Consider the following 69473-nt stretch of genomic DNA (forward strand, 5'->3'; position numbering starts at 1 on the left):
TTAGTGGTTTTCCCTACGTTCTTCAATTTAAGCCGAAATTTTGCAAGAAGCAGCTCGTGATCTGAGCCACAGTCAGCTCCAGGTCTTGTTTTTACCGACTGTTTTAGAGCTTCTCCACCTGTGGCTGCAAAGTACATCAGCAATCTGATTTCGATATTGACCATCTGGTGATGTCCATGTGCAGAGCCGCCTCTTGTGTGGATACTACCCGATAACGGTGCAGGAGCCTTCTTGGGACGCTTGTGGACCTAGCAGATGCTAGACTGATGTTCATTAAACTAAGCAAAAAACAATCACTGTTTTCATTTGGCTCTGAACCAGTTCTGACCTACGTTGGGCTGTGAAGATGCCTGAAACCATCGTGTTTAAAATAAATAAATACTCCCCGGAGGCCCTCCAGACGAGGCTGCACAGCCACCTGCCAGGGATGCTCTGACGTCGGCTCCTGCCTTGAGCAGGGCGTTGGGCTCGACGGCCTCGTAGGCCCCTTCCAGCCCTGCTGTTCCATGATTCTGTAATCCCTGACCATGAGCCGTGGTGGCCGGGGCTTTTGGGCGCTGTAGTCCGCAAATCTGCTCCGTGGGGACCACACCGTTTCCCCCCACAGCTCATCAGTAAAGGCCGCATGTAGCCTCGCCTGCCTCCACCTGGCGCCCCGCGGACGTGTCGAGCTGCAGTTCCCATCGTCACCGCGACAAACGGCAGCGCGCCGCATTCGCGGGGCGCCGGGCGGGGAAGAGTTAAAAAGGGGGGGGGGAGAGGCGCGTGCTGGGCGCGAAGCATGCCGGGATGCAGCGTGGCCGGGGGCGTCGCTCGCGCGCGGTGCGTCGCGGGCCGCCCCGGGTGTGGCGCGCTGGGACTCGCGCGGTGCTTCCGGGAGGGCCGCTCGCCTGGCGCCGCCGCCCCCTCGGCGGCTCACGCCCGGTCAGCGCCGCAGCAGCTGCGGGCGAAGCCTCCCGGGCGAGTCCCGGCCCCGTCGCGTGTCCTCGCCCCGCGGGGGTGGCGTGGCTCTCCCTCTCCACGGGGCGGCCATCTCTGCCCGGGGCTGTGTGTCTGGGCCTCGGGGAGCGGCGGAGAGTTACTTCTGAGTAAACGCACGGACGTCTGGCTCTCCGGCTGCCGCTTTTCAAATTTCGGTTGAGGCTTCTGCGCCGGGAACAACTGGGCCGCAGGCAGAAGTTCAACTGGTGAGGCATGGAGAGGCGTATTGTCGTCTGGAGAAGGGCGTGTTGGCTTGTCTCGTCTGCGTAAGGGCATGAGAAGAGCCCTAAAGCTGGATCGGGCCCAGGGTCCGCCTCGTCCAGCATTGTGTTCACGCAGCGGCCAACCAGCTGCCCACGGGGAACCCACGAGCAGGGCTTGAGTGCAGCAGCACCCCCTGCCCATGTTCCCCAGCACCTGGCATGCACAGGCATATTGGAAGTAGCATCAGAGCCAACAGGGCTGGGAGCCGTTGATAGGTTTCTCTATCAAATTTGTTTAACCCCCTTTTAAAGCGATCCAAGTCGGCGGCCGTCGCTGCATCTCGTAGAAGCGAATTCCATAGTTTAACTGTGTCCTGTGTGAAAAAGTGCTTCCTTCTATCTGTCCTGAATCTGTATGTATTAAAATTTGTCGTACTTTTTTTCTCTTGCAAAGGACCCACGGTGGCTCACAGGGTCCTCCTAGTCTCCAGTATATCCTCACAACAACCCTGTGAAGTAGGTGAGGCCGAGAGCCAGTGACTTGCCCAAAGTCACCCACTGAGCTTCGTGGCCGAATGGCAGCTAGGACCCAGATCTCCCGAATTCCAGTCCAACACATTGTGTGCCACACCACACTGCATCTGTGTTGGTCCTACTTAGAGTAGGCCCATTGAAATGAATGGGACTTAAGTTAGGCTAACGTATCTCTAATTTTTCTGTTGTGCTGTTTTTATAATTTTAAATACACTATCCTGAGATTGCCTTTAGTGATAGAGCAGGATAAAACCTTTAAAATAAATAAACACTGGTGTGTGTGTGTGGAATGACTCTTTAGGGCTCAAGGCTCCTTTGATATGAGGCTCCCACCTTATGCCCGTGTTGGCAGCTTATTATTGCGTTTTTAATCCTGTGCCTTTGCCAAGGAGTGCACAGCAGTGTCTGTGCCTCTCCCTGCTGTTCATTTTATCCTTACAGCAACCCTGTGAGGTAGGCTAGACTGGGCTAAACTGAGAGGTGGTGACCGGTGCTGGGTCACTTGGTGAGTCTTGTGGCTGAGTGGGGGGTTTAAACCTGCATCTCCTCTGGGCCTGACCTCACATGCTAACTTTCTATATCAAACATTCACACACGCCTCCCTCTTTTCTTTTCTTTTTTTTACCCTATCTGTTTTTGCTTATTCACCCCACTCTCCTCTCCTCCCCACCCCGGATGGGTTTTCTTCATCTTGATCTTCAGTAACTATTGGTTTCTTAATTGTAGGCTGATTTCCATATTGCGAGACATCCCCCCCCCCCAAGCAATGGGGGTCCCTTCCCATCGCCAGAAAGGAGCAAAAAGCAGGAAAGACCGGAGGAAACGGGACTTGCCTGCCCCCTCGGCCCAGGAAGGCAGCGCCAAGGAGAGCAAGGGGGCGTCTCTCCCCAGATTGGAACCTGCGGCAGCCGAGTATTTCCGGCGGGCTCATGAGACCTTGAAATCTGGGTTTGCCTCTGATGAGGAGAAGGGTGAGAGTCTTTGGAAGAAGTGGATGGGGAGGTGGAATGAGGCATATCCTGGGTGTGCGTGTATGTTGGGTATTGACCTGGAAAAGAGCTAAAGGAACTGGAGAAGGGGGGGGGGGTCTCACTGGTTCACTCTGGTCTGAGTGCCTTGTGGGTCGAGGAGGTGACTGGCATGGGGGGGGAAGCGCCAAAGACAGTTGGGTAAGAAAGCAGAGTGAGGAACTGGTATGTGGGATTCATACTTGCCCAGACCAGATGAAGGGTTTCTCTGCATGTGCCCTCCAGGCATGTTGGAATGCAACTCCCATCGTCCCCAGCCAGTATTTCTTGGGAACGCTGGGAGTTGCTGTCTAACTCATCTGGAGGGCCCCCAGTTGGGGGAAGGCTGTGTTGGGATTGCCAGAAGCTGCCTGGCAGCGGTTCCGGGTTCTGGTCTGTGTATCTCTGTCTTGTTTACCTTTCCTGGCGGTGGTTTTCCAGGCTCTTGAGCAGAGAGGGGCTTTCACACCAAGTTATGGCCTGGAAGAAACCAGGGTCCCTCCGACCCATTTTTCCTGGCTTTCGTATCTTCTCCGTTTAAGTCCAACTTCCTGGCTGCTGCATTGCACCGGCTCTCGCATCATTGTATCAGTGCCGCGACCCGCTCAGCAGGGGTGTGGAACCTCTTTCAGCCTGAGGGCTGAATTTCATTTCAGCGCAGCTCTCGCGGGCCACGTGCCAGTGGTGGGCGGGGCCGAGAGCAGAAGGGGTGGGACCAAAATACCAGCCTATTTAAAGCTCTTACTGCCAGTAACCGGGTCGTAGGAGAGGCATTTCAACCCTTTAAAAGTGGGGTGGTGGTGGAGGACGCGGTGCAAAACCCCTTGGCTCTCTGCCTGTCCTGTGCATGTCTAACTGTCTCCTGCCCTTTGCGCCCACAGGCCTGTTTGTTAGCAACGTCCTGGAGGAGGCGGAAGCGGTGGCTGTGCCACTGGCCCTCGATACCGCCGGTTCGCTGCTCCTCCAGGCCCTGGTTCCGTCTGCTTCGGCATCCAGCTTGTGCCGCCTGCTGCGGGCCTTGAGCCCCTCCCTGCGCCCAGCCGCTTGCCACCCCTGCGGGGCCCACATCCTGGAGTCCGTCCTGCTGAGGGCCCCGTTGCTGATCGCAGATGGAGCAGAGGAGGCCAGCACATTGGAGGAGCTGGTCCTGGAGCTGGGAAGGGCCGTGCAGGAGGAGCTGTCGGCCTTCGCCTTGGACGCTCACGCCAGCTTTGTCGTGCGGACGCTGCTGCAGGCGCTCGGAGGGGTCCGAGTCGGGTCAGACGGGGGCCGGGGGCTCCCGGGTTTAGGCGAGTGAGGATTATTATTTTATTTGTTGCATTTATATCCCACCTTTCTTGCAAGAAGCCCAAGGCAGTGTACGTGATCCTTCTCCTTCCCCTTTTTATCCTCACAACAGCCCTGTGAGGTAGGTCAGGCTGAGAGCTGGTGACAGGCCCAAAGTCACCTAGTTGGTTTCATGGCCGAGTGAGGACTAGAACCCAGGTCTTCTGAGCCCTGGCCCAACACCACGCTGTTGGTAATATACGATTTACAAGGATATAGGGCTGTGTGTGTGGGGAGATAAACTCTCTCTGAAACAGGAGGAGAGAGGATGTCACAGCTCAATTTTTGGAGTGCTTCTTTAAAGCTGATTGAGCTGATTGTATGGCCTCCTGAGACTGCACCACTTAAGAATTCAGGATGTGAATGCAAAACCCCCCCACAACCGTTCAAATAGCCAATTATCAAGGAGGAGGCTTGACTAGAAATGCCCTGACATGCTAGCTACCCATGAGCTACGGGGTTGGCTACATGGCGGAACGTTCATAGAAGTGATTCCCCGCTGCCTGTGTGGTGAAGTGGGACTGTTTCAGGGCTGTACCAGATGTTTCTGAACATCTGTATTGGTCTTACATTTTCCTCCCATGCCTTGTCCTCTGCACAAGGAGACCAGAACACTCAGCTCAACGGCAGGGTCGCTCTACCATCAGCCAGCCCCTGCGTCCTTCTGGAGCTTCGCCTGCCCTGTCCCCCAGGAGGGAGCTCAGCAATAGTACGCCTGCTTTGCATGCAGAAGGTTTCAGGTTCAGTCCCTGGTACCTCCGCTTAGAAGGCTCAGGAATAAGGCAGCTTCCTATACTAACTGCCAGGGGACGGAAGAGACTTCCCCCACAAATATATTACTATATTGCATGATTGTATGAGTCTTAATTTAAGATGCTTTGGGGGCCAATTGTGACTCATAAGCAGAGTGTAAATATTATACCTGCAACAGAATGTTGCAATGTATTCTCACCTCCAAATAGCAGGACTGCTGTCTAGGAATTCCAGCTATGCTGTCCTCCAGTAGACGGTTCCATTCCTCTGCCCCCCGCCCCCCCATTTTCCAGTTTTCTTTTTCAACGTACAGCCAACATTGCCGTTCTCCTGAGCGTGCTGATAACTCCCTCTTGTTTCTTAGTGGCCTCATTTTGGCTCCAGTCCTGTTGGCACTTACCACTGGTGTTTGGTATTAGAAAGAGTGATAAAAGCTTGTCTTGGTTTGCTTGGTTTGTTCCCCTGTCTTCTTTCAGGGTGGCTGTAGCCAGTTTAGGTCCCACCAGTGTATGTCTAATCCTTTAGAAATACTTGGAAGAAAAATGTTAGTGTGCCTCTCTAGGGAGACATCTCTGATTTAAGTACGGTACCTGTAATGGACACTGCATCATTTTTATCCATGGGGGTGTTCGATTGTGGTTCTAATTCAGCTAAGTTCCCTCCTGCCTTCTTTTTCTGTCATGCAAATTTTCTGCCCCCCAGGGACGTCTCACTCCAGAGCCAAGCGAGCTAAGCTGGGGAGCGATGGGCCCCTGCAGTTCGAGGTCCCAGGCGCCTTTCTCTCGCTCCTGCGTGAATTCGGCAGCTGCTTTCAGGAGCACATTTCTGGTGAGACGGCGCCACCTGCGGGGGGAGTGGAGCCATGCAATTCCACCTTCAGACTCCCTTAAACGAAGGTGCAATCCTGAGTGAAGTGGTAGGATGGGGTAAACAACTGGGTGCCCCTCAGATGTTTTGGATGATAATTCCCATCTGCCCCAGGCAGCGTGGCCAATGGTTGGGGGTTTTGGGGGGCTGTAGTCCCAAACAGCTGGAGGGTACCCAGTTGTCCACCTCTGTGGTAGGAGCTTTCCACCCTCTGGAAAACCCTCCCCTGTGCAGTTTGGGTGGCCAGAAAATGGGGGGTGTTCCAAACGCCTCCTTGAAAACACACTTGTTCTGGCTCGTAAAGAATTGCAGTTAATCGTTGGTTGCTTCATTTCACTGCTCCTTGCATTGTTTTGTATTGCTGTTGTAGTTTGAAATTGTTTTAATAGTGTATTTAAATGTGATTTTTTAATATTTATATGCAAACCAGGTAGAGATTTTTTATATTAAGTGGTATATAAGTATTATAAATAATGATATGATATGATTCATTCAGTCGTGTCCGACTTCTGGCGATTCTATGGATCATCTCTCTCCACGTATCCCGATCTTGTACTATTTCTTTGAGCTGTTCCATGCTCTGGTTGGTATCAATTTTGATGGTATCTAGCCATCTTTGGCGGCCAGGTTTCCTTTTGCCGCTAACCAGTCCGAACATAATTGCTTTTTCTAGTGAGTTCCTCCGCATAACATGGCCAAAATAAGTCAATCGCAGTTTCATGATTTTTCCATCCAATGTCATGCCTGGGTTTATATGTTCCAGTACTTGCTTATTTGTTATCTTAGCTGTCGAAGGTATGTGCAGGAGCCTTCTCCAACACCACAGCTCAAATACATCAATTCTCTTTCTGTCTTGTTTCTTCATTATTCTTCCAAGTATCATAAATAATACTTATAAGTAAATAATAAATAAATAAGCGAGCAATCCTTTGGCCCCTAGAAAGCATCCAGCCTTGGACCAGGAGTCTGAGCTCCCCTCCCCTCACAGCTGGTGTGGACAGAAGGGCGGCAGCTGTGTCTCCAAGCTCAGAAGTGCAAGCTCAGAGAGGAGGGAAAGAGTGGTGGTTCTCCTGTCTCCTTTCTGGGCAGCCGTGGGCACAAACATTGCCCCTGTGTGAAAAGCCCCTTTCTCATTAGATATGGCTGCAAGCAATCCCAGAAGAGAACTCATAGTGAGAATCAGGGATGCTGCGAATGTAACGAGGCATGAAAATCCAGGATGTGATCCCCTTTGTGCAATTCCTCTCTATTTCTCTCTCCAGATTTCATTACCAACAAATTTTTCAGCCTCTGCCTCCAGGTGGCGCTTGAGGTCTTGCACCGGAAGCTGCCGGAAGATTGCGCAGAGCTGTGCCGCTCGGTGATTGGCTACTTGAGCTCCTGCAACCCGGCTGCTGGGCAAAGGTGAAGTATCTGATTGGCTGCAGGGCATGAGAGCAGTGAAGCTGGGAGGAGACTCAGAGCTGCCACCACGGCTGTTCTTCCTCAGGGCTGTAGGGCCATCTGGATGTTGTTGCTCCGCCTCGCTCCTACGGGGCGGGGCCAGTCAAATTTAGAACGTTCTGTCCTCTGCTAGGGTGGAGCTGTTCACCGCGTTATGTCCTGCCTTCTAGCAGTCTGGGATAGTCAGTGCCTCTTGCAGAAGCTACATTTTAAAAAAGGAAAGAAAAAGTACAGGGCTCTTTTACTCAAGGTAGAGGAGAAAAGAAGAGAATGAGTCTGAGTATCCCACAGGCAGCTGGTTGGCCACTGCGTGGACAGAATGCTGGGCTAGGTAGACCTTAAGTCTGGTCCAGCAGGGCTCTTATGTTCTTAAAAGTATATCTTTGGCTGGCCATAGGAGGCATAAGTTGTGACTGGCTGATCTGTAGCTACCAAAATACAGGAACATAGAGTTAAAGGGACCTTGGAGGTCATCTGGTCCAGCCCCCTGCCCAGGTCAGGGTCTCTAATGCAGGAGCCAACTGCAGCATCCCTGACAGGCAGCCATCCAGCCCACATACTTAAATATTCCTTGAGGTTTGGCCCGTCCGTTCCTGATTTGGTTCTGGCTCAGCCTAGAACTGGTACTGCAGCACACTCACAGTTGTGACCAAAGCTGGCATTTTATGCCGAAACCTTTCACATTTAAAAATCTGTTTAAGGTCTATAAACTGGATCCAGGACTGCTGGTCGTTTGTCGTGGTTTGGAGGGATGCGTCATGCGTATCGCTGCCTGTCGCTTTCCTTAAATACCTCCGGTGACAGAGTCCACCTCCGCCCGAGGTGCTCTGCTCTGCTGCCAAGCGGCCCTCATTGTTAGGGCATCCGCTTCCCTGCAACTTCCACCCGTTGGTTCTAGTTCTGCCCTCTGGAGCAACAGAGACCAGGCTTGGCCCATGCTCTCCGCAACAGCCTTTCGGATACTGGAAGGCCGCTGTCGATCCTTAATCTACTCTTCTCCCAGCTAGATGCACCCAGTTCTTTCAGCCGTTCCCCACAGGATGTGGTTTCCCTTGTAGCACCCCCCCCGCCTCCCCTTATCAGCTCTGGGGGCTTTGGGTTGCATTTTGGCTTCCTTGGGCTCCGCGGGGCGGGCCTTGAGACCTTCTGGCAGCCATGAACGTGTTGGGGCGGGGGAGCGCAAGCCGCCTTCCCCCCGGATCGTCTCTGACTACGCTGTTCTCTCTCCTCAGCACCCTCCTGGTGTTTCTGAAGGACGCGACGTGCAGCCGGGTGCTGGACAAGGTCCTGGAGGTGTCGGGGCCGAGGGCCTTGCGCTCCTTCTACAAGGCGCACGTGAAGGGTCAGCTGCGGGCGCTGGCGGCACATGAGGTGGCCAACTTCACCTTGCAGCGGCTCATCCAGGCGGCCTCCCGCAAGCTGGTGAGTGAGCGCCCTCGTGGCCGCCCCCGAGGGGCTGCGCTGAAGGGAGGCCTCCAGATGGTTTGGCCTTCCGCTCCCAGAAGGCCCTGCCGGCATGGCCAGTGGCCAGGAATGCTGGGAGTTGAAGTCCAAACCATCTGGAGATCTACTGCCCGCCCCGGCTCTGAATCACGGCAGTGGACATCGTGCGCACCTCGGGTGGGCCGTGTGAGCCTGCTGGCCATTTCCCTGCTCCGCCGCAGGCCTTCTGTTTGGATTTGGAGCCAGTGTGGTGTAGTGGTGAGAGTGTTGGGCTGGGAGCCGGGAGATCCGGGTTCTAGTCCCTACTCGGCCATGGAAGCTCACTGGGTGACTTTGGGCCAGTCACACACTCTCAGCCCAACCTACCTCACAGGGTTGTTGTTGTGAGGCTAAAATGGAGAGGAGGAGCATAATGTTAGCCGCCTTGGGTTCCTTGCAAGAGGAAAAAAGGCGGGATATAAATGCAATCAATCAATCAATCAATAAATAAATAATCAATCAATCAATCAATCAATCAATCGGCGGTGGCATCCGGTAAACTGCGGCCAAATGACAGTGACGGCAGCAAGGTGGAGCTGTTTTAAAAGGGCCTCCACACTGCAGCTGTCGCTCATGTACCTGTCCTGCATGGGTAGTGCGACGGAGGCCGGGCTGTGACTCCGTTAACGTGTTTTGGCCTACAACTCCCATCGGCCCTAGCCAGCATAGCCAGAGGTGAGGGATCATGGGAGTTGTAGGCCAAAAACCAGGGGGGGGCCACCCACTGCCTACCCCAACACTGGACCTAGAGGGTGATGGCTGCCCGTTTTGGGGCAGGCGCATGTTTTCCGCCAAGCGAAGTCTTCCAAGTTAACGCTGGGGTGCCTCTTCGCGAAGATCTGCTTGTGTTCTTGAATCAGAGCCATCTAGCCGCTGAAGTGCTGTAGAGTTATTGGCTTGGCTTGCAGATATGGTGGCATCTGGGAGAGGAGCTTGGTGCTTTTCAGTTTGGTCCAGTGGGCAGGTGCTGCCTCTTGCAGAAAAGGAAAGCTTGCTTCGGATTAGTTATGCGGGTACTAATTTGTAACCAGTATTTGTAACCAGAATTTGTATTTGTAACCAGTATTGGTTTGTACCACGTATTTGTATTCAGTTACTGCTTAGGGAAATAAAGGTGAGACTGACTGGGAGTGCAGGCAAACTCTGGAATTGGAGAGGGAGCGTGGCCCACCATAAAAAGGGTAAATCAGTTGTGTCCCCCTGTGTAGAAGATGCTGGTAGGCATGCGGGCCACAATGGTTAGGCCTTGAGTGCCCATCGGTGATGGTGGCAGTGAATTGACCTTCACCCAGCTTGCTGTGAACGTTGGCCCGGTAAAACCCATTGTTGATGACCTGGGAAGGAGTCGGTGGAAATAGGGGAGGAGATTTGAGTTCTCCTGTTCTGGATGGTGCCCTCATCTCTTCCATCTCTTTCCCAGCTGGGGCAGCTGTTTGCAGAGCTGAGCCCGGGCGTGGAAGAGGTCATGGCCCATGAGCACCTGGGAGTCGTCACGGCGCTCCTGGGGGCCTGCAGAAAGCGTGGGGCTCACCAGCAGGAGGTGCTGCAGATCCTCCTGGAGGTAAGAGCCCTCCCTTCTCGCCCCTTGGCCGTAACCCACGTTGTTCTGCTTGGTCTGATCTCACGGCTGTGTCCTCTCCCGCCTCCCTCAGGCGTTCCACTGCTGGGAGCCTCCATCCCGCCAACTGGCGTGTGTCCCTCTTATTGCTTCTGTGCTGGCATATGAGGTGTACTACGGTGAGGAAGAAGAGGAGGAGAATCCATCACAGTGCCAGGTAAGCTCGTGGTAGTGGGGAAAAGGAGAGAAAGGACTGGAGTCCCCTCCCTCAGCTGTTTCCACACAAGCTTGTCATTCATAGGATCTGCTATGCGATGCTTAAAGAACTGGTGCCTGAGTTTGCTTGTTTTCCTCTTCCCTCCCCATCCCTTCTTCCTTTTGTGATGTGCCGTTTAGATTGTAAGCCTGCAGGCGGGGACTGGCTGGTTGTTGATATTATTTAAGCCACTCCGGGAGCCTTTTTGGCTCAAGAGCTGGGTAAAAATTCTTTACATATTTGAAAGCCATAGGATTTTCAAGGACAGTGAAGGGGGTGCAGGATGAAGAAATTCTCTGGCACACACAGCTGAAATGGGGCTTGGTTTGGGCTGGATCATGCCCACTGCTTTCAGCCTTTTGCAGGAACCCCTAGCCTCCCTGTTTTTCTTGATTTTCATGCATGCTCGTGAGGGCTAGTGTGCCCCCCCCCCCCAGTGGTCTTCTAGAGTCAACACAGCATTTGTTTTCTCCAAACTCGCTGCTGGTCAAGATCTCTCTACTTCTCATGAGGACTAGAGCCTTGCTGTATTTTTAAGATGGCAGTGGAGATTTCTCACTGTTGCCCAAAGTTTTTACTCAAGGAAATGTGCCTAGGGGCGTGGGGTAGTTTGGAAATATAGACCATCCTCTGAGGAGCAATGGGAGTGAAGTGGGGTGGGAATATCCGTGTTGACTCACTCTTGTTAACTGCACTTCCATCTGTCTCCGCGTGTGTGTGCGTGTGTGTCTGTTTCACCGCCAGGCTGGTTCATCCCGTTCCTTGAGCTCCGTCTCCTACCATGGCTCCCTGATGCTCCAGCATTTGCTGCACTTTGCTGACCCCTCCATTGTGCTTCGTAGCTTGGCTGCTGTGGCCCCCGAGGATCTGGCCACGCTGGCGTGTGACCCGGCGGGCAGCCACGTCCTGGACGCCCTCCTGGCCAGCCCCTCCGTGCCCGAGAAGCAGAGGCGCAAAGTGCTGCGTCGCCTCAAGGTGAGCGTCAGGGCAGAGTTGCCGCTGCTGCGCCCGAGATGGCATGCGACGCATAATTGGCTCAAACAGGCAAACTGCATCATCTGCGGAGCTGTCCTATGCCCAGGGCGGGGCCCCCAGTGCGAAATTGCCTTGTAGGCCCCTTCCAACCCTACTATTCTATGAACTTGGTCCTGGGTGCAAGAGTCAGGCAATTTCATCTTTAGAAAAGGTTTCTTGCCCTCAAGGTGGGTATGAAAGTGTTGTGTGAGCAAAGCCTGGTGAAATCCCGGAAGCGTCATTGGTTTGGATGTCACGTAGGCAGAAGGGGGGCCCCCACTGACCCACAACCGGCATATTGAGTTACGTGGAATCAACTGACCTGTACATGATGTGCCTCTCTGTGCTTCTTCCCATTTCTTTAAATCACCAGGGCTGCTATGTGTCTGTGGCTTGCAGTAAGCACGGGAGCCGCGTGCTGGATGCCGTTTGGAGCAGGGCCACTCTGGCAGCCAAGCAGGAGATGGCACAGGAGCTGGGTAGGCATCCCTTTTCCTCCATCCAAACTCCTTGTTCCGAGGGGGAGAGTCCCACAAGACATTGTCAGCATTCCTGACCATTGGCCATGCTGGCAGGGGCTTTGGGGAGCTGAAGTCCAAAACATCTGGAGATCTACCTTCTGCCCACCCCTGTTCTGAAAGGTTGAAATGCCTCTCTGAAGGCTTAGGCACCGGCTGTAAGAGCTTTAAGCTGGTACTTTTGGCCTCACTTCTTTTGTCTTTGGCCCCACCCACCACTAGAATGTGGCCCCTGAATGCTTCTCCAAAATGCAATTTGGACTACAAGAGTTTCCTTTCCCCTGATCTATCCTGACTAGTGGCAGAGTTTTGAGCAGAGAGGGCCTTTCTCAGCGGCTGTTTCTGGTGATGTTTTTCAGACCATGATGGGAATGTGCAGCCACCCTCTGCCTGGACAGGGCTTGTCCTTCATTCCCATCATGGTCTTTAAGCTCGTCTCGTCTCTCCTCTCCTTCCCTTTCCCCCTTCTAGCGGAGCATGAGCCTCAGCTACGGCATGACCCCTTCGGCCATCATCTGGTCCGGAACTTCGCCTTGACCCATTTCTTGAAACGCCGCCGAGACTGGGACCGCCATCAGGAGGCGGAGAAGAAGCGACGGGAGCTTTTTGCTGAGATCCTGGAGGACTGAATTGGAAGGGCAGGAGCGCCTCCTTGGCAAGAGGTTGAAAGCGCGCCATTTTGCAAGGGCTGTATCTTTGTGCCCAAGCTCCTGAGACTGTTCCTGAGCAGAGAGGCTCTAGAGGACTGCGTGCCAGGGGATGCTGAGGACCCTCTTTCTTCTCCTGCCTGCTCCCAAATGGCTGTGGTTTTTGCAGATATTAAGAGAACTATTTCTTTACACGTGCAGTGGCGTTCTTCCTTTAGGATGGTCCTTGCTGATCCTGTTTCCTTAAGAAAATTTCCGCTTGTGCAATATTTTCAGTGAAACATGGCAACGGGGCCAAGGGCGCTGGCTGCTTGTGTCAGCTGGACTGAAAGGTAGGGGGTATGGAAGAGGCCACAGAGTGCTTGGTGCATGTAGCGCCCCTGTCGCCGGCCTGGCTTGGGACAGGAACCACTGCTCAGTGGTCGATGACCTGCTTTTGCATGCAGGATATCCCATGTTCAGTTCTCATTGCCTCCAGCTGGGGGTGGGGGCAACTTGTGGCCCTCCAGAAGTTTTGGCCTACAGCTCCCATCAGCCCAGCTCCCATCAGCCAGTGTTGTAGGAAGAAGGGAGTTGTAGGCCAAAATATCTAGAGGGCCACGCATTCCCCATCCCTGGGTTGAAGGATCTCTGGTAGCAGGGCTGGAGGAAATTCCAGCTGCCCAGTCTTTGTAGACCAGGGACGGCAATCTGAGTAGACCCAGACCCTTGGAGCTTTCCAAGGGGCCTTCACTGCTGCCATTTTTGAATGCCTCTGAGCTACATGATGGGGCGCAGGGATCTTCTTTGGAAAGGAAGATGGGGGAGGGAGGGAGCACCTGGGACTTCTTGCACACGATGAAGGTGCTGTACTGCTGAGCTACACTCCTCCCTGCCCTGCTCTTGGTACGCCATGACAATAATGGACTGGACAGACCAGCTGCACGACAGGAAGGATTGTAGCTCAGGAGTACAGCGCCCTTGTGACACGCAGGTGGTCCCAGGTTCAATCCCTGCCTTCTCCATTTAACAAGATGGCCAAAAAAGACCTGTGTCACTCTGGGAAACGGGCGGCTGGACATGGTCGGCCTCTGGTCTGACGCAGCAGGGCTCTTCTCACGTTCTCAAGACCTTGGTGACCCTGGAAGTTGGGGCAGACCTATGGTGTGGCTTGGTATTTCAGCACCTTTTATGCTGTGGCAAGGGCGCGCTAAGTGGGCTGAAACTACACGTGCCACTTCCACGTCAAACTCAGTGGCTCCTGTTGTTTGGAGGGTGAGGGAGAGCAACTCCTGGCTCAAACTCCTCCATGCTTGGTTTTTTAAATACCGTTTTTAATCAACGTCCCAAGTCAAGGTACAGCTGTGAGATTTGTTCAGCACTGGAAGGGGGTGGGAGGTGGAAAGGAACCTTCTTGCCCTGGTCCTGTAGGGGAGGGCGGTTTCAGTCTTCGTAGCTGCTCACCCTGGCGTGTGGGTGCCAGCTGTCACCACCCTCCAAAAGGCAGCGGATGTAGCGGGAGGCGCCCAGGAGGATGTTCCCCACGCCGTGCATGATGGCGGACGCCACGCGCAGGATCTCCCTTGGGGCAAGGAAAGAGGGGAGACTTTAGTTCATTTGCATCAGCGATGAGGAATGTGGCGCCCTCCAGATGATGTTGGACTACAACCCCCATCACTCCTCACCATTGGCTGTGCTGGCTAGGGCTGATGGGAGTTGCAGTCCACATCTGGGGGGCCACACTTTTCCCATCCCTGACTTTTATTAGCATTGTACAAGCTGCTTCTCTGTCCAAAGGGCCCATAAAGGAGTGTACATATTAGCCAGTTAAAAGTACCTTACGAATTCAGCCAAATAAGAATATTAAGCAGTCACCCCAGTACAAAAACAGAATTGTGATCAGCAACAAAGCCAAGGAGCCTCGCCCCAAACCAGCCGTCTCCAGCCTGGTTGTGCCCCAGATGTTTTGGACTGCAAATTATATCATAGCCAGCCAGCCGCACTTGGATATTTTATTGGATACAGAAGGGCATAGGTAAGCCTTGTAAATACAATAAATCTGGAGGGTGCCAGGTAGGAGAAGCCTGTCTTAACACATGCATGTGGAGGTGGAGAAGGGACAGCTAGCCAATACGTCTGAATAAGGTGGTCTTCACCAGATGCTGACGCTTAATCTGGAGGGTTCAGATGAGCCTCCTGGGGGAGAGTGTCACAGTCTGGGGGTGGCAGCTGCAGCCACATCGGCATTGTCCTGGCTTCCCACAAGCGGGGAAAGGAAGCCAGGCTTTCTTCGAAGAATAATGTAATGGATGGAAGCCTATCCCTGCAGGCCTCGACAACCGAGCGGAAGCACTGACCAGGCCACCTAGAACTGGGGAAAACCGAAGCACCTCCATAACGGCTGGAGGGGCAGAAGATACTCCATCGGCTTGTTTCCCCCTCGTCCCTCCCAAGTGTATCATGGTGCCTCTTCTCCTGGGGGAGCTGTGGTGCAGGCTCACCTCAGCACCTTCTTGGGTCCCAGGCACTTGAAGTCGCAGCTCATGGAGTAGAGGCCATAGAAAGTGGCGGACACGTTGAGGCTGCCAAAGAGGTCTCGGGGGTTGAGCTTGTAGATGTCGAATGTGATGCGGGCGATGTCCCGACTGTTTCGGGGCTTCTCCCGGCTGAGCGTGTACAACCGGCTGCCACCCTGTGGCGGGTGGAGAAAGAAAGGTGGGGTTATGCAGGTGGGTGGGTTTGGGGGCTCAGTTTTTGTTCAGAGCAGTTCTAGAAAACGGTGGTGTGCTGTTCAAAGATGAAGTAAAGGAATATTGGGCGGCTGCGGAAAAGCAAGGAAGGTGGGGCTGTGCTGACTTGGGAAATGACTGTTTTAGAGGATCAGCTAAGAGGCTGAGCGATAAATTGGGAAGACTCCAGTTCAGCTCTTTCCTCTGCAATGTGCTCACTAAGATAACTTAAAGCAAGCTACTCTCTCTGAGCCTTGGTTCTCCCTTGTCCCCCCACCCCATCAGCAATATGTCCAGAATAATGCTGATCTACCTTGCAGGGTTGTTGTAAGGATTACAAGATGATAATGGCTGTGTACTGTTCTGAAAGCTGTTACAAATAATGATGATACTAATTATGATACTGTTGGGAAAGAAATGGGACTTGGAAGATGAGGGGAAGAAGGGTTGATGCGGCCTTCCATGACCTGGGGCCCTCCAGATGTGTTGGATGGGAATGAGCAAAGTCTTTATGCAACTGGAGGGGTCTAGGATGGGGAAGCCTGCCTTGATGAAGAGAGAGAGGATGAGGGAGGAAGGAAGGCCCAGTGCATTGGGGCAACAGCAAAGTTTGAAAGCGCACCAGGAGCAGGGAAGGGTGCAAGGGGGAGATGAAGAAGGAAAGAGAGTGAGGGTGCAAGAAAGAGGGAGAGCAAGCGAGAGTGCGTTATGAATAACCCTGAATCTTGCCCAGGAGCCCACAGCCAAAGACTTGGCTTGGATCAGTATGTGAAATCTGTTCCCCTTCCTTGTGCTGCAGTGACTGCAGACGCCCTTGTTGTTATCTTTCTGGTGCCGGGCAGTCTGTCCTGTTCTCATGTGCCTTGCATGGCTTCGGAGGCCCTATTAAAAAGGCCTTTTGCCTGTCATTCTGTTCAGGCTTTTAATTGCAAGTTTTACTGTTTTATCTGTTGCTTCCATTGTGGTTTGTTTTTAAGTGTATTTTAGGGGTTTGGGGGAAAAAATGAAAGCCACCCTGAGGCTTTGTTCTTCTATCCTGCCTTTTTGCAACCATCAGTCACAAGTAGTGTGGCAGAAAACCTGAAGATGCAAAGTAGTGTGGCGGAAAACCTGGAGATGAGTCAAAGGCAGCAGAGGGTGGAGGAGATGTGTATTCACTGCCCAGACGGGGTGCTTCAATCAAGCCAGCAATCCCCCTCCCCCCCCTTAACTTTCACACGGCCAGAGCTGAACCACACAGATGGGTTCCGACACTCCTTACACAGCCCTCCTCCTCGGTCTCTCGTTCTGCAATCCCTGTTTAGCCTCCGATCAGCTCCCCAAGGAGGCCGCCCATAGTTGCTGCTTGACGTTAGGTTTCCGCTTCAGCCGTGTGGACCCAGCACCCTGTTCGCTTGCAAGGTCTCCCCCTCCACCACCAGCCGTCCCCCTTACAGTGGTGTGTCGCTCTGTGAGGGCCCCTTCCTTTTCAGGCAGAGGTGGGCGACCGGTGCCCTCCAGATGTTTTGGCCTTCAGCTCCCATCAGCCCTGGTGAGAGGAGAGGAGATTTGTAGACTAAAACATCTGGAGGGCCACAAGTTGCTCCCCCACTCCTGTTTTTAGGGTGTTTGCAGGCTCACTGGTAAGCACCTGCTTAGCATGCAGAAGGCCTTGGCGTCTCCAGGTCCGCCACCCACCACTGGCTGCCATCCCTAGTGGACTTTTCCCGTGAGTAAATGGCCCCTTGTAGGGAAGAAAAAGCCTCCCCACTCCTGTGGTGGATGACCCTGAGCTACATAGACCAGTGGCCAGAAGCTGAATATGGCAGCTGCTAATGTTCCATCCAGACACCTGGCCTAGCCGGCCACTGGATAAAAGGAAACGTGGTGCTGTGTCTCTGGCTTGCCTTCTTCCCTCCTCACCTTGCCGTGGCTCCACTTCTGGCCCTTCTCTAGCACCATCAGGGTTGTGTTATCGTCCAGAACCTCGAAGAACTCCTCGGTCTCCACGAGGGTGCCGTCTTCCTCCAGGACCAAGGAAATGATGCCGGAGACGAGCAGCGTCTCCCTTGCCTGGGTGAGAAGAAAAGGAATGAGAGCAGGCTTTGGGGGCGAGGATGCTGCTGCTTATTCATGACCATGGCTAAGGACTGTCTGTGTCTCAAATTCTCCCCCAGAATTTTGTCTCCTAAAAAGCTCGAAGCTGCGACCTCTGAAAACGGAGCAGATTGCACATGTTTGTCTGGCCTTTTGCCAGATCAGACCACCATCCTCGCAGTGTGTAATGTGCTGTGCTGTTTTATTATTTTTCTTAATTTATTATGGTTTAGCTACTCATGAGGAGGGGGTAAGGAGCCCTACCCTATCCAGCTGACTGGAAATCTTGTTCAGCCATTCTTTTCGTCTCCCAAGACTACTTGCACACTTCCGAGCATTACTTTGCATCCATAAGGGCTAGAAACTTGCTTTTATTTGCAGTGGAAGGAAAGGATCTTGAGGAAATGCGAGTTCTCTGGTGCCGTTTTCTGCACTTCTGTGGAATCGTCCCATAAGCCCCCTCCCCTCCGTAATTTGTAAAGGCCTGCAGTCTCAGCTGGTGGGCTCCTCTCACACGTGCACTGTGAGGTAGGCACCATTCCCATTTTGCAGACGAGAAAACTGAGGCTTACTTACCGAAGGGCCATGCGTGAATGAGCTATGGCAGAGATGGGTCTGGAGCCCAGCCAAGTGCAGCTCAGTGGCTCTGGCTCTCCAGGTTGGGGACTTGGAAAGTGGTCAGGAGGAAGGGATGCTCACCTTGACCAGCAGCTCCTTCAAGGTCCCTGCCGTCAGCCCCTTGCGGTCATTGCGCTTGTGGTTGCAGACTCGGAAGGGCCGCTGGGGCGGGGGGCTCGGAGCCCAGACCCGCCGGGTGAGTTCTGAGCCTGCACTTGATACAGACCTGTAGGACAGAGTGAGATCGTTCGGCTGATCCTGAGCTGGGTGACGTAGCACACAGCAGAGCCTGGGCAAAGTGTCCAGCGCAAAGGGCCACCATCCCAGCCCAGAAACCGAGCTTTTGCCACTAATACACCACTCCGTCTATGCGTGCACTACACTTGTACTCTGCTTTTTAGCCAAGGTTGGTTCCTAAAGTGGCGTACTACTACTGAACGTCGCAAAGAGGCACAGTATGTTAGGGCTGCGTGGAAGTGTTTATTGTGGCCGCCTCTGGTTCTGGGCAGCTGATGTCAGAGTCCAAGTTCCAGGCTCTCTCCGCCCGAAGGAGGTAGCAAAAAGAGTCGGAGGACGGACTCAGGCAGGTTGGCTGAGGGTAAAGATGCTGGTCCCTGCAAACAAATGTTCCTGATTCTTGGACTCAGCACGGTGTGAACTGATTTATTTCCTCACGGTCACTCACTCATGAGGGAAAAGGGCTGTGAATTCAAACTTGGGATGTAGTTTCTCTTGTTCTATGGACAATGCAAGTGTGTGTGTGTGTGTGTGTGTGTGTAAGTAAGTGTAAATATACGAGGGGTACCTGCAAGAAATGTTGCAGTGTGTAGTGCTTCTGTTCAGCCAGCCATTCCTTTCCCAGGATACCCCACTCTATTCCATCCCATTCCCCCTCCCACCCCTAGTCCCCCACCACTACCACATCCAGCAACAGCTGGCCAGTATCCTGTGGTCCACTGAGATGCTTTGAGAGAGTTTTGCCCCTTACAAGTTTTGTCCTCTTGAAAAACTTAGGCTTCCAAGCATGTGGAACGTCCCCCTTTGTGTCCCAATATCCCCATACTGGCTTTTATCCCATCGGCGCTCACTAGCTGGGTTCATTGCTAGAAGGAGTGCTCTTAATGGTCAGGAGAAGGCATGTGGGTTTTGCTGGGACGTGGGAAAGGTGGGTAGGTGATTCCTCATGCCCAGGAAGTACCCAGAAGCCGCTAGCCAGCCCCCAGTGGCCTGTCCCACTCTCCACCACCACCACCGTGCTCTTAAGTACTCACTTCAGCAAAGTCGATGGCGCCAAGGCATTAATATACTCCATGCTGTCGAGGGAGGGGCTGGTGGGGTTCTTTGCTGAAGAGGCTTCTCCTTTCCGTCTTCCTTCCTCGGTTCCTTTAGCTCAGTTGTAAAGAGGCAACTTGGACAGTTTTGTCTACCTGGACTCTGGACCATACAGCTCATGCGCAAGGAGTTGAAGGGGGGGGGGATAGGGTGCAAATTCCAAGGTGAGCAGTCAGAGGCAGGGCCAGATAACGCCGTGGGTAACTTAGGGGTTGTTGGCTGAACTGTCTGGCCTATAGCAGTTTTTCTTTTGTCAATTGACAGGCACCTGCATATGTATTGCAAGAGCTCAAGAAACTTGTATATTAGGAATGAGAACAACTTTTTATTTATTTACTGTGTTTATTATAGTATAGCCTATGTTTTAATAAAATCAGTGCCAAAAGTTAAGTAAATGATACAGGATGCATCAAATGTCAATGCGGTCAAGATAAGCATTGAAATCCCACAATAGCATTAAAATAAAAAGCACAGCAGAGGATGATACGAGGCAGTCATCAGCCAGGATTAACATTTACCAATTCAGAGGGCACATGAGAAGCCTGCCGGAACAAAACTCTCTGGGTGATACATTTAAATACAGGTAAAGAGGGAGCCTGGGAGGGTGTTTTACAGTCCAGGTGCCACTACAGAGAAGGCCCAGTTTTTCCTGCCCAGTCACTGACCCTCCAACTACTGGTTGTCAATGGGAAATTGTCAAAACCTCCTTTGGAACTGGGGCTCAGCTTAAGGGTTGCCAGCTGAAGAGCTCAGATAAGGAACACATTGCAAGGCCATAAGAAAAGGACATATCACATGTGTTGAAACATTTGTTTCTTGAAATATAGTAATGTGTTAATTTAAAAGTTGCCTCTTCAAGTTTTGGTGTATCTCATAAATAAGGTTCATATATCTGGAACCATATAGGGAGGGGCCGTACCTCAGTGGTAGAGCCCCTGCTTTGCATGCAGAAGGTCACAGGTTCAATCCCCAGCATCTCCAGGTAGGGCTGGGAACTCCCCCACCAGAAACCCTGGAGAATCGCTGCCAGTCAGTGTCGACAATACTGGGGTAGCAAGTCATACAAAGAGCCCTGCTGGATCAGTCCAATGGCTCACTAGTCCAGTATCCTGTTGCTAACAGTGGCAATCAGATGCCCTCAGGAAGTGGCCGAGAAGTATGATATGAAGAGAACAGGCTTCCCTTAATGTCTGTCCCCCATAAACTGGTTTTCCACTTGGTTGTCATGACTACTGCGAAATGCCAGAAGAGAATGTGTTATCAAAGGGGCCAAAGGGAAACTGTATTTAAGCCCAATGGTTCCAGAGACAAAAGCTCCTTTGTCAGGGGCAATCTTATGAAATGGAGCGTACAAAGGTGGTGGCATCCTTCCTGCACCATCAGGGAAGGACAGCCATCACCTTTGCAAGCTGGCTTGTCTGTTTCGGAATTTGCATTTTATAAGATTGCCGCTGAGGAAGGAGCTTTTGTCTCTGAAACTTTTTGGGTTTAAAGGAAGAAGTTCCATTTGGCACTTTTGGGAGTACTTTGGGAGCCTCCCTTCTGTTTTTTCTTCTTCTGTCTGTCATGATTAATAGCCATTGAGAGACCTCCATGAATTTGCCTAATCCTCTCTCAAGTATGAACTTGAGCTGCTCCGGGAGAGAGCGGAGGGCAGGAAGGCCTGGCATGCTATGGTCCATGGGGTCACGAAGAGTCCGACACGGCTGAACGACTGAACAACAACTCTCAAGCTATCTACACATTGTAGCCAGTACCACTTATTCATAAAGAAACACAATAACAGAATACAAGTATATAAACGTGGGCATGGAGAAACTGGATTAAAGTGGAGAAGATGTTTGGTTAAAAAAAAGAGAGACAGTGAGTAGCACCCTGCAAGAAATCCAAGCTTTCAAGAATGTATATCAGCGTAAGCATCCTTGAAAAAACAACCCACTAAGCATTCCTTTTTCCTTTAAAGTGTATGTACAATTTAGTCAGATGGATAGGAAAAAGATCTTTTAATTACTTGAACAGACCAAAGATAGAAAGGCAAATGTTTGACTGCACTGTTAAATCTGGTTATTTCACAGTTGATAGTTACCATATTTTTCTTTCTGGAAAGGCTCCTGTGCATTTGCCACATGAAAGATAGATGGACGGTGCTGCTTCTCCCATCATGGAGCTGCAGCAATGGGAAAAGCCTAACTGGTTGAATTTTTCCTGTTATGCTCTTCTTGGATGCAGAGGAGCTCTGCTAGGTAGATCGATCTCTGTATATTAGTAACTCCACTTCACATTTGAGGATGAAATTGGTTTTTGCATTCCCCGTGTTTTTTAATTCAAACTGTGTGTGTGTGTGTGGGGGGGGCACCTTGCATTGACTGGAGCAGGTGTTTCATTTTTAAAAAATCAGATCTTGCTAATTTTGTGTTAGTGAAGGTGGTCCTGACTGGTAAGTGATGGGTTAATGATGTCTTTTCTCAGGCTCAGTTTGGGACATACTTGTAATGGAGAAACTGGTCCCTCAAAAATTAATGCGCTTAGTGTAATTTTAAGCAAGAGTCCTTTCTGGGAGTTTGGTTTCAGGTTGTAACTCAAGGAGAGAAGGCAGATTCACCTGTTGCAAAGGCCCATACAAATATTCTTCACTGATAATTTGATAATATTTTTTCCTGATATTAAACTGATTCCATCCCTTTCCATTTTGCTCTGCATAAAAACTTTTGATTTATTATTGAAGTCATCTGTTTAGTAAATAATGATTCAGGGGTTGTTTTTTTATTTGCTGTTTCTGGGTTGGATTCAGACTTACTCATAGAGTAGACCCACTGAATGTTTAAGCTGCTGACTAACTTCAGCCCTGTTGATTTCAATGGGTCTACTTTAAGTCTGGATCCAATCCATCATTATTTTTACTGTGTGGGGTAGCCTCTTATATTTTGCGTTGATCTGCTCTCTTATGCTTCTGGATAAGTTTATGTTTTATACTCTTTGCTGGAACTATAATCAAGTGGGGGGCAGGGCGAGGCAGGGAGGAAAAACCCTCCACACATTAAATGGCATATCTCAGAAGATGTTCATGCTGGTGATGGAAACAGCTTTATAAAACTAGCCATGGATGTGGGCAGGGAATTGTGAGTTCTTTTAAAATTTAGCCAGAGAAGATTTAAGAAAAACAATTAGCATATTTTTAGGCTGCAGTCCCATACTTACTTATCTGGGAATAAGCCCCATTAAATTCAATGGAACTTACTTCTGAGTAGACATGTATAAGATTACGCTGTAAGTTATATAGCTCGTCCTACCTAAAGGACATTATGGGGTGGGGGAGATTAGATACACCTACAGATTAGATGCCACCTACAGAGAATGTAAAATGTACACATTGCAGCAAACTCTAAGGTCAGTTGAGGCCTCAATTCCCAGCATGTTCCTCATACCTCATCTGATCAGCCAAGGTATTTTGATACTTGAGACAGAAAATCTAAATGGCATCCCTCCCCACCCTGCACACTAATTTACTTAAGCAAGTCCCACTAAAATGAATGGGTGGTGTACAGAAGTAAAAGTCCTTAGTTAGAAGTAAGGCAATGGGAAGAAAAAGGGGCAAATTCTGCTCATGAGATCTAGTAACTTGAAATTTCAGCCCATATGGAATTTCCCTCACTTGGTAGAACTAGGTGTGTACAGCCCACTCCCATTCATTTCAACTGAGCTTGTGTGGGGGAACCTTCCAGTGGATTGGATCTCCCTGGGTTCCTGTTCATTTCCATGGAGCTTGTGCAGGAGACCTTTCTAGTGGATTGTGCTACTGTGTCTTTATAGGCCAGAGGTGCATGATCCTTTTGGGCCCAAGGGTGGCATCATGGGGCTGGACATGCATGCAAATATTCCACACGCAAGTGCACACATAGTTTATGAATTTCTTCCCATCCCCTATTCTCCCCTTTGTATCATGTTCAATTTATGAGGCCCGGTTGTACAGATCTGGCCCACTGTGGCCCAGTCTGCTGGGACATGAGGAAAAACTGCCCAGCAGTCAGACAATGGAACCAACTGCCTCGAGAGGTGGTGGGCTCTCTGCCCTTGGAGGTATTCAAGCAGAGACTGGACAGCCATCTGTTGGGGATGCTTTAAACTGGATTCCTGCACTGAGCAGGGGGTTGGACTCCATGGCCTCAATGGCCCCTTCCAACTCTATGATTCTACTAGGTTCCCTCCCCACCCCACTTTATTCCCACTTCATGCTTTCCTCCATTTTATCCCACCCCATGCAACATTGCCCCCTCTACTCAGGCTAATTTGCATTTTGTAAGCATATTTATTTTTTTAAGGTTTTTTTTCTGGCACTTTTACTGCTGCATTTTTTTTGGCAAGGGTCCCAGGGAGGGACTTTTGGGGGCACATCTGGCCCATGGGCCACACTTTTTGCCCCCCTGCTATAGGCCCACTGTCCCATCCTTACGGGCAGCTGACGTTTTCTGCCTCCTTTTCTGTCTTGATGGGGATGTCCTCTTCTGTGGTTTTTTTAATCCAATCTCTGCGAGAGGAGGGTGTACAGGAGGGAAATCTCACAATGGGCTCTTGTTCCCGCAGGGATGGGAAGAAAGGAGAAGACAGGAGTACTATATGAAAGGTTCACTATAAATGTGTGTCTCCTCTGTGCATCTGTCGTTTCCTTCCTGGAAGAACGTGGAGCAGGAGAAGCTAAGCAGTGTGTAAATTGGATCAATGTCCTGGGGAAAAAAGACAATGAAAGACTCAGCAAGGGCTGGGGTTAGAAAACCACTGAGCTTGTATACACGGTGAATTTGAAACTCACAGGGAATCCGACTTCGGTTCTGGAATCGGTGTCTTCATTTCCCTTCTCCTCCTGTGATGGATCCCCACATTTTGATGTTGGGGATTTGGCTTTAGGCAGAATGCCCCAGTCTTGGCTCATTGGCTGCAACTGCCCGGGCTCTTCTTGGAGATCTAATAGTAGAACAACCCTGGGTAACATCAATGGTGTATTTCCTTTCAAGCCCCTAGACCTTTATCCAATGCCACTTTCTTCTATCTGCAAGTCTTAGGTTGGCCAGCCAGTGGAGCTCCTTTGTTCAAAGTAGAAGTGAGGTTTTGAGGTGATTGGCTGATGCTGTTGTTTTAAAGGGTTATTTCCAGAGCTCAGCCATTGCTCACCCCTCCCCCATAGCACTCTGGGGGTGGTAAGGAGTGGTGGGCAGGCATTCACATGGTGTTTGAAAAGCAGTGGAGGCTGGTGGCTCCTATGTCAGTGGGGCAGTGAATCTGCTCCTGGTTTCAGTCAGAATAATAACAGAGCTATCCAAAGTGCTGAATCCTATTCCCCAAATGGGTTCGGCACATTGCATTGCTCATTTATAGTTCTGAGTGAAAACCAGTGTGGATTTATCACCCCTGACATAGGAGTCACCAGCCGCCACTGGCTGTCAGGGAAAAAAAATGTGACTCTTCTCTGGAGCCCTGATGGGAAAGGGAGAGCCCAGCTTCTTACTTACTTATAGAGACTCCAGCGGGGTCCGCATTGCAACTGAAAGATAGAACAATGGTATGAGCAGTGGATGGGTGCAAGGGGCAGAGAAGGGAAGCTGGAAGAAACAGTGGTGCAGCTAGGCAACTTTAGATCCTAGATTGAAGGTGCAAGCCTATGCAGGTTTAGAGAGAGAAAAGTCCTACAACTCCCAGCATTCCCCAGCCAGCCATGGCTGGCTGGGGGATGCTGGGAGTTGTAGGACTTTTCTCTCTCTAAACCTGCATAGGATTGTGCCCGTAATGGTCTTATGGAGGCCCTCTTTGAACGGCCAGGTGCATTATTTCAGTTGTGAAGCACTCTACTAGCATTTCTCTTCTTCCCCCAACCATCATTCCATGCTTTACAGCTGCTTCTACATTCATCATATGTCAAAGCAATAAACAAACCAAAGCCAGCTTGCCAACCTCAATAAAGAAGGAATACTCGGAGTGCGTGCAGTTTCACATTTTAAACTCGCTTAAATCATAGCATCATCATGGCTACATGAATAAAATGGAGGCTGCTTCCACTGCCAATTTCCTCCTCTCTGGGTCGCGATCGGCCCACCCCATGGGCTGTGGGCCCTGAACTTTGGCCCCAAAGTGCAGCCCTAGCTGCCCAGCTAGGAAGAAATCTTGAAGGGGTATGGGCCACATGGCTTTAGTTGGCCTTGCTCCCCTGCCTTCAAGAACAGCCTGGCAAACAGAGTCCCTGAACCTCTGACACGCGTACTCTTATGTTGTAATTTTTTCTCTGATTTGTCATGTTGTATAATTTACCCTCTTCTGACCAACTTCCCAGGGCATCCAGATGAAAGATTGGTAATCACTTGTCTTTTGGATGAGGTCCCACATGTCACTGAACAGGTGGCTAATTTCTTTCTAATTGCCACGCAAGCGAGCTCAGCTGATTGACTGTATTAGCTAAATTGAAGAAATAGTTATCTGTGTCCTGATATTTGTGTATCTGTCTGCGTATTTTAACTTGAACGGGTCTAAATGACCATAATAAAAAGTATAAGAGCAACCTGGCACACAGAAACTGAACAGGTGATGCTTCTTAGCGTGGAGAGAAGGTAAGGGAAATCCTGTGTAATTGCTATGTGTAGGACTGCTGCTAAAAGCACAGGAGCAGGGCCAGTGTAAAAGGTGGCAACCTGATCCAAATGGATGGGGAAGAAATACATTTAGGGGAGTGTGTCTGTATCCATTTTGGGCCTTGCTTCGAAGTGCTGGGAATCCTGGATGGCAGACCAAGCTAGCTGAAAGCTGCAATAAGGGTTTATGTGCTGGGGGAGGTAAACAGCCCTCCATGCGAAAGGGCCCTGCAGAAAAGGCACACTCAATCCTCCTTACCCTCTCATCTTCATAGACGTTTGGAAATTCACTGTTCTCCAGTAGTTCCTGGGAAGGAATTTGAAGAGGAAGCAGCTAAGCACAGAAAAAGTAGTATCAGAAGAAAAGAATGACTCATAGGGTGGGAAGCTTGGGGTATACTGTCCTTCCTAGAAGTAAAGAAATTGGGAAGAAGCTAATAGTGGCAGAGAGGGATGGACAAATCTGTCCTTTTTGCTTTCTCTGTTTTGCATTTATCCAGTCTTAAGTTTGGTTTGTCCCAAACATGGAGGGTTTTTTTTTCAAGTTCACCTAAAAATTCATAAGCATTTTTGTGCGCATTTCTCCAAATACATGCCTTTTTATAATATACACATTCTTTGCAAGCACTTTCCCTGAAATAATGGATCTTTGACTGATATTTTCCCTAACACACAGATTTGGGAATGCTTTTTTTTTTTTTACTGGAGAGTCCATTGCAAAATCCAGATGACGCATTTTGAAGGATAGCTGAGTTCTGGTTGGCATAGTGGTTTGAAAGTACAAAATCAGTAAATTTGCATTAAAACATCACCAGAACGAATTCCTCCCCCATCTCTAGCGGCAGAACACCTATTTTTTCAGGCAGAAGGCCCCCAGGTTCAATTCCTGACATCTCCAGTTAAAAAGATCCAGGCAGTGGGGATGGAAAAGACCAATGAACCTGGAGAGCCACTGTTAGTACTAGGCTAGATGGCTTAAGCTTTCTTGTTTCGGGTCTACTGGACATTACAACATCTCTTTAATAAAGGTTTGTCCGATATAGCTAATGCTTCTTTTAACCACATGTTTGAGAAATGTCCAATAGTTGCCTCTTTTTGGGAGGAAGCTATCATACGGATAAACTGTGTATTGGAACACTCTTTAATATTTACTGATGTAGATGTTTTATTTATTTATTACATTATATCCCAGCTTTTTTCCCCCTTAAGGGACCCAAGGCAGCGTGCATAATCCTCCTCCTCCTCTCCATTTTAGTCCCACAACAACAACCCTGTGAAGTAGGTTGGGCTGAGAGTCTGTGACTGGGCCAGAGTCACCCAGTGAGCTTCCATGGCCGAGTGGTGACCAGAACCCCGATCTCCTGGCTCCCCATCCAACACTCTAGCCACTGTACCACACTGGCTGTTCAGTTCTTTTACACTATTTACCTGCTTCCTGGAAGTTAACACTTGGGTCAGCATAAATGGATTTTTCTCACTGTTTTGACTGCCAAAAGACTGATACTACAACACTGGAAGGATACGTGCTCACTTGTAATGCAAGGGATTGAAGATCTAACAATGCTAGCAACATTCAGAAGGATGGTATATAGGCGCCACTCGGAAATGGACCTATATATGGATATTTGCTCTGTTTTTATTGAAGCTTATGTATAATCTACCTTTTCTTTTTTCCTTTTTTTAGAATGTTGTAATAACTGAAACTGAGACTTTTAAACCATGTCATTATATTTTAGATTTTCCTTTTTTTCTTCTTTTTTTGGTTGTTTTGTTTTGCTTTGTTGAAGTTTACAATAATTTTTTTTTAAAAAAACCTTTCCCCACCCAGCATATACACCGATGAGACATCTTAACCTATGGATTTTCTGCCTGCCTGGCACACAGCTAGCAGTCCTTCCAGGAAAGAAAACTGTCACTCCCCCTAGAGTGGCCAATTGCAATATTGGACAGGGCTTTAATAGTTGTGGAGAAGGGGACAGACAAGGGAAAGAACTTCTCCATGCGACACATCACTTGACTTGTGGAACTCATCCCTACAAGATGTGATGATGGCCGCTAGTCCTGTTGCCTGTGCCACGGCCTACAGACTTCTGTCTGGCGACGTGACAGAGACGGGCTTTCTCTGCAGTGGCGTCCACTCCGTGGAACAATCTCTTCCCTGAAGTATGTCAGGCCTCGATGCTGGGGTGCTTTAGGCATTTACTGAAAACATATATTTGCTTTGGCTTTCTCCCAGCCATGGGCAGTCTTTGTATCAGCTTCATGGCAGTCTTGTATGTGGTCTTTTTTGTTTGTTTTTATTCTTTTGCAAACCACTCCCAGACTTGTTTCATATGAGAAGCAGGACATGAACATTGTCAATAAAAATAAATAACTAAATAAATAATATGGCTTCACTGGCTTTAAAAGGGGATGAGACACATTCGTGGAAGAGGCAAGGCCGATCAATAGCGATTAAGTCATGACGACTTTATGCACCTCCAGATTCAGAAGCAGTCTGCCTGTGTTTACCAGCTGCTGTGGAGCAAACATGCGGAAGGGCTATGGCCTTTTCATACTCCGCTTGTGAGCTTCCCAGAGGCCATTTGGCTGGCCAGAGTTGGATGCTGGATATCGGGCTGGATGGATCCTCTTGGTCTGAGACAACAAACACACCCTTTTATGTTATTAAGAGGGAATTTTGGCAGCTACAGCTTTTCCCACCCATGCAGCCCTATGACACGAGAAGCTCTGTCAGTGCAAATTCCCTCTTCTGCTTTTATGTGCACAGGGGCCCTGCCTCGTATTGCATTGGCCCACACTACCCATGCTGTAATGTCCAGCTCAGAGCAGCCTTCCCCAACCTGGTGCCCTCCAGATGTGTTTGACTACGACTTTAGGGATGGCGGAGAATTTCTCCCCGAATCTTCGGGAGGCCGAGCGCCAACGCATTCGGCCCCCCGAAGTTGGTTGGGAAATTCTCCGCCGGCCCCCCGCCCCCCCCGGGACGGGACTTACCTTCGGTGAATGTCCCTCTCGGCGGCGGGTCCCGGCGGCGTTTCGTCACGGGCGGGGGCAGCAGCCGGTCTCCTGACCGGCTGCCGCCGCCACCATTGCAAAAAAAAAAAAAACCCTAAAGTAAACAAACACCCGTGATAGGCTACGTAACGATTTACGTAGCCTATCACGGCTAGATTTCCAAAGTCAGCCGTGATAGGCTACGTAAATTGTCACGTATCCTATCACGGGTGACTTTGAAAAAAAAAAAAAAGCGCGTACGCAAATGGCGGCGCCCCATGGGGCGCCGCCATTTGCGTTCCTTAGTTTGGCACGTCTAGTCTACGTAAAGATTTACGTAGACTACGGCGAAAATAAGGGCACGCTATTTGCATTGCCCTTATTTTCGCCGTAGTCTACGTAAATCTTTATGTAGACTAGACGTACTAAAATAAGGAACGCAAATGGTGGCGCCCCATGGGCGCCGCCATTTGTGTACGCGCTTTTTTTTTTTCCTAAAGTCACCAGTGATAGGCTACGTGACGAATTACATAGCCTATCACAGCTGACTTTGGAAATCTAGCCGTGATAGGCTACGTAAATCGTCACGTAGCCTATCATGGGGTCTTTTTTTTTTTTACTTTTTGTTTCGCGGCCAGGGAGACGGGGCGCTTCTCCTTGGCCTGAATTTCGGCGAGGCGGGGCGCCTCCCCCCCGGCCTGAATTTCGGCCGGGCGAGGTGGGACGCCTCCCCCCCCTCGCCTGAACTTTGGGGGGAAAAGCGAAGTGCCTCCCCCCCACCGCGAAGCCAAGCTGCGAAAAGGTAAGTGACTTTCGTACATCCCTATACAACTTCCAGCACGCCCCAGCCAGCCATGCTGGGAGCTGCTGTTCAACACATCCGGAGGGCACCAGGTTGGGGAAGGCTGACTTCGAGGAAGCGGCTTTTAATACCAGTGAGCTATTACTAGCTTGTAGGCCCCCACTCTGTGGAACTCCCTCCCTAGGGAACTCCGTCATGCCCCCTCTTTAATAAGCTTCCGCCACGCATTAAAAACGTGGTGTTCAGGCAGGCATTTGGGGTGGGTTAGGGTAATTTTTAGAAATATGATGTTTTTAATGTAGAATGTTATTGCTTTGAACTGTTTTTACTGTTGTACATCACCCAGAGTGGCTGGGTGACCTGCCAGATGGGCGATTAATAAATTAAACAAACAAACAAACAAACAAATGAATGGTTTATCCTCACTCACCTGCTTGAGATCCGTCTGTTATCTGGGAAGAGAAGAGGGAAAGAAATTTTGTGATGGAGAGTTTGGTTTTATTTCTTTATTTCTTACATTTATAACTTGCCTTTTTTCCTCTTGCAAGGAACCCAAGGTGGCTTACATGGGCCTCCTCTCCATATTATCCTCATAACAACCCTGTGAGGTAGGTGAGGCTAAGAATCAGTGACTGGCCCAAAGTCACCCAATGAGTTTCATGGCCAAATGGGGACTAGAACCCAGATCTCTCAAGTCCCAGTCCAACACTCTAACCACGACGCCACACTGGCCCTTTTGTCCTTATGTCTCCATCTTCCCTTGGAGGACCAAGGATTCCATCATACAGGAGAAAATTCAGGCAAGACCCCCCCCCAACTAGGGTTCCTACCTCCCTGCAACCCTGGCAGGTCTCTTATGCCATTAGAAGCTGCATAAGATGCAGTTAAATGGAGATAAAATAAGCAGAAGCGCTTCTCCTGTTAAATTTCTGCCTGTGGAGCAGCTGTCAAACACACACATGCATTGAATGATTAAAATCTTTCAAGCTCGCCTCACAGTCAAGGACTCTTGAGGTGGCTGGCAGTGTTTTAAAACTGTAAATGCAGTATGATCGCAGAACATTTAACACACAATTTAACACAGAATAGTAATAAAGTGAAGACTCTGACAGTTAATAACACCAGATTCCATCAAATGCTTTTTAACTGTGGCCTAAACCCAGTGTGTCATTAATCGCATCATTACTTACGTGCACCTACAATGGGTGCATCATGAATGTTTGCGCACACACACAACCCCCTTTTGTTTTCTGCTACTCAGCAATGCATTGCGGAAGCCCTCTTCTGAGCCGGTTAAGAGAAATAAATGTGAGGTCCAGGAAAGGACACTGCTGGCTGCATCCTCTCTTGAGCAAGGCCCCGTGGTTTCTCCTGCTTTCTATGTAGCAGTGGTTCCCTTCAAGCAGAGTGGTAGAAGAAAGCATTGAATTTCTGTGCTGGCTATGCAGCAGGGAAGCTCCTCTGCCTTGCCTTCCCTGGTGCCCAGCATCGCCCTCTTCTGCAAATACCTTTGTACTTCCTCCTACAAAAGCAGACAAGGAAAGCCAGGAGTAAAAGGCCTCCACTACCACATCCAATCGCCAGCCAGGGAAAACGAGATGAACCTACGCAAGAGAACCATTATTAATGACAGAACAGATTAATTGATGTAAAAACAAAGGCTAGGTTTTGTGAAATTCAGTGTTCTCTGCTCCACACACCTTCCCAGTTTTGGCCATCCTGCTCGCCTTTACTCCCTGGCCTACAGTCCCTGGCGTCTCCAAAGCACCCTTGCTTGTCCCTTTCTGAAAACAGCACAAAGCCACTCCTGTCCTGTTGCTTGGCCCTATCTGAGGTTTTCTGTTTTTGCTTGGAAATTATCTCTCTTATTCCAGAAGTCCATATCCAGATCCAAATGCATTCAGTCGTGAATAAAAAGAAATCCTGCACATGCTCAAAGCTGTCATCTTTACTATTAGTTATCTTCCAACACTGAGCATAGCATGCAAACCTAATAAGTCTGGGGCCAAGCCTGGATCATAGAATCATAGAATAGTAGGGTTGGAAGGGGCCTACAAGGCCATCGAGTCCAAGATGCTCAGGCTCAGATAAGGACTGAATGTACACTCAAAACCTTGAGATCTAGATACTTGGTTTTATGCCAAGTGAAATTAGACATTAAAATTTCCATGTTGTTCAAAAGATCACATTTTGCATAGAATGCAGAAAACCAGAGAGACACTAAATAACCCAGTGGCCCATTATGCAATCCAGGTGACACTTATCCCTACACAGTGGCTGCAAAGAGCGGAAAGCTGCCGTATAACTGGGCGCGGTGAGGTGGCCTGGGCAGCAAAGGGCCGCAAATTGACAATTATCTACAATGCATTAATTATGTGAAGACCGTCAGAGGGGGGCAGGTACCTTCTGGAATTTCTTTTGTTGGCTGCAAGGGCATTGTGGGATGAAGGCTGTTCATGATGTTACAGCTGGTGGGTGATTTTGTGGTGTCCTGAGTCTCGGTGCTGGTTGGGGTGCTGTAATGCAAACTGGGCCGGGCAGAGCTGGATGTGGAAGCAGTTGATCCATGGGGCTCAGTGTGCTGTTTTGGGTCTGCTTTGGTGGTGTAGATGGGAGAATTCTGAGAAGGCCTGGATGTGGAAGTAGTTGATCCATGGAGCTCAGTGTGTTGTTTTGGGTCTGTTTTGGTGGTGTAGATGTCAACAGTCTGGGAAGGGCTGGATCGCAAAGCTGCTGATGTCAGCATGGTAGAGGGATTGGCAGGTCCCTTTGTGACTGCAGAGCCAAGAAGAGCCCAGGCAGTGCTGGAGAACGCTGGCCTTGTGGCAGAGGGGTCATCCGCTGAAGTGAGAATCACAGAATTATTTCAAGGTTAGAAGAGATCCCATCTGTGGACATTCCTCCCCCTTTACTCTATGAGCACCAGAACAGATGCTCCTGAAAAGAACCTGATGCAACCGTGCATCCAGCATGGATCTGGGAAACCTCTAAGCTCCACGCTCACCCACGTTCATTCTTCTCATTAGCTGAAGAGTGGCATAGGTTTGCCCTCAGTGGTGACGGAGAACAGTTGGTCCTATCCTCCAATGCGCTTCTCATTCCGTTTTTGTGATGTGAAGATCCCCCCTGTACCCTAAGTAGTCTCACCCAACTAAAAAGGGAGGTGATGTAAGTCATCCAGTGAGTGTAGCTTTCTGTCTCTGAGGGACACTAAGGGCAAATCAGCTCTTACTTGTGCAGCACTGAACACCGTGGCTCGCACATTCACTGTTGGCACATCAGGGATCTGTAGCCTGGGCAGACGCTGCGCTGAGTCTTAACACTGTAGGCAACGTGGCTGAGGGTAGGGGCTTAGTGACGCATTACCAAAAAAGAGGAAATGCACTGGTCAACAAGAGAACAAGAGGGCACAAATTTGCATAACATTTGCATATGCCAATTTATATGTACAGACACAAGTTTAGAATAATTACTATAATTTAAGAGGAAATGCAATACATTTCATCACAGTGCAGAATACTGTGACCAGGTGACCTGTGTGCCTCTCGTTCAGTCTGCTGGCCGGGTGCAGCTGATGGGCAACCTCAAGGCCCCTGGGCTCTCCCTTCTGAGGGTGCTTGATCTTACAGCCAGCCTTGCACTGGCCAGCCTTCCAAAGGAAGGACTGCCATTGTACGGTAGGATTCCTGGCCACCCCAACTGAGGGACCAGTTTAAATGAGATTCTGGTGCGTATAACACCACACGTGTACAGAGACCTCATGAGTTTCCTTCATCCAGCCCATGGCCTGCAGCAGCCCTGGAAGTTGGAACTAGCTGGCCTGTGAGTGACTGACAGACTTGAGGCCTCAGCTCCCTCCTGCCATGGTTGCTGCAGAGGCCTCTGACTGCCAGTCTGTTCCCAGAGCAAAGACCAGGCTTTAGGGCAGAGGCAATGCCCTTCCTGTCCTGTCCGTCTTGACTCTTCTGTCCCGATCATCTTTTGTTAGATCAACCCTATCCCTTTAAGCTTTATGTAGTCATGTGAAAGGATCAGGGAGGTAAAGAGTCATCTCTGGTCTGAGGGGAAGATGATCCCCCCTGTTAGTGCTTTGTCTTTTCCGTGCCCTGTTAAGAAACATGGCAGCCTGCGGGCTGTGGGCTATGCTTTCTAGTTTGGGAGCCCTGACATCGCGCTCCTCACCATCCCACTTCACCTGTGAATTCAGTTCCCACTATTGTCACTCTCCCCACCATGGGGCTTGTAGGGGAAAAGCAGGGTTTTCACGCAAGGGCAAGAGCTCACATTCACCTCCTGCTACCCATATGTCTCACTCTTTCTTCCCTTCTCTTTACCTTTATTCTCTTCCCTAGAATTACTCTTTACTGTACATATTTGAATTCTGTTAGCATATTCTCTGCCTGCTCCTTCTCTGGCCAAATTGCCCAAACTTGGCTCAGCCTCCCAACTGCCCTGCCGAGAGACATGCCTTGAAAAAGGAGGCCTTACCCATCACTGAAATCCTAATGGTGGGGCTTTCCTGAGATGGGATCTCCCGTCCGGATTGCATAACATGGTACATGCAGGAGTACTCTGCACCATCTTGAAGATCTAGGCGCAGGGTATGTGTGAAGGTGACCAGAGAGGAGGAGAGGTTGTTGAGATGCAATTGCTCTCCATCCTTGAAAAACTGGATCCTCAACAAGCGATGCTTTTCAGGAGGTGAGCATGTGAAGTTTACGGACTCCCCTCTTCTGTAGTTGGCTTGCTGAGGGATCACGGAGATGACCGGAGTACGAGGACGGTCTGAGAAACAGGGAGCATAGAGAAAGGTACATTCACATTTGTTGGCTAACCTGTCAAGCGCATCCATCTCCCTGGAACACTGAGCACACCCAAATTACGGATTTACATTGTATGAACAATATTCTCTCCTCTAGGGAAATCCTGGGATCTCTCGTTCCCGACATCTCAGCAAACTGCATTTCCCAATTCCCTGAGGGAAGCCATGACACTTAAAGTAGTATGAAAATGACATACATTTACACTGCAGATAGGGCAAGGGAAATCAAGGGCAAGTTTCCAAGTTCAGTTTATATGGGACCTATTCCTCCTATCCTATTGTTGAGCATCTCCACACCAGCCTAAAATCCCACATTTAAAACAGGGCTTTCTGCTTCCATTTTAAATGCAGGATCACGATGGACTCCCTTTACATGCGCTTCCTCCCCCCCTTCGCCCCCTTATCTGAGTCTTCCCTATGTTTCGTTGGTCTCACTCCTCTTACTGCGGCTTTTCCTTTTTCACGGAGGGAACTCAAGCAGAACTCAAGCGGGGTGATTTGATAGCTTGTTATCTCCAATCTTTTAAAAAACGGAATAAACGTCATTTAGTGAAGGAGACACCCTGGAGGTTGACGATGTCATCGAAAGGGCTGGAAAACTTCCGTGAGTGAGCAATCTCAATAGCAGGATAAAAGCTCCGTGAGAAGAAGCCCTATATTTAAGTTTTTTTAAATTTAAGTGTTTTATACCAGTTGTACTATCGTGGCTTCCTTCAAAGAATCCTGGAAATTGAGATGCTGGGAATTCTCAGGTATAGATTCTGAACCCTGTTCGGAAAAAGAGTTTCTGGAGAGAAGGAAAGAAATTCTAAATTTCATTAATTCACTCTTTAATTGTTATTTGATTTATATGCTGCATATAACAAAATGTTTTCTGGCTGCCTCACAAAATAAAACAAGTTAAAGACAAATTACCATAAGAGATCCTAGACATATGTACAAACCTGTGCACATTCTCAAGATACACATTCATTTTATTTATTTATTATTACATTTATATCCTGCCTTTTCCCCCTCTTGCGAGGAATCCAAGGTGGCTTACATGGTCTTCCTCCTCCCTTCCATTTGATCTTCACAACAGCCCTGTGAGGTATGTGGGGCTGAGAGTCAGTGACTGGACCAAAGTCACCTGGTGAGCTTCATGGCAAAGTGGGGACTAGAACCTGGATCTCCCGAGTCCCGCTACATTCTAACCACCACACCACATAGGGTCTCACTGTGAACCTTTTAACTTTGACAACAGGGCTTCTGGCAAGAGGGGACCCAATGACTCACGCACACAGTGCCTTCTCCAAGAACAGGGGAAGGTATGAAACACAATAATGTATTGAAAATATACACTCATTTAAAAAAATTAACTTGGGAGAGCATTCAGAAATTAAAATGTTCAAAACAAGCACCAAACACATGTGAAGTGAAGTTGTAAGCTTAGTTCTCTCAGCAACTGAACTGCGGGTTACGGTGCTTGAGCGAGATCAAATTAGATTCAGTTTGTACACTTACACACGCACACACACACACACACACTATAGAAAAGGGGGTGCAGAGTAAGAAGCTACAATTCGTTGGTGAAGAACCTCATGAAAATAGGATGGAGTTACTAAGATACCTTGGGTTCAAATAATCCACTCATGAACCAGACTGGGGCATGCTGAAACTCCTGAGTCTCGGCAGGCAAAGGAAAGATAGGTCTGTTTCAAAAAGGTTGTAGCAGATTTCTGCTTTAGACAAGGCAAAAACCTAAATGAGCAGGCTGATGAGTCTGCTCAAAAAGTGGCAGTGTGGGATGGAAGGTCGAAGATGTTCCATGACTCTTTGTCTTTCCACCTAGGCTTGTCCTGGGGCCAATGGACCTCCAGTGTTTTCGACACTCCAAAAAGCAGGTAGAATCCTGCCAACAGTGCAGGAGGCCAGGAGACCAAGGTGGTTTCAGTAGCGTGGTCCCAGTATGTTCTTGCTCCAGCAGCCATGAATGGAACCCAACCGTAAACCTAAATGGCACTATTGGGGCATGGAACTTGGAGTTCTTACACTGTTTTTAAAATGCTTCAAAAGCTTTTCCTGCCCTTGCCTTGCTGCGCATAGACAAGGTTTTCTTACAACGGCCACCTCTGCAGTTGTTAATGATCACTGGCATCTGCAGTGCCTGCCCCACCGTGGAGCGGCCTGATAACAAACAGTGAATACAACAATAAAACAAATAAAAATTTAGAATGCCTGGGGAGAGGAGAAGTGTCTTTGCCTGATGTGCCAAAGGTAACAGTATGGGCACCAGGTGAGCCTCCTTGGGGAGGGCATTCCATAAATGGGTGCCACAACTGAGAAGGCCCTCTCTCTTGCAACTCTCTTCATCTTAAACCGGGCAAACCAGTTTCAGACTCATGATTTTGTCTCTCAATTATTAATATTCCTGTTGTATTTCCAAAACCTGCTTTTATAAAAGGAGGGCTGTGGAGGGGCAGGATTTAATCTGAACCTTTTTAAGGGCTTCCTAGGCCTTAAGTCACTGATTCTAAGTCACTGATTTTTAAGGACTTCCTAGGCCTTAAGTCATCAGACCATCACTGATGCAATGAATATGCAATGCAATGAATGAATATGGACTTGAGCACGCTCCGGGAGAGGGCGCAGGACAGGAAGGCCTGGCGTGCTATGGTCCATTGGGTCACGAAGAGTCGGGCACGACTGAACGACTGAACAACAACTCTGAGAGCGGAGGGCAGGAAGGCCTGGCGTGCTATGGTCCATGGGGTCACGAAGAGTCGGACACGACTGAACAACAACAACAAGGCCTTAAGTGCTGAACTTAATGCAGTGGCAGGATGTGAAGAGAATACCCTCTCTTCATTTCTGAGTCACCACAGCTGCCCCTTCCCCACATTTCAAATTAGGCGTTTGAGGGCAAGGAGTACAACCCCCAATCAGCCCCGATCCCCTCCACCCCTTCTGCTTTTAGACAACAAGCACTTGATCCCCCCCCCCCCGTGAAATAATCAGGCTGCCATTTTCTATGCTTCCCATCTGGACATCATCCAACAGCACACAGGGACTAACTCACCTGTTATGGCCAGAAGGACTGGGGGGCTCCATGGAGACGGGATCTCATGCTCTGACGACAGCATCCAATAGAGGCAGCTGTATGCCCCAGCAGAGTTTCTGTCCACTCTAATTTGTTCATACTGCCTCGTCTCTTTTCTGGGCTGCTTCTTGGAGCCCTGGCCTTGTCGCTTCCTGGAGAATGTGTATCCCACCACATCTAGGCCCCCAGGAGCGGAACATGCCAGAGTTACCTGTTCTCCTTGGAGATAGACAGGCTGCTGGGGAATCAGGGAAAGGGTTGCAGGTGGGGGCTCTGGAAATCCCAAGGAAGAAGAGGGAGAGAAGAATCCAGTCAGGCAGAGAGTAAAGCCAAGAAGCAATGTTTACAAGTCAGGGTGCGGAAAAAAGATATTGCATATAAAATAATGCTATCCTCCTGAATGGTTTTAAAAAAATAGAATAAAAATTAAAAGGGAAACATTTCATTTTTTTTTCTTTTCTGTTTCATACAGTTTTTAAAAAAATGACACATAAGTTTCCTTTGGAATATTAAACTTCTTTAATAGATGTGAATTCCATTAGTGCTCTTGCATATGGGGACAAGTAGCAGCTGGATTTCAGCAAAAACATTGGGTTGGATCCAGACTAACCGAGGGTGCAATCCTATACATGTTTAGAGAGACAAAAAGTCCTACAACTCCCAGAATTCTCCAGCCACCTATACTGACTGCGGAATTCTGGGAGTTGTAGGACGTTCTTTTGTGTAAACATGTATAGGAGTGCATCCTTAGTCCTCCTTTAGTCCCACTGAGGGATAAGGCAGCTTTTACTAAAATGGGGTCAAATACGATGCATTCAGCTGCAAGAAGGAAGATACAGGAATAGATCATATCCCGAGTTCCCTGTCCATATGATTTAAAACAGGTGGAAGAGCTTGTACAAGCATCCTGTGCTGGGAGAGCAATACTTCGTGATCATTGTTTATGAAAATGTGTTTTCATGTATTTAGAAAAAAATAATTGTAGTGTGTGTGTTTGTTACTATGCATATAATATGAGGTGTTGGATATATTCATGATTCTGTTTTTTTGGTCCCTATATACTGATTTACTTTTTTCTGTGATCAGCTTTGCGCATAATTGGGAAAAGCGGCATAGAAATAAACAGGAGGTGGAGGAGGAGCTGCTCCTCAAGCGGCTGGCTGAGAGGCCTTCACCTGCCGTTCGCCTCCCTTGGTCCCAGAAGGTAAGTTGGGGCAAAGCTGGCTCCAGGCTCAGTGCCCCAAGGCACTGTCTGAGTCCAGAGCCGGCGTGAAGGCCCCTGGGTGTGAGTGCAGGGGGGGACAAGCACGCCAGGGGCCGAATGCCAGCAGTGGGCGTAGCCTGCCCACCTTGACCTGTGGCCCCAGCCACTGCTGGCACGCTGCCCCGATGTGCTTGACTGGAGCCATTTTGGCCCATGGACCAAAGAGAGAGAGAGAGAGAGAAAGAAAGAAAGAAAGAAAGAAAGAAAGAGTGTCCCATCACTACTGTAACCAATCTGTGTTGGCAAGATAAGTATCTAACTGCCAAGACTGCAGGTCTCCTTTCTACCGTAACTGATGTTCAAGAAACATTTTTAATGGAGAATGCTGAGTTGAGGAGATTCACGGCTGATTTCATACAATGTCATTCAGATTTGTGGAAATTTTAGTGATCCTAACTTCTGTTAGAACAAGGACAAAATATTTAAAGGGGAATGCCATGGGGATCTGGAATGTTATATCATTTGGGTTTCTGTCAATTTTAATTGCATTATATTAATTTAGATATGTAGTTTCCCTTGTTAAATTTTTCCTTTGTGATGGTCTGATGACTACATACAAATAAAGAAATCTGAATCACAATCCACTGCTTTCAGTATTAAAATGTGTCTCACTTAGTATGAATTCAACCCATGTTCTTTAGACATTCTCCTTTACAGAGTCTGGGATTTTATTGCTCAGTCTAATACCAGCTCTGAAGACACGGGGCGTCTCTATGGGCTCCTTTACACCAGGCTTTTATCCTGTGATTGAGATGGCTCCTTCATGGAAGTTTGCGGGCTCTTTACATGACGCCGTGACCCTCCAGGACGTCTCCTGCACTAAGTGCCCTCTGTTCCATTTTTAAATAGTTCGCAGATAATGAGCTATCAAATTACCCCACTGTTTTCTGCTTCAGTTTCCTCCGTGAAAAGAGTTAAAGCCGCAAAAAGAGGAGCAAGATCAGTGAAAGATAATGGAAGACTCGGATACGGGGAGAAGGAGGAGGGAAGGGGAGGGCGTGTAAAGGGAGTTGTTGTGATCCTGCATTTAAAACGGAAGCAGAAATCCCCACTTTAAATGCAGGATTTCAGGATGGTGTAGAGATGCCATATATTAAAGAAAAATCCGGGATCCCGCTGGGGCATTTTCTTCCATCTCTGTGGTGCAATGAGAATTGGCTCACTAGATGAGGAATGTGACCACACCTCCTTGCTCAGCAGCCCATATATCTGTCAATGAAAAACACCTCCATCTAGTGGCTGAAAAATGGCAGTGCACCCCATTGTATGAAATACCTCTTTTAAATCGGGTGTTTTAAACTATGCTTTTTGCCCGGGGGTAATGCAGGTGGGGCCCTGGAAGACGACAGTGTCATGTAATGGACCCGCAAACGTCCGTGGAAGTTCCGTGGCTAGTCACAAATGCACTATAAATGCCTCGCGTAAAGACAGTCACAATTACACCACCAGCTTAAGCTGATTTATAAAAACTCTTTAACTGTCATGACTCCCCCCCCCCCAAATTGATAGAATCATAGAATAGTAGGGTTGGAAGGGGCCTACAAGGCCATCGAGTCCAACCCACTGCTCAGTGCAGGAATCCAAGTCAGAGCATCCCTGGCAGATGGCTGTCCATCCTCGTCTTGAACGCCTCCAGTGTGGGAGAGCCCAACACCTCCCTATGGAATGGGTTCCATTGCTGTACGGCTCTAACAGTCAGGAAAACTGTTTTTCGTGATGTTCAGTCAGAATCTGGCTTCCTGTCACTCGATCCCATTATTCCATGTCCTGCACTCTGGGATGATGGAGAAGAGATCCTCTCTGTGACAACCTTTCCAGTACTTGAAGAGTGCTATCATATCTCCCCTCAGTCTTCTCTTCTCAAGGCTAAACATGCCAGGTTCTTACAGTCTCTCCTCATAGGGCTTTGTTTCCAGTCCCCTGATCATCTTCGTTGCCGTCCTCTGAACTCTCTCCAGCTTGTCTGCATCCTTCTTAAAGTGTGGTGCCCAGAACTGGACACAGTACTCCAGATGAGGCCTAACCAGTGCTGAGTAGAGGAGAACTAGTACTTCCTGGGATTTGGAAGCTATGCTTCTATTAATGCAGCCCAAAATGGCATTTGCCTTTTTTTGCAGCCACATCACATTGTGGGCTCATATTCAGCTTGTGATCGACAACAATTCCAAGATCCTTCTCGCTTGTAGTGTTGTTCAGCCACATATTGCCCATCTTGTAACTGTGCATTTGATTTCTTATTCCTAGGTGCAGAACTTGGCATTTATGCCTATTAAATGTCATTCTGTTGTTTCCTGCCCAGCTCTCCAGTCTATCCAGATCACTTTGAATTCTGTTTCTGTTTTCCAAAGTATTTGCTATCCTGCCCAATTTTGTGTCATCTGCAAATTTGATCAGCATTCCCTGCACCTCCTCCTCCAAGTCATTAATAAAAGTGTTGAAGAGCATTGCCCAGGACTGAGCCCTGTGATAGGAGCTGTAGTTTGGGGACAGCGCCAAGGACCTCGTTTAATATTTTCTAGAGTTCCACAGAATCAGAATTGCCAAGATTTCTTATGAGAAAACACTAGCAATCAAACAGGTTTATATTTAGACCTGCAGTGTAGACACAGAAATCACACTTAGAAGAGAACTGAGCAGAGAACTCAGCAATCCTGACCCCCACATTTCCTGTTTTCACCTGCTGTACCACAGTTAATACAGTAGCAAATATTCCAGAAACAAAACAAAAACTCTCTGGAATGTCTTTCCCCTATCTTTTTCATACTTGTTCTAACTACTCAGATGAGGATGACTGTGTGTGTGTGCGTGTAATTAATTTACAAGCAGAACTTTCCTCACCAGTGATAGAAAACTCAATGATGTTACTCAATGCAGACTGTTTTCTACTGCTTTCTTCCTCGTAAGTGCAGCCCATGCGCTGAGGAGAATTTGACACCAGATGTGCTGTGGAGAATTCCAGGGTGCTTCCCTTCTTTCCTTCATACAGGGTCCAACTGCCACTTGCATTATTTCCATAGAAAAGGAAGTTCGGTGCGCTCTGTCCTTCTGGGAGGGAGCATGTCAGCCAGACCCGCTGTCCTCGGGGAAAGATGCTGCCTGGAGGGGCCAAGGACAGCCTGGGAGCTGGTGGAGGTGGAACTGCAGAGGCTACCTGGGAATCTGAGAAAGGGAAGGAAGTGGCAGGAACAAAAAAGCCATTTAGCCACTTTCTTATTCTCTTTAAATTCTGGTATTCTCTAAGTTTTAAAATCGGGGTGTTTAATTTTGGGGTGCTGTGAGTTTTGCTCTGTTGTCGTATTTTATGTTGCTTTTGGTATTATGAGTTTATGTCCAGTTTTATAGTTAACTCGTTTTTATGTTTGTTTACTGCAAGCTGCCCAGAGAACTTTGTGATGAGGCAGCATACAAATGTGGTCAGCCAGCCAGCCAGCCATTGGATCCATGTATACCTGCTTCATACCAACACTGACTTGGTTTTCAGTCTGCATTAAACCATCGCTGCCCTTTGCTTGCTGCACCATGATGCTCACCCCTGTGGCCCTCACCCCCTCCTCTGCAGCCAATGGCCAGCCAGTTCAGGTACGGATGCAGCACGTGTGCATACGTGTGCATAAAGCTGCATACGTATGCAGCTTTAGCATGTATGTGGGTATCTTGGAGCATGACGCTCACTTCAAACAGAGCTTTTTCTCCGTTAGTGTTGGTGTGCAGCAGGACAGTGCTACAACGATTTATTGTTGAATTTCCACCCCCTCTTCTGTGGGTTTCCAAAAGCGCATTTGCAGGATTAAGAAAATTAAGAAAAATACATCTACAGACGCCTGCATGCAATCCCAAGCACACTTTCTAAGCAGTAAGTCCCATTGTACCCAACAGAGGTCTTAACATGAAGATGGGAAGTCCTTGGCCTCATCTACATGGAGCTTTCACTCCGGTTCTGCTCCACCCCCAGATTGATAGTGTCAGATGATGCACACTGCTCTCCATAGTTAGCCTGGTGTTTCTTACCCTAAACCCGTTTCCCCCCCCCAAACTCATTTTGTGTCAGATTTTCCTGTCACAGTGGCTTCAGTGCTGTTCAGGAGTCCGTGTGACCTCAGCTGGCTTCAGCGCGGGTTGGTGGGGGCAGTGCTGATTGGTGGAAGGGAAAGTAGTGTGGGGCATGGGGAGAGCAGAGGGATAAACATGTCTACCCGGAAGCAACTCATTGCCTTCAGTTCCCCTTTGCCGAGTACAGGAGCAGCCCTGCTGCTTTGAAACTGTGCTGTTGTGAACATGGGGCCAGTTGCTGTGTCTCACTTTGAATAGCCATCAAGCTTGGGGGGCCGGGGAAGCCATCCCTGCTGTTTTAAATGAAGGAGCACAGCTGAGAAACGCCGGCTCAGTCACTGCCTCTCACTTTAAATAGTCATTGAGCTTGGGAGTGGGGACAGGAGCCATCCCTGCTGTTTTGAAACGGTGCAGCTACGAAGGAGCACAGCTGAGAAATGGTGGACGCCTGTTGATTCAAAGCTGTGCAGCTAAGAAAGGGTGGAAGCCCGGGCGGATGGTTTTCATGAACACATACTCAGAAGCGCTTCATTGAGCCTGTGTTGGGGGGGGGAGCCTGTTTATTGGGCAGTTAATATACATCAAAGACGATGTGCTAGTCACCCTCTCTCCTCACCAGCTCTGCGCTCTCTGCCCTCAGTGCCTCTTGCACTCCCACTCATTCTGCTCAGTCTCCGGGTGGTAGCGGCTGCCTGCTTCCCTGCCCGCCTCATAAATGTGTGTGTGTATGTGGGGTGTGTCATGAACATCTGCTTGCAAGCAAGTCCTCCACTGCACTTCATTGAACACGCAAGGGAGGGGGAGCCAGCCTCCGCTCATCAGCTGCCCTGCACTTACGCAATTGCTGACGTTCATTTCTACTTGTGGCGGGACTCATCCACCCCACCCCAACTAATGTGGCTTCAGTTCCTGGATACCCCACAAAAGCAGAGGCATACAGCACTGCATGTACCGTGGAAAGAGCTAATTCGATGCTGTGAAAATGCGGATTGTGGCCAAATCGCTTCACAAAGCGTTTCCGTTTAGATTGGCCCCGTGTGTGTGTAATGCATTCACCAAGAGAACACTTCTCACAGCGATGGAGATTACGACATCGTTACTCAGTGCAGGGTGAGACCATTCTCCTGCACTGTCTCCCCCCCCACCCCCAGTATGAACAGGCAAATGTTTTCTTTGTTTCCACTCCAGGCATGTTGTGGAGAGCTCCAAGTTCTTTTCTGCCTGTCGTGCATGTAGGGTCCATCCACCTTCTGACTTATTTTCATGGAAAAAGAACCCCGCTGCCCTCCGTCCTTCTGGGAGGGAGCATATCAATGAGACCTGCTCTCCTCAAGCAAAGATGCTGTATGGAGGGGAAACAGACAGCCTGGTGGCTGAAGGAGGTGGAACCACAGAAGTCACCTGGGGATCTGAGAAGGGGAAGGGGATGCAATAAGAATACACATCTTTGCAGTAGGTACTTGGTCAATCTGTTTGCTCTGTTTTTCTGATACAGCCTCCTGTAATATTGGTCTGGAGTTTGTTTTCTTGCAGCTGGACTGTCCTTGGCAGAGCCAAGCCATCTGCCTTTCCCCACGCCTCTTATGCTCTTCTTCTGCCCATCACTCAGTTCTTTTTACAATTCTCACTCCTCCCTTCTTTTCTGGAACTCTTCTTCTGATATTGGTCCCCCTATTTTCCCCACCACTGTTAGGTCACAGCATCTTTCACCAGGCCCATCCCCTACTCATCATGGCCTTCCACTCCTAGGCTTCAAAATGAGGAACCAGCCACACAGGAACAAAAAGACCAAGAGAAGTAGAGGTGTATATACACCCCTCTGAAGAGAGGAACACACCACTTTTCGCGTGACCTCCATTTCCCGTGAACTGAGGAGATTGTGTGAACACGGCCCACGGTCTCCCGGCTCAGTGCCTGCCTGGGGTAACATTAATTAGTTGCCTTTGTTACCTGCAAGGGGGACCGGCCAGGAAAGAATCGAGAATGAGGCTGAAAGAGAAAAGACAAATATCAATGTCAGATGTGATGTGTGTAAAACTTGGATGAGGCCAGTGTCAAGTTTCATAATCCTGGCTCCTAAAATTCCTGATTAAGAACAAAAGAGCCCTGCTGGATCAGACCAAGGGTCCATCTAGTCCAGCATTGTGTTCACACAGTGGCCACCCAGCTGCCCACGGGGAACCCACAAGCAGGACATGAGTGCACCAGCACCCTCCCGCCCATGTTCCCCAGCAACTGGTGTACATAGGCAGAATGCCTCTGATACTGAAGGTAGCATGTAGTCTTCAGGACTAGTAGCCACGGATAGCCTTATTCTCCATGAATTTGTCTAATCCCCTTTTCAAGCCACCCAAATTAGTGACTATTATTATATCTGGTGGTAGCGAATTCCATAGTTTAACTAATCGCTGTGTGAAGTTCTTCTTTTATCTGTTCTGAATCTCCCACCAATCAGCTTGTTGAACCATCCCCCCTTGATCCCTATTTAAAAATTGGCATTCCACTGGCTATTCTCCAGTCCTCTGATACAGAGGCTGATCTTAGGGACATGTCATATATTTTTGCTAGAAAATCAGCATTTTCACATTTGATTTCTTTAGAACTATCTAGGATGGATATCATCTGGGATCAGTGATTTATTAACTTTCAGTTGGTCAATAAGGTTGAGAACTTCATCTTTTGTCAGCATTTTTTGCCTCAGCTCCTCAGACTCCCTTACTAAAAACATCAGTTCAGGCACAGGTATTTGACGTACATCTTCTGCAGTGAAGACAGATGAAAAGTATTCATTCAGCCTCTCTGCAATCTCCTTATCCTCCTTTAGTACTCCATTGTCATTCAACAGTCCACCTGCCTCCCTAGCTGGTTTCCTGCTTCTGATATTAAAAAAAAAAAAATTGTTGGCCTTGATATTGTTAGTGATATATTTCTCAAAATGATTTTTTGTATCTCTGATTTCTGCTTGCATCTCCTTTGTGCAAACTTGTGCTCCCTTTTGTTTTCCTCATTTGGGGAAGACCGCCAGAAGGAAGCCTTCTTTTCTCTAATAGCTTCCTTTACCCTGGTTGTTAACCATGCTTTCCTAATGTGTGGTATACATTCTAGCTGAGCTTCTATTACTGTGGTTTTGAGTAATCTCCAAGCATTTTGAAGGGGTTTAACCCGCTTGACTCTCCTTTTCAGATCCCCCCCCTGCTGTTCTCTCATTTTAGAGAAGTTTCCTGTTTTGAAGTCAAATATGACTCTTGGATTTCCTGGACAATTTCCCACTTAAATATATTTGAAATCTGATAGCACTGTGATCACTGATTCCAGTTGATTCAACAATGCTCACATCTCGTACCAGGTCTTGGGTGACACCATTTAGGGTTAAATCCAGGGTTACCTCCTGTTTGGTTAGTTCCATGACCAACTGTTCTAGGGCACAGTCATTAGGCATCGATAATTTTAACCTCTTTATCATGCCTGGAACATACATTTTTCCAGTCAATGTGGGGGTAATTGAAGTCACGTATTATTACAACACTTCCGTGTTTGGAGGTCTCCGATTTCATTTTATATCTCAAGATCGCCCTGTGTGTTTTGGTCTGGGGGACGATGCTCTTTGCTGTTTTCCAAATACCCAACTGGAGGTGCTCCCCTTAATTCCAAAGGCTTGGGAAAAAAGAGAGATGGACCGGACAACACTTCAAGCAGCTTCTGGTTTAGTCAATTTGACTTCTATGGGGATTTCTATGGGGAATGGTTGCTTGCTAGAGGCATTCCAACAGATACTGACAACAGTCACAGAAAAATGAGCACAGGGCTATTGCAGCAGCAGTGCAGGTCATGATTTCATGGTCTTTCTAATTATTATTTTCATTTGTTTCTATTTTTAATAAGACTATCAGATAGAAACAGGAATGGACCACTTAACTACCTCGCCTCTTCTTCACCTTAGCTCACCCAACAGAGTGAAAGGGGAAAAACACATGCAAATCAGTAGGATAGCAGAAGCAGCAGTCAGATATACAAGTTTTCTATCTGTGAACATGGCATATGAGAACTTCGTGTAAACAGACAAAGCAAGATAAGCTGAGTGTAGCATACCTTTAAAATCTGGTTTGCAGAGACACACGGCGCTTGAAAGGAACATACTTTCGGTTGGTATGGGAGGAGTAGAACTGAACATCATCAAACTGGCAACCAATGAGAGGGACTTGTTTCCCACCTCTGTCCAGGCTCCCCCCAGCTACTACATTATTATGAATAGAGCAACTAATTCTCCCCATGTGTGCAGATTTCCCTGAAGAAGCCAAAATCCCCAGTTCTCCAGTGCAGCATCTGAAGGCGCCCCCCGAGAGCTTCCCCTCACCCCAATTTTGCTGCATTCCAGCAATCTGCCATGGAGTTATTGCTCCCACCCCATTTTTCCCCATGTGTGCACTTTTGTCTATTGCTTCAACCCCCACCCCCTTTCTCCCTTTCTCCTTCTCCCTGCTCACAGTGTGAAGCTCCCTTACACCAGAAAGGCACTGTGATAAAGCGGAGAAATGACTTTACATAACAATGAAAGAACAACTTTACATCAGAGAAACTACAGAACATCAAAGAAGCATAATGTCGCAATGGAGAGAGCAATGGAGAAGGGAAAGAGTGCTTTAGGGTGAGTTACTAAAGTTAGCCTTTAACCCTTTCACTGCAGGGGAGCGAGATTTCTTTCTAACTTCTGAGTAAACATGCACAGAAAGGGGGGGGATATGTTAAAGATTAAAAGCAGGCTAGCTGAGGTGAATAAGTGTCCCCACTATTACGCTAATGTGAGGGGTTGCTGCTGCACTCCTGGGGATTTTCTCAATGGGAAATACTACTTCCCTTGGAGAAACAAGAGGGAATGGGGTGTCCCATCCCCTTGATCACGTCACTGCCAGGTCACAGAGGCATGCATAGGATTTAATGTGTGTGTGTGGGGAGACATGGCACACTGTGGTAAAACCACCAGGGAGCTGCTTTCAGTAAAAAAGCTGGAGTAAAAGGACTTTCAGAAAATGCGGCTTTTCAAGAAGGAAATGGCTGGTTGGCAGCGGATTGGTGACAACACCATCTGTCTCAAAGGAATTCAGACTTGTCTAATTCTGCACTAAATGGCTTCTGAAGACAGCCCCTCACTCGTATTCATGGAATGTTACGCAGGATCCAGAGGATGATGTCTGCCATTTGTAACTCTCCCATCTTTTCCCACCGCTTCTTCCATCTTTTCTCTTTCCACAACCCCCCCCCAAACAAAAAAACAAAAACCCCTGTTAGAGAGGAAAAGATGGAATAGCTGCACATTGTGTTTTGACTGGTAGTGCTGTTAGGAGCTATTTGTTTGGAAGCATCCTATACGTGATTCTTCCTGAGAACAATGATCTAGCCAATCATGGGCATCCATTGGAATTTTTTCAGGGGAGGCGGGGAGGCAAAGCTGCACAGCACTTCATGGTTGTAATTCACATGCATAGCACACGCTGGTACAACACAACTGTGCACTTTCCTTGTGTGTGCTCTTTGTTGCTCAGCATCACATTCTATGACATTTAGAAGCATACACAGTCTAGCAGAAGATCCTGGGAATTAAACAGCACTAATGTAGAAGAGTGCTATATTCAAGAAGCATCATGAAGCCCAACAAAACTTCATTTGGAGCAAAGAATAAAAACACACATCTAGGAACAAGAGAGGACCCCCTACCAAATGCACAACACAGTACTGCTGTCTTAAGAATATCATACTGTATATTTTATGGCATCACTGTCCTTATCATAACATTGACAACTTCACATGACTTGTCCTAGAATGATTTCCTTCATATTGGAAACATTGGTGAACACTCTCCAGAACAGTCTTCCCCCACCTGGTGCCCTCCAGATGTTTTGGACTGCAACCCCAGCATTCTGGACCACTGGCTGGGGCTGATTGAAGCTGAAGTCTAACACATTTGAAGGGCACCAAATTGGGGAAGGCAGCTCTAGAGAGTAGCAGTGGAGTCTGAGGGGAGAGTCTTCAGCAGTGAGAAATGAGTCTCCTTGATCAGGTTTTAGGGTTCTGGAGGAGCCTGGACCACTCCCTTTACTTTTCACATTGTGATCAGCCAAGTTTTACATCAGCTAACAATACAATTTTTGCATGGCTTGAATTCTGAACTACAGCACTGTTCTTTTGGAATTGCATATTTTTCCTTGAACTGTACGTTTTGTGTATTGTTGCACAGTTTACATAGCATCAGAGAACAGGTCTGCCAGATCCAGATAGCATCAGAGAACAGGTCCCTCATTTCTGGTAGATCTGGTGAATGAGCCACAATATGGCCTGGGCATTAGGTCTACCAAGATAGGTAGTTGTAGCCTCTGAGAAATCTGTATACCAAATATTTATTGATTTATTCTCAGTGGGTAGACCTGGTGTCCAGACAATGTCTTTCCACAACAGTTGAAACTCTTAGTTCTTTCCATGACTCCCTTCACTCCTGTAATGGCCCTTTGGTTCAAAGACCATTACAGGGTTGAAGGGCAAGGTTAATATTGGGGGGTGAGGGATGGGGTGACCTGCGCAGCTTGCTGCTAGGCTCTGCTCTACAGGCAACACACAATAGATTCAGGTACCTTCACAAAAGGTTTCTTTATTTCTGCAATACATGAGAAAACACTAACACACTCTCTCAGCTCCAAGGCCAACACTAAGACAGAAATGGGAGAAATTCCACTTGGGCTTCCTGCAAGAGCTAAAAATGGCAGGTTGTCTTAAAGTTCTATATCTATATCCATTCAGAGAGAGAGAGAGAGAGGGATGGTGTGGGCACCCAATTCTGCCTGGGAATCTGGTGGAAGCCCACTGCCTGCACCCCTGAGCCCTGCTTGCCGAGCCCTTGCCCCCCCTGCCCACACTCAGCAAGCGGACCACACTCATCCCGGCAGCCTCGTTGAGCTCTGCAGCTGCCATTTTTTGAAAAATAAAATGGCAATCGCAAAAATGTGCATATTTGCATATGCATAAAAATGTGCATTTCACGTACACGTGAAAATGTGCATTTTCACAAATGCATATATTCACAAGGGCAAATATGCTCATTCGCAAAATGCACATTTTTGCACATATGCAAACATGTACATTTTTGTAATTGCCATTTTATTTTTTTAAAAAATGGTAATGGTGGAGCTTAACAAGGCCACCGGGGTGAGTGCAGGCTGCTCACCAAACTTGGGAGGGGCTGGAGCGTGGTCCGGGGACCGGTGAGCAGGGGCAGGGGCTGGGCGGGTGCCCAGAGAACCTGGATGGGGGTGGGTTTGCACATCCCTAAGAGAGAGGTAGGTGTAAAGCAGCACATGTCCTCTTAACCATTGAAAACCATCCAATTGTCACAGATTGCATTGTAAACCTACAGATTCCCACCTGTACCTTAACTTCAAGTCATGTCATCTAAACCACCTAAAGAAGAACATTATATATAGTTTGGCTCTTAGGATAAAACACTTTTGTTAATAACAAACATTCTCAAGAAGATAAAATGAACACCTCCAACAATGTGGATACCCTAGTCTCATAACTGACTCCAACATCAATTGAGCATCAGTAATATCCAGAGATACCCTACTTTATGAAGCAAAGGTTAACTCTTTGAAAGAAATTGCATTCCATTTGTTGTGGACTACCATCCTGCTGCTCCTAATTACCACAAGATTATGAAAGATAATTACCCTATTATGTCCTACTGAGCTTGTTTAACGAAAGCCATTAATTCTCCACCATGCATCGCGTTCAGAAAAACACCCACATGCATCGCATTCAGAAAAACACCCAATCTGCTTAAATTGTTAGTTAAAACTGCACTTAAGCAAGATATTTGCAACCCAGGATCATATTGTAACTCAATGTGTTGCATTACCTGCAGTTTCTTCCAAGAGCACTTTTACCAACAAAACGTATTGCACTAGACAGTTGCTAACATGCATGTCTACTAATGTGGTTTATTTAATTGAATGTAAAAAAAGAAGGATGCCTCCTGCAATATGGGTATAATAGTGGTGAACTTTATCTGCACACATTATCAAGGTAATTTTTGAAATGTTTATGAACTCAGAAAAAATATGGACAAGATCTGAGTTAGAAAGATCATGAACTCTTGTCTTTGCTGCTACCTTTTCTTTTTTGGTAGACACACTACTGTCCGAACCCAGCTACAGGGAACTCCTGGATTTCAATTTTTTTTTTTTTTAAATGAGGCTGCAATTACTTCCGAACAGGGAAGATGCCCAAAAGACTTAATCCAGAAGGGTTAATAACTCAGCTAGTTGGTGTTTAACTTCATTCATTGTGACTTCATTCATTTGGCTAAAAACACTGAAAGGTGGGAGCCGGTTAGTTTCTCACAAAATAATAGGCAGAATAGTGGGTGCACGTTTTGGCTTAATCTACACATAGCAGTTATACCGTTATCATACCGTCATCATAACTATTGGTACACATGACACCAATGGGCACTAATAGTTATGATAACGGTATGATAGCGGTATAACTGCTATGTGTAGATTCAGCCTTTGCCTCATATCTCGGGATTTACAAAGGCTAGAGACTTGCTTTTTTTAAATGAAAGCTGGGAATCTGGAGACTATGGCTCATCCCCAGGGGGCCAATTGCCCTTCCTTGCCTTCGTGTAGATGTCCATGAGCACGCATGAAATCTGGCATGGCCATCCCCATAATGGGATAGTTACCCATCTCTCCCTTTCACATATGTTTTCTTTCAGCTCTTTTCCAGTCTTTGTGAGTGAACGCATACGGTTTTATGGTGCTTTCACATACAAACCTTAATAGCCCAATGCTATGCATGTTTACCAGGGGTGGGGCATTGGGTTAAACCACAAAAAGCCAGTGGACGTAAGGAGTGCATCTTCCTTTGTGATTCTGGGACTGGCAGGGATTGTTCTTTCAAGCAACCCCTACTCCCCTTCTCAGATACATTCCAGTGTTCTCTCCCTACCTCATCTGTGGGCTGGAAAACCACTCATTGGTTCCCTTTGAATTAAAGTGAACTCAGCCAGGGGCCCGTGCCAGGTGGGACAGGAAGGGACGTCAGTGATTCCATAATAACAGTTAGCGAGGGACGCTTAACGAGGCAGGTGCTCCCGCAGGCTACCAAACCAAAGGCCTACGGCAATAGTGCTGCCTGGCTGGGCCTGCCAGAAAGCCGACCTCACTTCCTCTCCCAGGTCCACATTCTACCATTTGCATTGAGCTGCTCTCAGCGGAGCTCAATGGAATCCTTGCCCCCACCCACAGGTTTATTTACTGACTTCCCTCGGTGGGAAACTGGGGAATACAGATAGCCCATGTGCAGCACAGGGTGCCATTGGCGCTCTCAGGATGGAGCTACTTTGGCGTGGAGGAGCCTGGTTGTGCCGCTAACACTTTGCCTTACGAGGAGCTGCACCCCTGCGGTGCCAGATAAGCTTGAGGGCATCCCCCTTTCCTGTGTTAAATGTACGCACCTCCTGTCCTGTCCTGTCATGTCCTGAGTCTTGCCCGTGTGGCTGGAAACTGAGATAGATGGGGCAGGCGCAGCACACCAGTGTCAGGGTTGGATCTGAGGCCATAGAGTCCCAAAGCAGCTCTGATTCTGAGGAAGAGACACAATCTGTGGGAGAGGAACCCGCTCATTTTTCAGAGGTGCAGCTGGAGGGAGAGCACCCCCGCTCACATTCCTGGGAGCGACAGTGACCCTGGCATGGAGAGGGAGGGACATCTTGAGCTTCTAGACATGAGCTGCAGGCACAGAGACAAGCGAGAGGTTGTGGGCACCGAGAGGAGGCACTCAGCCCACTTGGCACGACGACAACAGCTGCGCCCCGATGCCCCACGGGAAAGGCGGGGGAGTCTCCCCTCCTATTCCTTAAGTTCAGAGAGTTGCCATGCTTTTCTCCAAACGGAGACCAACTGATCTTCCTAACGCTTAGAATCCCTGGTAGGCTGCTCCTTTGAGTTTTCCACTTAGTCTCAGGCAATTAGCATCTGTAAGCACCATTAGGTTGAATGGAAATAAAGCCTTGGAAAAGAGCCCTTTTGTCTGCGTGTTGATTCTGGCTACTTGAGGATTTCAGAAGGCAGCAGGGGTGCTCCTGACAACCAGCCATTGTTGCTGCTCTCAGAATGATGTCATGACTGGAATTGGGGGGGGGGAGTTGCACCCTTGTGCCCCTATGACAGGATGCGAATGCAGCAAATAACTAACTTGGAGGTTTACCAAGAGACAAATAAGGGACTTTCAGTATTGTAAGATAATCCTTTTGGACACCATAGCAGGGCCTTGTTAACAAAAGATTAAAGTGCTGTGAGAAGTCTGCAATGCTGCTTAGACCAGGGACCATGGTGAAATTTTAAAAGAAAATGAATGTACCAGGACCACAAAGAAGAAGAGCTGCAGTAAGCCAGCTTCAAATCTTTGGAACACTCTTGTCTGGATGCAGACCCAGAAAATGCAGACAGACAAATGCAAATAGGGAAGGAAAGGCTAGACAAAGGAGCTCCAGAAGGAGAAGAGAGCAGTAGGGAAGAAGGAAGGAACCTTACCCAGGAACACAGAAAGACGGCCAATTTGCTCCATGCTTCAGTGGCTGAGTCTAAAAGAAGTGACTCTAGCACTGTGCTGATGCAAACCCCTTGTCTTTTTCCAACCACATGGGGAGGAAGTACAGCTAGATAGTGGTGACAGTGAGCATCATGAGTGTGCATCATGGGTGTGAGGAGGACCACCAGCAAGGCCTCAAGAGTTCCCAGCATGCTTTGCAGCACTGAGCTGATCTGCAGAAGGTGTTTTGGCCATTCTTAATCACAAGTGCAGAAGAAACAGGACAACACATTCATACTTCTTTTCAGCTGCTTAAAAGTCAGACTCTTCAAGCTCAGTTGTTTGGCTGGAATAAGGGATGCTAATTTAACCAATTCTGCAAATCATACAGAAGGATCGGGGGGAGGGGGTGTCCTTTTGAAATTAAAGAGGGGTGACAGAAGCTCTCAAAAGTTTGAATGCACACATTTTCATACCGGAATGCACTTCTGCACAGCTTTGCATCCGAGGAAACCTCCTCCCACTCTGGTTTGTGGGCTTCGCTCACTGTCTCCTTGTAGTTCATTTCTTGAAACTGCTATTTTGGGCCTCGTGGTGTGTCTTTGTGACAGAGAGTGGGAGGGGTATGTGTGCATTGCTCTGTCCACAAGGACAGGCTGCTTCGTGTTCTTCCACGGCAGGTGGTTAGATTTGAAGCGGAGGCAGAACTGTTGGAGGGCACTGAAAAAAACGTGCCTTGAAAGCAAAGCCTTTTCTGTGGGAAAAGAGGCCAGGCTGGCGGTCTTTATCTGCTTCCCATTTTCACTTCCCTCCTCTGGTTAACTCAGGGGCGCTTGTCCCTGATCAAGAAATGATTTAACTGCACTGATAGGAAAGTGGGCTGGCGGTTGGGTGAATTTTTGCCCCTAACTGTGTGGTCGTTCATTGGGACTGGGTAAATATAGGAAGAGTCCCACTGGATCATCTAACGGTTCCCACACTGGATCAAACCAACAGCCCACCTCTGAAATGTCAGCCTGATCATTTCTACAAGTTTACTCGATGCAAAGCATGCTGGGAAGTCTTGAGGCTTGGCCTATGGTCAGCACCTCTTGACCAACATTGCATATATGCAGCAGTGCATCTTTCAAGCCTCTCCCTCCCACTTCCTCTTGGCGAGATCAGTACGTTCAGTAGTGTGAAAAGTACATTTTAAACACAAACGTTTCCTGCAGCCAGTTGTTCTAGAGTTAGCCTGTGCAACACAGCCCAGTTTGTCCTTCCCTCTGTGCTATTGGGTAATTATTCCTTCCATGGACTGGGTGCATCTACTCTTCCTTCCACAGTCTTGCAGATCCTCTCTCTTTTTCTATTCCAGCTTCTCTCCCAGTGGATTTCTGGATGGCATCCTTTGCAGGTGAGAAAGAAATGGATCTCTCAGAGGGACTATAGCTCAGCCCTAGAGGACGTGCTTTGCATACAGAATATCCCTGGTTCTATCCCTTGTGTGTCCACTTAACAGGGGGCTGCCTTCACGGGCGATTTCCTGCGAACTGGGAGCGTTTTGAGGCTTTCGTGGCACATGATGTCATGGCCAATGTGCTGCCAACCAGCAGCTTCTGTCTTGAAAAGCTGCATTATCTGAGATACCTTTTACTCTGTTTTTTCAGTTAAAGTGGCTCCCACGTGGTTCTGCTGCAGTGTGCCACGTTCCTCTGTGTTAACTCCTGGGCGTGCCTTTGTGATGTGGTTGTGACCCAGCAGTGATGTGGTCAAGGGCTGGGGCCACCTCTCCACCATTCATTCATTTTTCCCATTGGCACTATCCCCAGGAAGAGTAATTAGTGCAAATGCAGTAACTAGCCTGCCTTCCCTTCTCATCAAAGCGCTAGAGCGCTCTGCTGAGCCTTCAGAATTGCACTGCACTTCCTTTTCGCCAGTGGGAGTAACTGGCCTCCCTTTTCCCGTCATCATGAGCTTCTCTGCGGTTTGCCTGATGTTGGGTTGATTGGCTTCTCTGATGTTGTGTTAATCTGCCTCTCTGATGTTGTGTTACTTTGCTTCTCTGGGCGCTTGTCTGATCCTTGTATTACTTAGCAGCTTCTCTGATGTTCCTAGAGACTCACTGCTAGTTGAAGCAGACAGTATTGGACTCGATGGGACAGTGGTCTCTGACTCAGGGCCCTTCCTGGGGCAAACAGTAGTCAGTAAAGCAATGTGTGTGTGTGTTTGTGTGTGTATGCTTGCATGGGGCAACCTGCACCTGAAACCGCATTAGTTGGGGGTTTCATGAGAGGAGTCCTGCGAGTAGAACTGAATGTCATCAACTGCACTGATGCAGGGCAGCAAATGAGTGGAGGCTGGCTCTCTGCTCCTCTCCTTGCTTACGTGCTCAATGAAGTGCAATAGAAATAAGCAGTTACTTCCAAGTAGACATGTTCAGCCAACAATGCCCCTTGTGTCCACCCTTTCTCAGCAGGAAGAAGGCTCCTTTGGGGGCAATCACCCTTTAAACTCATTAAACTTATGCACACATTCGCTGGTCTGGGTATTTGAAAACAGCAGGCAAAGGGATTCTCCTAACCCCTCTCTCTGCTTGTACATGGTTAAGTGCATGGAAGGGAATGGGTTATTTCTGAGTAGACATATTTTGGGCACTCCTCTCCTTGTGTTTACCCTTTCATGACACCACTTTCCCTTCCGCCAATCAGCACTTCTCCACCCAGCCTGCACTGAAGGCAGTTCAAGTCACACACAGAATCCTAAACCATGCTGAAGCCGCCGCAATGGGAAAATCCATCAGAAAACCAGTTTGCAAAAACAATGGATTTTACAGCATGAAAAATCACGCTAGCTAGAGAGAGGGCTGTCTGTCATGTGCCACAATTGTCTTGGGGGCGCAGTAGAACCAGAGTAAATGCCCCGTGTAGATGGCCCCTTAGTATCAAGCAGCTTCACATCTTGTCTTTTAATGTGTGCCTATCTTTCAAAAAGCAGACATTGGGTTGGATCCAGTTTAAGAGGCAGACTCCCCCACAGAAGCAGTCAAAGTGATTTAGTACTAGGAACAGGCTGTCATCCCCCAGACCAGAATGCTCAGGGTGATCCTACAATGCAAAATGAAAGCAAAGAGGCATCCAAATGAGGAAATTGGTAATGATGGGTGACTTTGGTTACCCGGACATTGATTGGATAAATGCATGTTCCAATCATGACAAAGAGATTAAATTTCTCAATGCCCCAAATGACTGTGCCCTAGAACAGACCAGAAGAACAGACGGGGTTTGTGTGTGTGTGGGGGCAACCCTGGATTTAATCTTAAGTGGTGTCACCCAGGACCTAGTATGAGATGTGAGTGTTGTTCAACCAATTGGAAACAGTGCTATCAAATTTAATATACATTTAAGTGGGAAATTGCCAGGGAAGACCAACACAGACACATTTGACATCAAAAGAGGAAACTTCTCTAAAATGAGGGAACTGGTAAAAAGGAAGTTGAAAGGGAGAGTCAAGAGGATTAAATCCCTTCAGAATGCTTGGAGGTTACTCAAAACCACAATAATAGAAGCTCAGCTAGAATGTATACCACAAATTAAGGTAGCACCAACACCAAGAGATCACCAACATGGTTAATAAACAGTGTCAAGGAAGGTTATAGAGGAAAAAAGGCTTCCTTCAGAAAATGGAAGACTTGCCCACATGAGGAGAACAAAAAGGCCACAAACTTGCACAAAGGAAATGCAAGCAGACAATAAGAGATGCAAAAAAGCATTTTGATGAGCATATCGCTAACAACATCATGAACAACAATAAAGAATTCTTTAAATGTATCAGAAGCAGAAAACCAGCTAGGGAGGCTGCTGGATTGTTGGATGACAAGGGAGTTAAAGGAGTCATAAAGAAGGATAAGGAGATTGCAGAGAAGCTGAATGAATTCTGTTCATCTGTCTTCACTGAGGAAGATTTAGGGATGTACGAATCCCTTACCTGGCTCCGTGGTGGGGGATCTGCGGTGGGGGGCAGGCGCTCCATCCCTCCCTTCGGAATCCTCATTGGATGGCTCTGCTCCACGGTGGCTCTGCGGAGCCGCCGGCCAGGGCCATCTGCAGCCAGAGTTCCGGCCATGGCCGGCCTGCGGCAACCGCAAATAGCGGCCGTCGTAGCGGCAGCCATTTGCGTCCTGCCAGGCTGCCGTGATAGGCTACGTAAGTATTTACGTAGCCTATCATGGAAAAGAGCAGGGACGCAAATGGCGTAGTGGCCTCTGTTTGCACCCCTGCTCTTTGCCGTGATAGGCTACGTAAATACTTACGTAGCCTATCACGGCAGCCTGGCAGGACGCAAATGGCGGCCGCTACGATGGCCACCATTTGCGGCCACAGTAGCTGGCCGAGAGACCAGGCACTGCTGCCACCGCCAGAGCCGCCTCCGCCCCAGGTAAGCTTAATTCTGGGGGGATTCCGTGGGGTGGTGGGGGGTGGGAGGCCATTCCGCCACGGGTTTCGGGCGGAACCTCACTGAAATCCGTGGCAGAATTCTCCGCCATCCCTAGGAAGATGTAGGACAGATACCAGTGTCTGAACGGATGTTTTCAGGAAGGGAGCCTGAGGAACTGAGGCAAACAGGGGTGACAAAAGATGAAGTTCTCAACTGTACTGACAAATTGAAAGTTAATAAATTACCAGGCCCAGATAGTATCCAATGTGAGAACTCTAATGTGAAATTACTGATCTTCTAACAACCATATGTAACATGTCCCTAAGATCAGCCTCTGTACCAGAAGACTGAAAAATGGCCGATGTAACACTAATCTTTAAAAGGGGATCTAGGGGGGATCCAGGAAATTACAGTCCAGTTAGCTTCTGGGTAAATTGGTTGAAAGCATTATTACAGATAAAATTAGTAAGATTATTTATTTATTTATTTACAATATCTGTGTGCTGCTCCATATCTAAAACAGATTTTGGAGTGGTGAACATAAAAGATAAAATGGTAAAAGAATAAAAAGATTAAAACACCACATTAAAATGCTTTTTAAAAACAGAATGCCAATAGAGACCATGGCTGGTCAGTTAAGGAATACCTCCTGGAACAGTGCTGTTTTCAGAAGGCACTGGAAACAACACAGTGTTGGTGTTTGCCTGACCTCCAGGGACAGGGAGTTCCAAAGAAATGGGGCCACCACACTGAAGGCTCTTCTCCTGGTGGATTCCAGTTGGGCCATAGGTCCATGTGGAATGACCAGGAGCATGCCCTCCAATGATCTCAGTGACTGGGCAGGTTGGTAAGGGAGAAGGTGCTCTCTCGGGTATCTTGATCCCAAGTTGTTTAGGGCTTTGTACACTAGTACTGAAACCTTAAACCTGGCCTGGTAGCGAATAGGCATCCAGTGCAGTTCCTTCAGCAAAGGAGTTACATGCTGAAAAGGGGGAGCTCCCGACAACAGCAGAGTTGCTGCATTCTGCACTAGCTCCAGCTTCCAGCGCAGCCTTAAGGGCAGCCCCACATAGAGTGCATTGTAGTAATCCAGTCTTGAAGTTACTAGTGCCTGTACCACTGTGGCCAAGTTATCCCCGTTCAGGAGAGGTTGTACTTGGCGAACCAGCCGAAGCTGGTAAAAGGCATTCTGAGCCGCCATGTCTGCTTGGGCCTCCAGCGACTGTGATGGAACTAGGAATACCCCCAAACTACAGACCTGATCCTTCAGAGGTAGTGCAACTCCATCCAGAACAGGCAATGAGCCTCTCTCCCAGACTCAGGAACCACTCACCCCCAAGGCTTCTGTCTTGCCAGGATTCAGTTTCAGTTTATTGGCCCTCATCCAGCTCATTACTGAGTTCAGGCACTGGTCTAGGTCTTGCACAACCTCTCATGATTCAGATGTTACTGGGAGATAGAGCTGTGTGTCATCAGCATACTGATGGCACTTGGCTTCAAATCCCCTAATGACCACTTCCAGTGGCTTCATATAGATGTTAAACAACATTGGGGACAAGATGGTACCCTGAGGAACCCCATAGCTCAATTACCAAGGGGCCGAGAAATGGTTACCCAATGTTACTGTCTGAAATTGACTCTGCGGGTAGGACCAGAACCACTGTCCAGTACCCCTCCCACAGAGTCGATCCAGGAGGATACCATGGTCAATGGTATCAAAAGCCGATGAGAGATCGAGCAGAATTAACTGGGTTGCATTCCCCCTGTCCCTCTCTTGATAAAGATCATCTATCAGGGTGACCAAGGCTGATTCTGCCCTGTAATCAGGGTGAAACCCAGGTTGGAATGGGGCCAGATAATGAGTAGTGCCTGCAGTTGTTCCACCACTACCCTCTCCAGAACCTTCCCTAAGAAAGGGGTAGTTGCAACTGGCAGTAGTTGTCTAATACCATCGGGTCCAGAGTGGGCTTCTTCAGGAGTAGTCGCACTACTGAAAGCATGGTTCAGCTGGAAAAAGTGTAGAAAAGGGCAACTAAAATGATCAAGTGCCTGGAGCAGCTCCCCTACATCTCAGACTGTTTAGCTTCGAAAAAAGGTGAGTAAGGGAAGACATGATAGAGGTGAACAAAATTATGCACAGTGTGGAGAAAGTGGATGGGAGACATTTTTCTCCCTCTCTCATAATACTAGAACCTGGAGTCATTCCATAAAGCTAATTGGTGGGAGATTCAGGACAGATAAAAGGAAGGACTTCTTCATACAGCGCAGAGTTCGACTATGGAATTCACTTCCACAAGATGTGTTGGCCACCAGTTTGGATAGTTTTAAAAGGGGGCTGGACAAATTCATGGAAGATAAAGCTATCAGTGGCTACTAGTCCTGAGGGCCAGCATCAGAGGCAGTACACCTATGTACACCAGCAGCTGAGGAGAGGGGTGGGAGGGTGCTGTTGCACTCATATTCTGCTTGTGGGCTTATCTTATTTATTTATTTATTTATTTATTCATTCATTCATTCATTCATTTCATTTCTATACTGCCCAATAGCCGAAGCTCTCTCACAAAAATTTCACAAAAATTAAAACCAAAAGTTCACAAAAATTAAAACCAAAGAGCACACAATAAAACAATACAAAATATATAAAACATTCCCGTGGGCAGCTGGTTGGCCACTGCGTGAACAGAATGCTGGACTAGGTGGAACCTTGGTCTGATCCAGTATGGTTTTTCTTATGTTCTTAGTTGTATTTACAGTAGGCTTATTGAAATCAATGTAATGTGTTAGTCATGACTAAATTATGTTCCATTGATTTCAGTAGGTCTACTCTAATGTATGATCAAGTCTGGATCCAACCGACTGACTGTGTCCACAGAAAAGGTTCTTTTGACCATAAGGGAGATGACAAAGAGAGAAAGGAGGGCAGAGAGGATGAAGGATATGAGCAAAAAGTGAAGGATGTGAGCAAATCCAATTAATCCACTTTTCACCACCATCCCCTGTTGTTGGGGGAATTATGGGACTTGGGATCAGTGATAAAGCGGGATGGGCAAGGAGGATAAGTGCAGGGTCCCCAAACTAGAACTCACTGCCTGTGCCAACCACTTTTCATATTTCCTAACAGGGTATGTATGGGAGAAATCTGGAGGCAAACTGCTTCATCTGTCCCCCAAACCAGGGACCCTCTTTTATCATTCTAATCCTTTCATAGTGCTGGTGGTGCAGCTACAGCCTGATCTTGGGGGCAAAGTTGGAGCCATTTAAAATTTCCCACCTAGGCAGCCAAAATGCTTAATGTCAGACCTCTCTGCAGTACAAAGAAACCTCCAAAGATGTAGTTTCTGCTATATAATAAGGGGAAGTATTCCATAGCTCTCATGCTGGTCTCCTTTTATGGAGGCAAAAATAGCTGAATTTATGCTGCCTGGGTGTGGAGAGCCATTATGGCATGCCTGGGGGTCTCCTCACACAATATTGAGGCTGCACAGATCAAAAAGGAGGAAAGATAAGGAGAAGGAGCATAGTTTTGGGGTCCATCCAAAGTGTAATATCACGTTTGCCTCTGTGGAGTGAAAAGGGTGCAGCAACTACTCCTGTCTTCTTTCTAACTGAGCAAACAGCTCAGTGCTCTGCTGAAATGTTTCTGGATCCTATTTAGGACCTCAAGGGGAAAATTCAGAGTCCAATTTCCCATACTGTATTTTCCTACTTATGAATCCCAAGACCTAGTAAAGATCCCAGAGCGCCACTTTTTCATTTCACTGGTGCTTCAGCTGCATAATAGACCCATAGCACAATGTATCTTTAACATCTCCCCAAACGACAACCTAGCGGCAAACCTGCCTGGCATCAGCATTTGGATTGACATGGGTATGCCAGGGCCCACCAGGGCTGAAGCTGCTTGGGCCAATATCCTTTCTTTTTACTTTTTAAAAGTTTATAGTTATGGGCTAGCTCACTGGGCATACCATGTAGATGATTACTGATGCTCATTTTCTTACATTTGTTTTGAATATTATTATCCTTTTCTATGACAAAATGGTACTTATTCCCCAGTAAATGTGTTTGCTTCTGCTGCTCCTTTCAGCATCCATTCACACAGTGCCTTTCTGGGTCTCTCTTTTTCTCAGTACCAAGTTTTCTCTCTTTGCACCATTTCTGCTCACACTAAAATCCCCTCAGACTATTCTCCTCAGTCTCTGGATGTTAAAACCTGATGCTCAAAACTTCACTGTCTGACCCAGTGGTTTGCTCAAAAGAGGCTCCCTCAGTCACCACACATGCAGTGTTAGCACACCAGCACAACACCTGCCCAGGCTACAGATCCTGGGCATGCTAAGAGTGCACTGCAAGCAATGCAACCTGCTTTGAAAGGAGACAGCTGGGGGCATTCAGCACTTCGAGGGAAGGTGTTTCTCATTTGCCCAACATGGCATTTAAATTGGGCCTCAGAGACATGCAACCTTCTCCTCAGGGACAAAAAGCTACATGCACAGGGTGACACGTGTCAGGTTTTATTTCCATTGGCGATGATGACACAGGGGATTAAAAGTTCCTCAGGCTCTCTCTTTGTGAGCCTTATTTTGAGAAGCCTTTAATGTGCAACACCTAATTTTATTGTTGCCAGTTATTATGTGCACTTAAAAAAAACTTTTACTTTTGCAGCTGTTAGGTTTTTGTTTTTAAGTGTTGATTATATATATATATATACACACACACACACACACACATATATATACACACACACACACACACACACAGAGTTTTTTAGCAATTGTTTGTTCCACTTGCTTTTAAAATCTATTATAGTACATGGATATTGATTATGCTGTACACTCCTCTGGGTCCTTTCAGTACAGGACTGGAAATATGATGATGTCTGGAGTAGGAGCCCTTTGAGGGAAAGGGTAAAGGAAACTGTGTAGTGCCCTTGGGCTTCAGGCTTTGGGTGAGGAGCTGCTTGTGACTGACAGTTGGGGGAATCTGTTTGAAGAATCACTTTGAACTGGGGTGGTCGGTAGGGGCAGTTATATCTGTGAGGGAACAGAAAAATAAATGAAGTAGAAAGGGGACTCCTTGGGTGTCTATAGACACAGGATTTACAATTTACAATTAGCTATTGTTAATATTGTTATGTGCTCCCCACATCCCCAGTCGGCAGGAGGTTTCAGGGAACAGCAGTTTTCTGGGTGCAGTTATCACTGAGAGATCATTGCAGGGTTATGACATTTTTGTAACATACGGGCTTATTTAGAGATAAACAAGCTTCCTATAAGTAGAGCCCCACAGCTTAGGCACTTCTACAAGCAGCAAATCCACTGCCCCACATCATATCCCCAGAGAGGCAGCTCAGGGCCCCCCAAAGGGCCCTTTTCTTTCACTTCCCAGCTCAGCTTTGTCTCAGTGTCTTAAAGACACCAAATCTGAGGTAATTTTGTTCTTTTTAACCAGAAGCCCTCTATTGGTCATTACAAGAATTTCTTTGAGGAAAGGGAAATGAGAAACGGAGCATGATAAGGCTCCATCCTAACAGTAGAAATGTTATTTATCAACGAGAGATGACAAGATGCCAGAGGGACCCACTCTCCCTCTGTAATTCATATCACAGGCCTTGTCTTCCAGGTAACGACGCCTTCCCCTCAGGCTTCCAGAACATTCTCTGGCTTCAGGGACAGCTTTTTCACACAGATCCCTTTGCCTGGGGACTGACTCTTGGGGAGACATAAGGCATACACTCCAATGTTTTGTTAACAAAAGACAGAATTGGGTGTTCTCTGTCATCCTTGAGGGCAAAACTGTGCAGATCTTCAGTTAACTGGATAAACAGACATTTGATGGGGTTATGGATCAGTGAATCAGCCTCTTTCTAGTCTGTGTTCACCCATCCGTTTCCTCCTGTTTCCACATTTATCTGCATATATAACTTTTACACCTACACAGGAGAATTCACATTTAAATATATAATTCAAACATATATCCCCCTCAAAATATGCATCTCGAAATGTATTTTCTTCAGGTACACATTTAAACAAATTTTGATACATTTCTTGAGTTAGGAATTGTGTTGGAATATTTTCTGATCAGTCCAGGACATGGTTCCACGGATGGAATAAGCAGACTATCCCGGAGCTACCTTGATCAGGGGAGTTTTTATTAAATCCCTTAGCACCATCTCGTCTTGGCCAGCATAATTGGAGCTAGTTGTGTTAGATAGTTCTCCCTTAAAGCTGTTCCCCTGCTAGCTGTTCCTCTTGTACTATTTTCAGCATAGCTAGTATGCATAGTGACAACATCTGAAGCCAGTGGCCCCTTAGTAATGTCTTGCTTCACTTCCTCCTTGGACTGTGTTTTTCAGGTCCTTTCTTTATGCTCAAGTCTGTCACCACCTGCTAATGCCATCAGTGGTTAAGATATATATATATATATATATATATATATATGGAGAGAGAGACTGCCTACTTCAGCAGATGTTCCACACAGAATACACAATGAGCTTTTGCTAGATGGTAAGCAAAAGCATCCACCAAAACCTCCTTCCACCAGTCCCTTGTCAACCAGACGTCTGTCGTCTGTGAAGGCCTAGGCAGGTTCTTCAGGAGACACCCCTTTTCAACCCACACAGCTGAGCACATGGTCAGTCAGAGCACCCAGCGGCATCTCAGATTCACCCTTCTCCTTGCGTCTGCATCTGTAGATCTCCTTGTCTTCCTTCTGTGGAGCTTCTTGTAGAACTCCTAGTCTACTGCCAAACTCCTGTTAGCTCTCCCTGTTCACTTGCTCAGTGAAGTCATCACAAATTATTAGGACTTAATATATATCCATTTTTGCAGAATTTGCCTGTTGAACCATGGCCAGATGTGCAATTGTCCTTCTGAGCCAGCAACTGACATAGGATGAACACCAAATTTGGATTGCCAATAGCACCACAATGAAATGCAATATCAGGCTTAAGAACCTTGAACAGCCGGAGGGCCACCTGTTTTATCTATTAAATCTAATATTTTCCTTTCACTTAATATTTCCTGGATACTTTCTAAAACCAGGGATATCTCTAAGTGGCATTGGAAGTTAATGGATATCTTTCTCTTGAGTATATTGTCACATGCTTACAGTTAATAGATAAACACATGGCTTATGGTGCTGGCATACAACAATTTTACTTTAGGGAATATTTGCCAGCCCATATACTATTCTAGGCTGTTATCATTTTAATTTTGTTGTAATGCCAACAAATCACATGAGCCAACCCAGTGTTACTGTAATTTTCTCAAAAACATCACACTGTATTTCCTGGGCCCTTTCCTTGGTGTTGAATCCTTGTGGGTGAGGATTTAGCATGTAATCCTGCACTCATTAACCTAGGAGTACACCCTACTCGGGGTCACTAAGAGTCGGACATGACTTAACGACTGAACAACAGCAACACACCCCGCTGAGCTCAGTGGGACTTACTTCTGAGTGGACATGGTTATCATCACACTGTTAGTCCCTAGAGGTCCAGCATTCAATGGGCTTCTTCACACGGAGCTTTTACCCTGTTATTGAGATTGGTTACTCACGGAGGTTTGCGGGTCCTTTAGATGATGTTGTCAACCTCCAGGGCATCTTCCGCAGTAAATGACCTTTATTCCATTTTCTAAAAGATCGGAAATAATGAGCTATCAAATTACAGTGCTAGAGTTCCGCTTGAGTTCGCTTATGAAAAGAGGAAAACCTGGAATAAGAGGAGCTAGACCACAACGCTGTCTAGCAGGTGTATAATGAAACATATCAAAAACTCAGATAAAGGAGGAAAGGAGGGGGAAAGGGAGGGGGGAAGGAAGTGTGTGTAAAGGGAGTCCGTTGTGATCCTGCATTTAAAACGGAAGCAGAAAGCCCCAGTTTAAATGAAATGCAGGATTTTAGGCTGTTGTAGAGATGCTCTCATTATCTCCGATCTTTTAAAAAATGGGATAAAAGTCATTTAGTGTGTGAGACACCCTGGAGGTTGATGATGTTACTCACAGACCTGCAAACTTCCGTGAGTAACTAATCTCAATGGCAGGATGAAAACTCCATGTGAAGAAAAACATAAACAAGAAGAGTATTTATTTTTATTTTATTTATGTATTACATTTCTTATGTAAGCTCTCTGGACTGTTTACAAAAGAAAACTTAAACTTATAACATACAATAACATAGTAAAACAGAATATAATGCCCTTCGGTATATGCTCAGAGGCACTGCTTTCCTCTCCTTCCTCTTTTCTCCCAAAGTCTAAAAAAGGGAAGTATCTGCTAGATCTTTCAGTTAAAACACCACAAGTCTTCACATATCAAAACATCTGCATAAAGTATTCAAATAAATAATTCAGCTGGGTACTTTCATTTGCACAATGCCTTATTTGGCCTTTATTTGTGCCAAAATCATTCTGAGAGTAGTGACTTGGTTTACATATGGCTTCATGTAATGCATTCTCGCGCTCTCTCTTTTTTACTTTTTATATGCCATAGATCGTATGCGATAATGTAACATCAACATAAATTCATTTAAACCCTTTCCAATTTTAGATTTAGTTTTAGATGGCTACTCTTTAGGGGTGTAGCTAATCACACTCCAATTCTAAAAGGTTTCTAATTTTCACTTGGCCCTTGCTAGGGACTCAGTCTTTCCAAAGTGAAGGTTTCATTCGTAAAACACAGTATGTTTCCCCAGTCTTTTGCTGTCTCAGATAGTTCCTCTGGAAATACCTCCCTCTCTCAAGCCAGCACTGTTTTACAGTGCCTAGGAATGTTTGGTTTAAATTTGCCCTTAGAATAAGTTTGCCAGGGAAAAAGTTGCTCCTCCATTGTAGAAGGGAAAATGTTCACAGTGAAGGCTCTGTAACACTTTGTGTGAATGAAGACAACCTTCATTCCAGGAGGGTCCAACTCCCAAACCCCTGACTGCTAGGGAATAAACAAGCACCACATTGGACTACATGTGCCTCTGCCTAGTTTGGTTATGAACTCAGTCTCCACGTTTGCTAATATTGTGACTCTTGTAACTGATCTCTTTTCTGCTTTTACATTTACCTAAAGTAAAACGGCAAGTATAGACTGGATTTTTTTTCTCATTTTTTTAATGACAGACACAAATGGTGATTGGAGGCAGGAAAATGGTGGCTCCTTCTCTGGAACCTCCTATCTGAGGCAACTCCTTCATGTTGCTCTATGGTAAGGCCGGCTCTGGTCCTGTGAGATGCAAGTGAAACTAGAGGGTATGAAATGCTGTACAAATAGGTTATTAATAAATGTGTATTTCAGAAATAGCCAGAGGAGGATCATTATGGGCACCCAACTCCCTTACTTGCTTCTTCCCACTTTGGTCATTGTCCACAAATGGTTTTGAAATCTTGACTGTAAGTGGAATGAAAGAAGCCTGCTTGTTTAAAAAAGACCATGCTCAACTTCTCCTTTTCAAGTACCACCAGAAGACAAGGAAGATGAGGCAGATGGCAGCAAAGAAGGATGCAAACGTTGCCAAGCACCAAATGTAAAGAGGAGCATTTTCTGAAAGAAGGAAAAACTTTTTTTATAAAATGTTGGCATTTTAATTCATATAGTTTCTTCTGTATGCAACATGGAACTTCCAGTTTTTACTTGGCACTTTCAGGGAGGAAAAGGCAGTCTGAGACTCCCTACTTCATACTTACTGATATGTTACTCAGACAGCGGAGCAAGCCAGAATCAGCAGCTTTATAGAAATAGGTGAAATCCTACTGACCTCAAGGGAAGTAAGACAGTCCCTGCACCTGTTTGTATTTTTAACAGTATTTCTGAGAAAAATGAAATATATGCAGAACTTTATTTTCAGATCTGCATTTCCTTCATTCCTTTAAGAACATAAAATGCATTATATATCTTTGCACATAAAATGGTGATGTTATTTATGCTATTTAAAAAGTGTGCTTAAATTGGCCACTTTTATTTTGAAGAAACAGCAGCTGCACAATCCTGACATGGAATGGGTTCCTTCTGGACAGGACCTGGGGCTTGCATCAGTTTCTGGCCAAAATCACTGCCCCTTTGGGGGCAAATAGAAGCCTGGAGGGATTTTTGGTACAAGCCTCCTGATCCAGAACACATTCCAGATTGGGGCCAGTGTCTGCTTTTTCTTCAAAATAAAAGTGGCCAGTTTAAGCCCCCTTCTTTGAAACTATGGATAGTCTAATGTGTGTTTTGGCCCTTAGAGCTGGAGCAGCACGTTTTATAGCTTAGTTCTTACCACCCAGGAAAATGGAAAACGGGAGACCTCTATATTGTGGCAAACAAAATGAAATGAAGCATTTTGTTTAGCTGGACTTAGAAACACTATTCCAGGGGTCCCCAACCTTTTTCAGCCTGTGGGCGCATTTGGAATCCTGACAAAGTGCCATGGGCACCAGTGACAAAATGGCTGCTGTGGAGAGGGCATGGCCACTCACAAAATGGCCACCGTGAAGGTGTGACTACTCACAAAATGGCCACCATGGAGGGGTCAGGTCAGAACAGAATTGGGTGGGAAAGCAAGTAGGGAAAGTCTCTGGCTTCCCCCCTCCCCCATAAAAGGCCTCCACTGACACATATTGCAAAAAACAAATGGAGCTGGGTGGGGCAGCCAGTGAACCAAGAAATCTAGGATGTACAATGAAAAAAAAGTGCAGCTGTGTGAGTGAGCATGCAACAAAGTCCTTAACTTTGCCCATGCTCTCTGCAGACACCAAACAACATCTAGAGGTCTTCCTGTCCTGTGCTCTCTCCCGGAGTGGGCTCAAGTTCATATTCATTGCATCGGTGATGCTATCTAGCCATCTCATCCTCTGCCATCCCCTTCTCCTTTTTGCCTTCAGTCTTTCCCAGCATCAGGGTCTTTTCCAGAGAGTTTTCTCTTCGCATTAGGTGGCCAAAATATTTGAGCTTCAGCTTCAGTATCTGTCCTTCCAATGAGCACTCAGGGTTGATTTCCTTCAGGATTGACTGATTTGACCTCCTTGCAGTCCAGGGGACTCATAAGAGTCCAGCACCACAATTCAAAAGCATCAATTCTTCGGCGCTCAGCCTTCCTTATAGTCCAGCTCTCACAGCCATACATTACTACTGGAAAAACCATAGCTTTGATTAGACGGACCTTTGTCGGCAAGGTGATGTCTCTGCTTCTTACTATGCTGTCTAGGTTTGCCATAGCTTTCCTCCCAAGGAGCAAGCATCTTTTAATTTCATGGCTACAGTCACCGTCTGCGGTGATCTTGGAGCCCAAGAAAGTAAAATCTGTCACTGCTTCCATTTCTTCCCCTTCTATATGCCAGGAAGTGATGGGGCCAGATGCCATGATCTTCGTTGTTTTAATGTTGAGTTTCAAACCAGCTTTTGCACTCTCCTCTTTCACCCTCAACAAGAGGCTCTTTAGATCCTCTTCACTTTCTGCCATTAGGGTGGTATCATCTGCATATCGGAGGTTGTTGATAATTCTCCCAGCAATCTTAATTCTGACCTGTGATTCATCCAACCCGGCGTTTCTCATGATGTACT

At 47.6% G+C, this 69473-nt stretch overlaps 4 protein-coding genes across 5 annotated transcripts; 1 reads left to right on the forward strand and 3 right to left on the reverse strand.

Moving 5' to 3' along the window:
- The first annotated feature begins 796 nt into the window (after positions 1-796).
- NOP9 (NOP9 nucleolar protein) lies at positions 797-12781 on the forward strand. Its single transcript, XM_084806594.1, has 11 exons — positions 797-1187; positions 2445-2689; positions 3607-4014; positions 5507-5632; positions 6934-7075; positions 8347-8536; positions 10017-10157; positions 10249-10371; positions 11155-11385; positions 11798-11903; positions 12414-12781. Exons 2-11 carry the CDS (start codon positions 2485-2487, stop codon positions 12569-12571), a joined length of 1830 nt encoding a protein of 609 aa, XP_084662720.1. The 5' UTR covers positions 797-1187; positions 2445-2484; the 3' UTR covers positions 12572-12781.
- Positions 12782-13876: 1095 nt separating this feature from the next.
- On the reverse strand, positions 13877-19427 carry CIDEB (cell death inducing DFFA like effector b). Its single transcript, XM_084806602.1, has 5 exons — positions 19263-19427; positions 18073-18217; positions 17200-17349; positions 15070-15260; positions 13877-14150 (listed from the first exon to the last, which is right to left on the reverse strand). The coding sequence occupies exons 1-5, from the start codon at positions 19301-19303 to the stop codon at positions 14012-14014; spliced, it is 666 nt and encodes a 221-aa protein (XP_084662728.1). The 5' UTR covers positions 19304-19427; the 3' UTR covers positions 13877-14011.
- Positions 19428-23612: 4185 nt separating this feature from the next.
- On the reverse strand, positions 23613-38039 carry LOC146343052 (uncharacterized). Of its 2 annotated transcripts, none has more exons than XM_084806601.1 (9): positions 37617-38039; positions 34225-34521; positions 32140-32577; positions 31245-31340; positions 30167-30188; positions 26197-26244; positions 24828-24859; positions 24131-24282; positions 23613-24044 (listed from the first exon to the last, which is right to left on the reverse strand). In XM_084806601.1, exons 1-9 carry the CDS (start codon positions 37678-37680, stop codon positions 23934-23936), a joined length of 1260 nt encoding a protein of 419 aa, XP_084662727.1. In that variant the 5' UTR covers positions 37681-38039; the 3' UTR covers positions 23613-23933. The 2 variants fall into 2 exon arrangements, with proteins under 2 accessions (XP_084662727.1, XP_084662726.1); XM_084806600.1 differs by having other exon boundaries at positions 23620-24044; positions 26197-26271.
- A 3425-nt stretch (positions 38040-41464) lies between these two features.
- On the reverse strand, positions 41465-53583 carry LOC146343053 (uncharacterized). The gene is made up of 4 exons (XM_084808117.1): positions 53535-53583; positions 44902-44940; positions 41740-42060; positions 41465-41493 (listed from the first exon to the last, which is right to left on the reverse strand). Exons 1-4 carry the CDS (start codon positions 53566-53568, stop codon positions 41465-41467), a joined length of 423 nt encoding a protein of 140 aa, XP_084664243.1. The 5' UTR covers positions 53569-53583.
- Positions 53584-69473: the final 15890 nt, after the last annotated feature.

This window comes from Heloderma suspectum, chromosome 6 (genome assembly GCF_057233095.1).
Source record: "Heloderma suspectum isolate Gila_16-S chromosome 6, 16-S_ref, whole genome shotgun sequence".
Taxonomy (NCBI): domain Eukaryota; kingdom Metazoa; phylum Chordata; class Lepidosauria; order Squamata; family Helodermatidae; genus Heloderma; species Heloderma suspectum.

Excerpts from the sequence above, each read along its gene's own strand:
- CIDEB (XM_084806602.1), bottom strand. The coding sequence starts at position 19,303 with ATGGAGTATATTAATGCCTTGGCGCCATCGACTTTGCTGAA. Across the intron at positions 18,218-19,262 it reads GCGCCATCGACTTTGCTGAA|GTCTGTATCAAGTGCAGGCT; the intron begins GTGAGTACTTAA and ends TCTGTCCTACAG. Across the intron at positions 17,350-18,072 it reads TGAAGGAGCTGCTGGTCAAG|GCAAGGGAGACGCTGCTCGT; the intron begins GTGAGCATCCCT and ends CTTCTCACCCAG.
- LOC146343052 (XM_084806600.1), bottom strand. The coding sequence starts at position 37,680 with ATGCTGTCGTCAGAGCATGAGATCCCGTCTCCATGGAGCCCCCCAGTC. Across the intron at positions 24,860-26,196 it reads ACGTCTATGAAGATGAGAGG|TTGCAATGCGGACCCCGCTG; the intron begins GTAAGGAGGATT and ends TCTATCTTTCAG. Across the intron at positions 24,283-24,827 it reads CCCCGCTGGAGTCTCTATAA|ATCTCCAAGAAGAGCCCGGG; the intron begins GTAAGTAAGAAG and ends TTCTACTATTAG.
- NOP9 (XM_084806594.1), top strand. The coding sequence starts at position 2,485 with ATGGGGGTCCCTTCCCATCGCCAGAAAGGAGCAAAAAGCAGGAAAGAC. Across the intron at positions 2,690-3,606 it reads TGCCTCTGATGAGGAGAAGG|GCCTGTTTGTTAGCAACGTC; the intron begins GTGAGAGTCTTT and ends TTGCGCCCACAG. Across the intron at positions 11,386-11,797 it reads AAGTGCTGCGTCGCCTCAAG|GGCTGCTATGTGTCTGTGGC; the intron begins GTGAGCGTCAGG and ends TTAAATCACCAG.
- LOC146343053 (XM_084808117.1), bottom strand. The coding sequence starts at position 53,568 with ATGGAGCAAATTGGCCGTCTTTCTGTGTTCCTGG. Across the intron at positions 44,941-53,534 it reads CCGTCTTTCTGTGTTCCTGG|CCTCATTCTCGATTCTTTCC; the intron begins GTAAGGTTCCTT and ends TTTCTCTTTCAG. Across the intron at positions 42,061-44,901 it reads CTGGCCGGTCCCCCTTGCAG|ATTCCCAGGTAGCCTCTGCA; the intron begins GTAACAAAGGCA and ends TCCCTTTCTCAG.